At 49.2% G+C, this 72089-nt stretch overlaps 1 long non-coding RNA gene across 1 annotated transcript; it reads left to right on the plus strand.

Annotated features, from left to right (window-relative positions):
• The first annotated feature begins 2346 nt into the window (after positions 1 to 2346).
• LOC142787067 (uncharacterized) lies at positions 2347 to 46004 on the plus strand. The gene is made up of 2 exons (XR_012889242.1): positions 2347 to 2647; positions 45394 to 46004. It is a non-coding gene; the product is annotated as an uncharacterized LOC142787067 (long non-coding RNA).
• Positions 46005 to 72089: the final 26085 nt, after the last annotated feature.

Consider the following 72089-nt stretch of genomic DNA (forward strand, 5'->3'; position numbering starts at 1 on the left):
CATTATACGTCATGATTTTGACGATGAAACTCCCACTATGCCCCTACTCCATTCATCATTCTGCTGATAAGCGAGGTAACCGCTACGCAAGTGTAAGGCATTATGTGCACGTTGTGCTGTGGCTGATGACGATTAAGAGTAAGCGTGCGTTCCAGACAACTGTTTCAAAATACAGTTTGACGAAAATTTTCCAAAGCAAGCAAGACTAATGCCGTAACGCCTTTTAAAATCTGTTCTGAGTGATTATCTGGCTCGTTTACGAGTAAAGACAGTCATTGCGGCTGTTGCTTCGTGATATGAAAACAAAATTGCGGAATTGGCACCTTCGCTTCTTCTCTTAATGGGTCATTTTCTTTGCGAATTCCAGATTTTGTACCCATTTTCGTAGCAGAATTTTTCGCGACAATTTTAGTTCTCCGAAACTTAACAGTATCAACTAGTTCAGACGTAATTTTAACTGAATCGCTGTCGGTGTGTTCTTCTATCACTGATAATGAGATCTCACAAGTGCTGATTGCTTTCAAATCATTAATTCCACCGCAAATACATTTGGTTAATGGTCTGGGTGTTAGAACATAAGGGACTTCTTCTCAATGAAATAGTGCATGCCCTAGCAAAGTCATCGTTAATTGACCCAGTTATTCACTTATTTCCAGCATTTAAATTCATTATAGGGGCTAGATTTAGGAAGAAAATATTTTTTGAAGAATTTTCTTTGCCGTCCGTAATGACCACAGTGAAATTTCATTACCTAAATGGTTGTTAAAATGGTAAAATGCGTCGTACGCGTGCAGTTGCAGTCACAATCACTTGGCTGTGGTGTCGAACTCCCTATCTATACTTGTATCTACACAGAGCAGTTATGGCTGCTTCCCCTGAATGTTTGTTTTGTGGAGTCCCTGAGACAACAGATCATCACCTAATATCTTGTAAAAGATACGCCGCATCGCGCAAAATTACACCAGCTACCTCCTTCCATCTCACAAGATAAGAGTAAACACTTCAAATGTAATTTCCTATGGGACTATGTCCCTAGAATTCAGTGACGGGAAAGTTGCCGATGCATTTCAGGAGCTTATTAAAGGTTCACGGAGATTCATACTGTAGAACAAATTATTACTCTTGAATTACTTGTTTCCAAATTGTTTCAAATATTCCTTTTTGTTTTTGCTGAAGTAATGTGCCCCATTTTCAATACTCGTGATTTCTAGTAATCAGTTTTAAATATTTAATTTTTTCCTTGAGTCCTCTCACTATATTAAAAGCCGTAAGCTAACAGAATAAAAGTATTTCTTTAGAACTACCCGGTTCCTGGCCGATCCCCTAGCGTTGCTGTGCGCCACCGTTTCCAGGCTCTTGTTTTTCCTGCCATGGATGAAAACAAACGTGGCCCTCTTGCCCGCGAAGCTGCAGTGGCTCGGCAACACCCGAAGTCTATCTAGAGGTGGTGAGAGCTCACGCAGCTGCAGCAAAACGGCAGTGCGGGCAAGCCGCCCTAGAGTTGAGGGCTCGCGAAACTGTAGCGAGATGGCAGCGCCGGCAAGCTGATCCGGAGACAGCGAGACAGCGGGAAGCTCCTGCAAAACGTCATAAGCGGTCCTTACCTGAGGTTAGTGGTGTTGATGCGCAGTTTAAGCGCGAGTTTCTTGGCCGAAGTTTCGGGCGCAGCTACAATGTTTGCGACCTTGCAAAGTTTCGAAGGTTCGTTCCAGTTACAGAAGAAGCAGAGCGTCCGGCGCGCACCGTTGGAAGGCACGTTAGCCTGCCAGAGACGGCGCTTGATCTTAAACTAGCCAGTCAGAGTCAACGATGAAGCTGATGCGATAAAGCTATCAAATGGAATCGTTGTGATGACAGTATTTCTGGCCGCAAATCTCCCCCGAGGCCGGCTAGCAAAACATATTGATATAGCAATGCGAGAATAACATACAAAATACAAGACCGAACCTTTCACACTGGCTGGTGGCTTTAATGTTGATATTATGAAAGATGGCTTGATTGGGGCGCATGACATCGCCCTTAAACTCTTAAACAAATTCTACTTCAAAAAAAAGAGCGAAGTTTTTTTCTAGTCTTTGTTGCCCTTTCTTCAGGCGCTATCTCATTCTCGCCACTGATTTCTCAATAAAACATCGCAAGATTGTGGCGCTTTCCGGCTACAGGCTCTTATCTCTGCTCGCGTAGTCGAAAACGCACGAAACGATGTCACGCACTCACACGGGCGTTCGGGTGCATGACGAAGCATGCGTAGGTGACATTCTGCAACAGCTATCTCTCGTGTATTGACCTATCTAGGTCTTCTTTTCGCACAACGCTACGTAGACAGACCAGACTGCTGAACTCAGTTGAACCGGAAAGACCGGAAACGATACCAGAGAAGATTGCGCTCGTGCTTTGTATTTTTATACGTTTTTCGGGACCTTTTCACGTGTGGAAAGACGTGAAGAAACAGTGGCGACAACATGCCTTCCTGCGGATCCTGGCTTTGTTCTTGGCCTTCTCGACCCCGGCCATCACGGGTCGCTCCACGGACAAGCTGAAAGGGGGCTCCTTGCTTGCTCCCGCCAATGCGTAGCCGAAGTAGGCGTTGAACTTTCTCAGCACAGGCTTCGACACCAAGAATGCGTCGTACTTCTGAGTTGAGGAGGTGAGAAATAATGCCATTTTTTCTTTTGGTGATACATTACAGAGGACCTAAGAGACGTTTATGCATACGGCAGCGCACAACAGGTTACACGCACACAAAGGGACGACACAAGCGCTAAACTTCAAACAAGTTTTATTATGGGACGAGTCGCTTTCAGTAGTCGACTTACGTATTGTACACACTTGATGTGTGCCTGTTGCAACAAACAAAATCAAGAGCACAGCAGGGGCAACCAATTCGCTTATACAAGAGCAACAAAAGATAGGAAAATAAATCAGTGTCACGTGTTCATACTTACAAACTTTCAAAGCTAGAGCAATCGATGTGCAACTACTGCATTCTTCCTCCCTATCGATTACTGCAGCCGCCTCTACAATTTCCTTAGCTACTTCACTTTTTTTTTGCTCACGACCTCCGCGTTCTCGAACACGGGTTCGCAGCAGCAGTCCGTTCGTTTTAAAACCTTGGAGAAAAATTCTGCCCCAAAATAGCTGCAGGCCCGTGTGCTACGAATTGCGTGCACGTTTAGTAAAGTGGTTTACGATCCAGAGTACTTGGTACTCTACTACGGGAGAGCATTACGCCGTCCCGTGGGCCTCACACTTGATGAGTGTTTAGAAAGAATGGTTAACGATTCAGAGTACTTGTACTCTACTATGGCAGCACATAAAGCTGTCCAGTGCATGACGTGTTTAGAAAAAAATGTTTAACGATTTCGAGTACTTCGTACTCAACTATGGGGGAGCATTGGGCCGTCCCGTTTTGCATAAACGTGGCTCGCAGCCTCAAAAGAATTTTAACAATAGCGGCAGGTCTTTGAACGCAGCGAATGTGTGCGTTCCCGAAAAGCCGCCGTACTCTTACCGGTTATACTGCAAGATTTTATTAATATTTTTCAATGGGTATCACGAGGAAAAAATTTCTAGAACCTGACGGCAATTCACTCAAAGGCGCCATCTCGTCTTTAATTACGACATTTTTTAAGCGAGCAACTGCGTGCCAAAAACAGTGTAATGTGTCAATAATCGCCAGAGATAGGTTTCAAGCTGTGGTTCACTCCCGCTTTGACTTTTCTCGGGGACAAAACTTGGCAGATCCCACGTACAGCGGAAATCGATGATATGCGATTGGATTGGATAAGCTTTTATGTGGTCCTCCAAAACACAGATCACTGTGTTGCGGGCAGCTCCCACGTGGGGACTGAGATGCCAAGCTCCTCAGCCGCCTCGCGGGCTTGGTGGACAGCCCAGAGCTGATCTGCCAAGGATGAGCTGGGGATTGCCGCCTCCCATCTGGCAGAGGTGATGTTCGATATATGAGCGAATTTGGTGCACTGCCAGAGCATGTGTTCTAATGAAGCTATTTCCCCACAATGTGGACAAAGATTACTTGGGTATAGGTCAGGGTACATGATGTGTAACATTTTCAAAGTAGGGTACATCCGCGTTTGCAAAAGCCTTAATGTAAGTGCTTGGGACCGGGTTAGATTTTTGTGAGGTGGAGGGAAAATCCTTCTAGACAGGTAGAAATGTTTAGTGAGCTCATTATATTTTGTAAGAATTTCCCTGTTATTCCCTTCACCCGTGGAACGCATCCCCGGGAAGGCGCGGTTGGAGAGTTCTCGCGCCGACTCGTGTGCTGCTTCATTGAGATTGGGAGGGGAATCATTGATTTGGCCAATGTTAGCTGGGAACCAACTCAGAAGATGATGCGTTATGTTCTTGCCTTGCAGTACTCTCAGCGTTTGTTCAGAGACCGCCCCCTTGGCGAACGCCCGTAGTGCTGCCATGGAATCACTGTAGACGACTTCAATGTTATCCATCTTGAGTGCTAAGGCGATGGCCACCTGTTCCGCAATGATTGGGTCTTTCGTCTTGACCATTGCTGAGTTGACGACATGGCCAGCCCCATCGACCACCACTGCCACAAACGCTTTCTCATTGGCGTAGGAAGCCGCGTCAACAAATACAACCCCTCGTTCCTCGTTTGAGACTTGACGAAGTATAGTCCTGGCCCTCGCTACTCTTCTTCCGACGTTGTGTTCTGGATGCATGTTTCTTGGTATAGGAGACACCGTGATATTCTCCCTGATGTTGTCGGGGATATCATTGTAATTGTGCCTGATTTCCATTGGGTGTTGGCTCAGCTCCTGCAGGATCATTCTCCCAGACCTTGTTGTAGATAACCTTGCAAACTGTGCTCTCTCTTGGGCTTCTGCTATTTCTTCGAGCATGTTGTGTATGCCAAGCTCAAGCAGACGCTCGGTGCTGGTATGTATGGGTAGGCCCAGGACCTTCTTGATAACTTTCCTGAGGAGAGGTCGCCGAGTAGCGAGAGCATGTGCGACGGACGCGAATCACATCGGCTCCGGCTCAGGTTCAATTTCAAAAAGAATTTCTTCCTGGCGACCTGTTGCAACGATAGGAACTTGTTCCTAGCATCACCACTGTCAAGCCTATACCGGACTGAAACCTGTGAGTGCGCTTTTAAACGTTTTAACGCTTTCGAAAGTTCTTGAAGAGGTCCACCTCGCTAACCCTAACAAGCCGGAGACGCGGCTTGGACAGAACGCCGCCCCGCTCTACAGCGGATGGCGAGCGTCTCTGGGAGCGTCGAGGCCGACGAGAAGCACTCATTGCCCTCTCGCTCCACGGACCACATGATGGATACGCAGACCAGTCAAGACGCCGATACGCAGGTGAGCGATGAGCACAACGCAAATCCATGGATCACTGTTACCAAGAGAGCGAACAAACGCCGAAAGCTGCAACCTCATACCGTATCGACTCAACAGCTGCCCAGCACGCCGTCTGAGCCCGCTCTACGCCAGAGCCGGCCTAAGACGCGTCCACCAAGACTCCCACCACTCTCTGCCGAGGACTACAAGCTAGCAATCCGTCCCCATGGTGGATTAAATCTCAGCAAAGTTAGCCCCAAGACATTACTTCTCGCCCTAGTTCATGCCGCAAATATACGCAGTGAGAAGCCTGATATCAAGCTTCGAGTTGACGAAAATCAAAATGTGCTAACAATAAGCACCTCATCTGAACACATCGCCATGGCACTTGTACAAATCACCAAAATTACAGTGCACGCAGCAACCTACGACATCACCTCTTATGGTATTGCGCCTGATAATTCGTGCAAAAGGGTGGTCAACGGAATAGACCATGAAATCACACCAGACGACTTCCTGACAGAAGTGTAAATACCGGGCTTCGAGGTCCTTACATGCAGACGCCTCGGCAACTCCGGAGCAATGGTGCTCACATTTTGTGGCAAGTGAGTCCCTTTCTTCGTGAACGCGTACGGACAGGCTCTCCGCTGCTACCTCTACAAACGGACTATTCCCCACTGTAGAAAGTGCAACAAAATTGGACACCGCGAGGATGTTTGCCCACAGCCTCCTGACACACCGAAATGTCGAGTGTGCGGGGATTCACTATCACCCAACAAACACGAGTGCCGCCCTTCTTGCATGCTTTGTGGTGGCGACCACCCGACGGCTGCCAAACCATGCCCAAAGCGGTTTTTGCCACCTGTCGACCGACGCAAACCACCCCGGTAAGCTACTCACACCAAGAAGGCCCAGTCACCATCTCCCAGCCCCGGACGGCAGAGCAGTGCGTCCGGGAGTGCAGCCAGGCGAAGGAGCCATTCCAGGGATAAGTCGGGGCCCAAGTGAGGAAACTCGTCATCGCGGAGTGGTTTCGCTGGCCAGCCGGGATCTCAAGGCTGGCACACGGACGGGACAACGCATCATCATGGCCAGCAAAGCGGTTCCCACAAGAAAGCACAAACGGTAAGCTGGGCAGGGCAGTTCTCTCCTCTCCCTCCCTCTCCACACCAGTCCCACTCCCTAACACAAACATCAACGCAGGAAAGCACACCACAACGAACGCCACCTAGACTACCACAACCCATGTCAGTAGACACTCAGCTTCACCCTGACATGTCGTCAACTACGGCACGATCCGACTATTGCACACGAGAGGCGTTGAACAAAATGGCTACTTCTTTAAGGAACGAATTCGCAACTATGATGCAGGTAGAAATGCAGAAAATGAAGGATAGCATTATGGCTGAACTAACAGCTCCACTCCAACAATTGATCCAGCAGGCCCTGCAACCTGCTGTCCAGCAGATTGTAACGGATGTTAAACAGCAGATATCGGCTGCACTTGGCCAACTTGATATTTCGCCATTTGCACCAAAACGCACCACGTCTCCGACACGTGAAACACAGCGACCGCATCCTTACATACGCCCCTCCCGTTTCCTATCACCGTCCCGAAAAACCGTCCCAACAGCCGCAGCTGCTGCAGTCCCGCTTCCCACCACCCTCCACCAAGATTTAGCACAGTCCGAAATGCCTCCGTGTACTACCGAGGCCCCGCTATTGCATGATCATGGCGAGAAACCATAGGTCAACGCGTGACACCCCTCAACTCCTACGTGTGTGGCAGTGAAATTGCAGGGAGTATCGTAGGAAACGCGGAGCTCTAATGCAATTTATTGCGACACAGCATATTACTCCCGATGTCATAGCGTTACAAGAAGTACAATGTTCCCCTACGCTTCCGGGTTACACCACATACACGGACGTAACGAACAATACACCACATCGCACAGCTGGATTAGTTTCTAAGCATGTCACTGTCATAAAACACACCCTTCAAAGCACCTCCATCTCACACGTACTTCTCGAATTAGTCCCGTGCTCTCGTTCCAGTAGCAGCCTCTACGTGCTTAACGTTTACAGTGCACCTAACGCCAGGAACGATGACTTCGGTAATCTGTTCGCACAAATCTGCAAGTTGGGTAAACAAATAGTTATTGTAGGAAATTTCAATGCCCCCCATCCGGCTTGGGGCTACGCTACAGAAACGCCTAAAGGCCGACGACTCGCACAGGTTCTCGCGATTCATCGCATGACCCTCCTGACAGAACCTGATCAACCCACTCGCCTATGTAATAGTGTGAGCAGGGACACATGCCCCGACCTCATGATAGTCAAGGGCGTAAATCACCATTCCTGGTGCAACCTCATGGTGAATCTAGGCAGTGATCACCATATACTAACTACAGAGCTCCATGTAGCAGCCACGCGTGCCCCAGAGCGCATCATAAAACTAACGAATTGGGATGCATTTAGGCGTAATCGTACAACTACCCATCAGGACTCTCCTTCCCTAGAGGCTTGGATATTACAACTTCACTCCGATTTTCAAAGATCTACCAAACTCATCGCTGCGACGACAGAAACGCCGGATGTGGACCGGCATCTGCTACATCTCTGGGATGCCCACAGAGGCTTGGCACGGCGGTGGCGGCGACAGAAACATAACCGAAAACTTCGTCTCCGAATCGCCAAACTAGCTACTGAGGCACAGGACTATGCAAACATCCTCACTAGCAACAATTGGCATAACTTCTGTGATCGACTCAACGGCTCACTAAGTACACCTCGAACGTGGCGTATACTCCGTGCTCTTTTAAATCCCACGCAGACAAAATCACACACTGCTAACGCAATCCACACCATTCTCCACAAATCAGGGCTCGACGATAACACTCTGCTGCACACCTTAAAGCAACACTATGTATCCACGGGCCCCCGTCCCGCCTACCGTGATTATCCACACGTACACGATACGCCTCTAGATGAGGACATTACAGAAGCAGAGGTTAGGGCAGCTTTGCAAAGCATTAAGCGCAACACAGCACCCGGTACAGACGGGATTACGTACACACTTCTGCGTAATTTAGATGACCAGTCCATTGAATATTTAACCGCTTTTTACAACGAACATTGGAAAAACGGCACGCTACCACAGGAGTGGCGACACGGAGAAATCATGCTTATTCCAAAGCCTGGCAAGCCGCTATCCCTCCAGAATTTTCGCCCTATATCCTTAACTTCATGTGTAGCTAAACTCTTTGAACGCGTTGTTCTCTCTCGACTACAACGATTTCTCGAAGACAATCACTTTTTTCCTGATACACTATTCGGCTACCGTCCTGGTATCTCTACACAGGACGTATTATTACAGCTTAAGAAGGACGTGTTGGATAGCCCCACTTCAAACCAGGTCCGAGCTATTCTGGCCCTGGATCTGAAGGGTGCTTTTGACAACGTCTCCCACGACCTTATTCTTGACAATCTCGCTTCATCTCAGTGTGGCTCAAGTATCTACAATCACGTCAGGTCCTTTCTTTCTGACCGCACGGCCACTATTGGGATTGGAGACCTCCGTTCGGACGTCATTCGTCTCGCAGGCAGAAGAACACCACAGGGCTCGGTTCTCTCGCCCACTTTGTTCAACGTGACTATGGCTAAACTCCCTTCCCTATTACAAAAGGTTCCCAACATCCAGCATGCCATCTATGCAGATGACATTACAATTTGGGCGACCAAAGGATCACACGGAACCATTCAGGACGCCCTACAGGAAGCTGTGTCTGTGGTACAAGACTATGCTGCTGCCGGCAGCCTTACGTGCTCAGTGGATAAGTCGGAGTTGTTATTAGTATACAAGCGGCGCCGCAAAACCGCTGATTCTCCTGACATTTCGCTGTTTCATGATGGCCATCCTATCCCTCTGGTACCACGAATTCGCATTTTAGGCCTCTACCTTCAGTCCGACGGCAAGGCCTCGTACACTACACACCTTCTGGCTCAGCGGATAACTCAAATTACACACATGATCCAACGCATCACCAATCGCAGGAGAGGCCTCTGTGAGAAGGATGTCCTCCGCTTAGTACAAGCACTCATAGTTAGTCGGCTCACCTATCATCTTCCCTTTCACAATCTCACTCTAGCTCAAATAAAAAAGATGGGCATCCTTCTACGGACAGCTGTGAAGGCGGCTATCGGCTTGCCTCCACGCGGATCTACACAACGCCTCCTTCAATTAGGAGTCCACAACACCATAACCGAACTCATCGAGGCCCAGCACAACAGTCAGCTCCAACAGCTCAGGCAGACCCGTCAGGGCTTCGCCATCCTGTCTCGTCTTGGCTACCCGATTCCTCAAAAACCCGTACAAGTACCGCGATATAAACTTGCTTCTACTGTCCGCGCTCTCATCAAATTGCATCCGATTCCACGCAATATGAATCCCTCCCGCCACGCTGGTCGTCGACATGCCAGAGTTCAGGCTATGACAAGCGTCTTTGGTGATGGTAAATCAGACTTACAAGTACTTTACACTGATGCAGCACGCTACCCAGAGAAGTCAGCCATGTGTTTAGCCGTGACAGATGACACAGACGCCCTTGTGGCGTCTGCCACGCTTCGCACTACAGACAGTGGTCTGGCAGAGGAGGGAGCTCTCGCTCTGGCAATTGTTTACCCTACGACACTGTCACAGGACTCCCCTGTCACTATTGTAACAGATTCACAAGCTGCTTGCCGTGCTTTCGCTCAAGGACTTGTGGCTGCACATACACACAATATCCTCTCTTATGTCTCACCGTCCGCATTACGTCCTGTGCGTATCGTCTGGACTCCTGGACACGCCTCTCTCCATGGTAATGAACGCGTTCATGTGGTTGCCCGAGAGCTGACCGGCCGGGCTCCATTGGAAGAGCTGTCCAATCCAGACGACGCATGGACAGAACCACTAAACTACAACGCTACGCTGCAGTACTATCGACAGAGCCGTTATACGTATCCTCCCCCTCATCCTTCACTTAACAGAGCAGAAGCTGTCACTTGGCGGCAACTGCAGACCAATTCATTTCCTTGCCTTTATATGCTAAATCGCTTTCATCCAACTCTCTCCGCCTCCTACTGCCCCTTCTGTGGATCCGTACCGACGGTGTACCACTCCACCTGGGAATTCTCTGCCCCACAGGGCGTGCCTCCCATTCCCAATCCCACCCCTTCCTCTTGGGAGTCTGCACTGCTCAGCTTACGCCGGCAGGAACAGCAGCAGCTGGTCCAGCGGGCTCGCAGGGTCGCGCAAGGCAATGGAGCCCTGGACTGAGGACCCCACCCAAAGAAGGCTCAGTGTGCATTTGTTATAATAAATGTTTATTCTCTCTTCTCTCTTTTTTGAGGAGCACATTCAGTGTCTCGGACTCTGCTCTTGGCCAGTTGTGCATTGCTGCCTCGTACGCGAAGTGGCTTAGAACAAACGCATGCATCAACCTGATGAGGTTGTCTTCCTTGATCCCATTTCTTTTGTTGGCCACTCTGCGGATGAGGTGCACCGCACTGTCTGTTTTCGAAGTTAACTTGGCTATAGATTTGCTGTTGGCGCTGGTAGACTCTATCAGCATGCCCAGGACTTTGACGGAGTTGACCCTCTGGATGGAATCCCCTTGATTTGTACGGAGGTAGATGTCTATCTGGTTTAACGGCTTCCATCCCCTGGGTTTCGGTCCCCGGCGTGCAGTCTTATACAGTAAAAGTTCTGACTTACTCGAGAGCACTTGAGACCAGAAGGACGAAGGTACTCTTCTACGGTGTCAATCGCCTCTTGCAGGGCGCTCTCAATCTACCCGTCACTTCCCCCTGTGCACCAGATGGTAATGTCATCTGCGTAGATGCTGTGCTTCAATCCTTCAATGCTCGATAATTTTTTTGACAGTCCAATCATGGCAATGTTGAACAGCATTGGTGAAATCACTGCCCCTTGCGGCGTGCCCCTTGCTTCTAGTTCGATTGCTGCGGTCTCGATATCTGCAATCTTCATCACGGCTTTCCGATCTGTAAGAAAGGACCATACGTAGTCATAGAAGGTTTTCCCCAGTCCAAGCTTGAAAATTGCTTCGAGTATGAATGAGTGGTGGATGTTGTCAAACGCTTTTTCTAGATTTAGGCACAGAATGATTCTCACGTCTCACGTTTCGTTGTCGATGACCTGGTGTTTGATAAGCTTCAGTGCATCTTGTGTGGATATCCCTGCCCTGAATCTAATCGAATTGTGTGTATATATGTCGTTATCTTCCAAGTACTTGTTCATCCTCTGCAGTATGGCATGTTCTGCAACCTTGCCGATACATGATGTCAAGGATATTGGCCTCGTGTTGTCCAAGTTAGGGGGCTTTCCTGGCTTAGGAATAAGGATCGTCCTGGCCAGTTTCCACTGCTCTGGCACCCTGCTTTCTTTCCATGCTGCATTGATCATATCCTTCAGGGTTTCAATTGAATCATCATCAACGTTACGAAGGGCCTTGTTTGATATACCGTCCGGGCCAGGGGCCGACCTGCCGTTGAGATCATGCAAGGCTCTTCTGATCTCCTCGATGTTAAAGTCGCCCTCAAGACCTGGATTGGGCCTGCCCTAGTACTGTCTACTTGGTGGTGCCAATCCTCTTTTGATTGGGAGGTACTTATGCATGAGCCGCTGCACTACTTGCAGTTCTGTGGTGCGCCCTATCTCTTTATGCAAAATACGAGCGATAACGTGCTTTTGATTTGTTTTGGCGGTGTTTTCGTTGAGGAGATGCTTTAAAATATTCCATGTCTTGCCATTGCGCATCTGACCATCGACAGAGTTGCAGATTTCGTCCCATTGCTGCCTGGATAGTGCGTGACAATGTTCCTCGACTGATCTCTTTACCTCAGCTATCTTCTTCCTCAGTCTTCAGTTCAGGCGCTGACCCTTCCAACGGTTCAGCAGTGCTTGCTTTGCCTCAAGAAGATGAGCGAGCCGGCTATCCATTCTTTCCACCGGGAAATATGTGGTAATGGTGGAGGAGACAGATTTGATGTCATCTTTAATCTGTTTGACCCACTGCTTTAAAGCCTTGTCTGTGGCCATCTTGTTCCCTTTCCATCCTTATCTTCCTGAGCTTATCCGAGTCTGTGAAGTGGAATTCTCTCTGCTTTTTACGCTCCACGGAGAAGGTAGTGGCAAGAATGCAGTGGTCACTCCCTAGGTCTACAGCAAGGTTCATCCACTGGGCCTTCTTGATGTTCCTTACAAATGTAAGGTCCGGGGTGGAAGCCTTGTTGTGTAGGCTGAGGTCTGTGATTAGGGTGAGATCAAGTTCACTGGCACTTTGCCAAAGTCGATTTCCTTTCCCAGTGTTGTACTTGTAACCCCATGTATGATGAGGGGCGTTGAAATTACCTGCTATGACGAGTGGACATTCCCCGGCGATATTAACAGCTTTCTTTAGAACCGTCTTGAACCCTTGCTTTTGTTCCTTTGGACTGCTGTATATATTAAGAATGAAAATGCTCTGACGGTTGCTGGTACCTGGCATGATCTCTACCATGACGTGTTCTAATCGGCCTGCTTCTATCTTGAGGTCGTGGGTTACGTGCGTTAGTTTGTTGCATACGAAGGTGCAGACTCCCCTCCCTTCAGTATCCCCTATTACAGGCTGGAATCCAGGTAACGTTGCTTGCGGTGAAAGGGTTTCTTGTAATAATATAATATGAGGCTTTTCTTGGCTGCTCCTGATATACTGCTGTTGGGCTGCCTTCTTTTTAAGGTAACCTCTACAGTTCCATTGCCAGATACGAAATGCTTCACGTAGCGCTGCCATCAAGGTTATTACATGGGCGGCCAGAGCCTGATGCTGCACCTGTCGACAGGTTTGGTACCACTAGTATTGGTGGCCGAAGGGGTGAGTTTGGTGCATGAGGAGGCCTTGCTGTATTGTGCAGATATGCTTCGACCTTTGTAATGCGCAAAGTCATATGCTCTTCCAGTGCCGCCACGCTTGACTGTAGCCTACGCATCTGCTCACTAAGATTGGCTACTACTTTGCTTAGCGGGTCAAGAACCTCTTTCATATCTGACATGCTCGTTTGGTTGGCTTCCATGTGTTCTGCCATGACTGCCCTCTTTTTTGCGGTTCTCGAGTCCCCCACGTTTTCAGCCGCAGGGACATCGACTGGCTGAGGCATTGACTGTGAAGACTGCGCGCTGGTTAGCTTATTGAGAAGAATTTTTATTTTCTTTAACTCAGCTGATAGCCTCTGATTCGATTTTGTAAGTCTCGCATTTTCTTGCTCTAGCTGTGCAATTCTATCATGCTTCGGCAGCTTACCTGTCATCACCTCTGCCGCGCCGTTGCGCACTCGCTCAACCCAGCTGCCTTTCGATGCAACTGCAGGCGTCCTCCCCGGGTGTGAAGCCGTGATCTCGAACTGAACACCAGGCAGCCGGCCATTCGAGTGCCGCCCAGGCTGATCCCGACCCTGATGGTGACCTTGAGAACTCGAGCGCCCCCGTGATTGGGAGCGGGCCTTGGGTCTAGAACCTCTTCTGGAACGCGACCTCCCCCAGGAGTGGGGCCGCCTTTGCTGTTCTTGAGTAGTCTGGATGCTCTGGGTCCCGTAGGCTGGAATAAGCTGCTTGTCATTGATGTCTGGACTCGATGTGATTAATGCGTCCTGGGCTTCTGCGGCTGCTCGCGATCTTTCCCAACGTCTGCGTCTGACGACGTATGGCACTAAGAACCTGTTCTTGCACTCTTTGTCTGCCGTGGGATGGCGACCGTCACACAGCCTGCATCTTGGATTGCATTGGTGCAGGCTATCTGGGTTCTTGATCTCGCAGCCTCTGCAGATAGTTTCAGCTGGGTTCGGACAGACGTCAGACCGATGTCCCAGCTTTCCACAGACGTAACAAATATCGATGTTCTTGCGGTAAAGGTGGTGGTGGTGAAAACATTTAATAACCATTAAATGGTTACAGAGAGGTGATTGGGTTGGGGCCTTATTGGCCTCCTACCCTCACAGCACTAGGTGGAACCCCTATTCTGGGGCTCCATTGGCAAGCAACGCCGCCCGCGCCCGTTGAACCAGAGCCTCTTGGGCCTTCAGGTCTTGACAGCCGAGCAGGGCCGCCTCCCAGTCCTCTCTCGTTGGATTGGCGTTGGGGGGGGGGATAGATGGATTAGACTGGCACGCCCAGACAATGTGAAAGGTGTCAGCCACCTCACCACAGAACTGGCACGTGCCATCAAAGGATGAATTGAAATGTTTTAGCACCGCCGGGCACAGTACAGTATTGGTAAACAGTTTTAAAAGGAGGCGCTCGTCAGCGCGATGCAGTCCCTTACAAGGGTCTGGATAGCGCCGGTGCTCCTCTTTGTAGTAATTGGTAATATCTTTGAATGAAAGGGCCGAATTGTTTGATTGCGAGTAGGCTTCCAAAGACAGGGAGATAGCCCGGGAAGAGAGTGCGCGGGCGGCCTGATCGGCCTGTTCGTTACCCCTGAGTCCTTGGTGACCGGGTGCCCAAACCAGATTTCGCGGAGTTGGATTAACGTATCGGCAGCTAGGTTCCAGTATGCGCTGAGCAAGCGGTGAAGCCCACCCTAGCTGATAGTTCCGACAGGCCCCTCGTGAGTCGGTGATGATATGTTAAGAAGAGGGATAGGTGAGAGCCAGAGCGATGGCAATCTCCTCCACGTGTGTTGCGCTGTAGGCTTTGAAAGTGAGCCCGTTTACGGTGTTTGCGTTGTGTATGACTGCGGCAGTATACCACCCCCCATGGTGCGGGCCGGCAACGTCCACGTAGCACACGTGTTCCTCTTGACCAAAGTGTCACTGCAACGCTTCCGCGCGCGCCTGGCGGCGACCACTGTGGTTTTCTTTGGACATGTTGCGTGGAAGGGGTCGGACCCGGAGGGCGCGTCTCCAAGGTTCTGGAACTCTCACCCTTTCCTCAATATAGTAATCGTGTTTGATGTGTATTCGGTCCAAGAGGCGGCGACCGGAATAGGTCTGTGCAAGGCGCGTGTATTGGTTAACGAGGTGGGCTTCTCGAAGTTCCCGGTAGGTATTCAGCACGCCTAAGGCCAGAAGTCTCTGGTTGGACGTGGTGATAGGAAGGTCGAGAGCCCGCTTGATAACTTTACGGTGGATGACCTCGAGTTGATCATCCTCGTGTTTGCGTAGGTGCAAGTAGGGAGTCGAGTAGAGTATTCTACTCGTTACGAAAGCATGGGCAAGCCGCATTGCACCCCTGCTTCGTAATCCGCCCCGCTTGTTGGAGACCCGGCGTACCATACGGCCCACCTGGTCTCCCACCGTGCGAAGTTTGGCTATTGTGGTGTCGGCCTTGCGTTGGTGGTGTATGAAGAGGCCAAGGACGCGGATCTCCTTGGCCTCACGGATCGGACCCGAAGGAAGACTGATATGGAGCTGAGCTGTGTCCTGAGGGGAGGGACGTACGTGCACAAATTCTGACTTAGCCGGGGAACACTGGAGTCCGCAGTAGGTTGCGTAGTCGTCGACTACAGTCACTGCTGCTTGCAGGCATGACTCCATGTGACCCAGGTTACCTTGCGTGGCCCAGATCGTGATATCATCCGCGTAAAGAGCGTGATGTATCCCTGGTAAAGAAGCCAATTTGGGGGGAAGATGAAGCATGGCTATATTAAATAGGAGGGGAGAGAGGACCGCGCCTTGAGGAGTTCCCCTCGAGCCGATGACGTAAGGCCCATGTTCCTCATCTTGTATGCGTATGTAGGCGTGACGGTCTGTAAGAAACTGTCTAACATAATTGAATGTTTTATAACCACAGTTGGTCTGACTGAGGTGGTCAAGGATTACCTCATGCTTAACGTTGTCGAATGCCTCTTTAAGATCCAAGGCCAGGACTACCTTGTCATTGTGGGGGCATTCAACAGGATCTAATATGTCATGGTGGAGCTGTAGAAGTATATCCTGGGCTGACATCTGAGGGCGGAATCCAAACATGGTGTCCGCAAAAGTGTGCTGTGTTTCTAAAAAATCGGAGAGTCTGTCGCGCACCATCGTTTCCATCAGCTTGCCGACACAAGACGTGAGGGAGATGGGGCGAAGGTTCTCCACGTCAATAGGTTTACCTGCCTTCGGGATGAAGGTCACGAGAGCTGATTTCCATTCAAGAGGGAGAGGAGTTTCTCCGTCCCAAATGCTATTGATGTATTTGAGGAGCGTGGCGTAGGCTGCGTCGGGAAGATTGGCCAACAGTTTGACCGTAACCTGGTCACGCCCTGGTGCAGTGCCACGCTTCATCTTGCGTAAGGCCGTCTGGAGGTCGTGGAGCTGGAACGGGGTGTCCAACTGCGTGTTCTTTTTGCCTACGTAGGAGTATGCGGCCGTCCGGGGGTCCTTGGTGGTGCACAGGTATCGGTCCCTGAGCGTGTTTGCCAGCTGTGTTGTCGTTCCTGTAAAGTTGTGCATGACCTTATGTAAGTGACGTTGAGTTTTCGTGTGTGTTTGTGTTGGATCGATGAGAGCTCAAAACAGGCGCCACGTGTTGCGACCAGACATCTGGCGTGCAGCCGTGTTGCACCTGTCCACCCAGTTAGTGTCGGCTAGCTGAGCAGCATATTCCGCAGCTTGCTCCGTGAGTTCTAGGATGCGTTTATTGAGGCGTCTGTTATGCTTCTGTTTTTTCCACCGTTTGTTGAGGCTGCGGCGGGCCTGCCAAAGATGGAGGAGGTGGTTGTCCACGTCCGTTTGAGTTTCCGTGAGCTGTATCAGCTGTTCGTGTTGTTTCAGTGTAGACGTCAGTGATTTAGACCAGGTGTCGTATCCCGACTGGAGAGGGTCTACAATAGGTAGAGTGGTGCGGAAAGTTGTCCAGTCTGGGATACGAGCTTGTGTAAGTGGGCGTTTTAAGGGACTCATGTACACGATTGTGTTTAATACACAATGATCACTACCGAGAGTGTTGTGTGTGTTCAGCCAGTCGGCATGGCGTATGTTGCGTGTAATTGTGAGGTCCGGGCAAGTATCTCGTTGAACAGAGTTGCCTACACGTGTTGGGCTGTCGGGATCAGACTGAAGGGTGAGTCCAAGTGTAGAAAGAAGTTCCGCAAGCTTCCTTCCACGCGTGTCCTCTCGTGGGTAACCCCATAATCTGCTTGGGGCATTGCAGTCGCCGACAATCAGGAGGGGGTCCCGTCCTGCCACCAGCATAGCTTGTGTGAAAGTTGCGCTGAACGTGACGTTCTTAAGCTTTGGGGGACAGTAAATGTTTAAAATATGAACAGGTGGGTCAGATCGCCTTATAGGCAGCACCGACAACATCGTGTATGGGAAAGGCGGTGTTGTGGGTAGTGTGACTTCCTGGGCAGTATATTGCTTGTGAACAACTATACATGTCTCCGGGTTGTGTTGAAATGTAGTGTAATTTGTGAGTTTGACGTCCATGCCGGGTTCCTGAAGGGCAACCACGGCAACGAGGAACTCAAAGGTCTCAAGATAGAGGCGGAAATGAGCCCGCTTCTTGTGGTTCTCTAGACCACTGCAGTTCCACTGTGTTAGTAACAACGGCTGAGTTGCTCTGGCTCGCGACCTAGGGTTGGAGGCCATGTTCGGAGATAGAGGGTGGGGTTGTGTTAAGATTACTCAGTTCACTAGCACCCTGTGCTGACGTACTGGAGTCTTCAGAAAAGTCCGACTCATCTGGAGTCACTCAGTTAAATTTTGAGGGGCGAAAAACGTCCCTAATGGGCCCTACGCGCTTGAGGACGCGTGGATTGTCTTCTATCCACTTTTGGATAATGTGAGTTACTGTTTGTGTCACCTGTGCGATGACAGTCTCCATATGACGCGCGATGGTGTCGTAGATAATTTTGGGGAGGTCGGCCAATTGTGTTTCTATTGCATTCACCTGGGTCACCAGGGCCGCGACGCGACTCCCTACAGTAGTAGGAATCTCCCTGTCTGTTATATTTTCCTCTTCGTCGCTCAACGAGGGCTTAGTAGTGAGATTGGTTCTGAGCGAGTCAAGTTCGCTGGCTAGTTTTTCATTCTGAGATCGCAAAAGGGCGAGCTCATGCCTGAGTTTTTGTGTTTCGGTAGTGCTTGTGGCAGAAGAAGGTGGAGAGGAGAGAGAGGAGGCGACCTCCACCCAACTGCCTACCTTGGGTTGGTTGCGTGCAGCGCTGCCAGATGGAGCGCCGAAAGCTGGAGATTCTGCCGCACCAGGTGGTAGCGTTGCCGTTGCTGCTTTGCCAGGAATTGGCGCTTTGACAGTTGACCCGCGCTTTGGTTTTGTTGGAGTTCCCGATGTCCTGGACCTTGGTTGCTGAAGCCTGATGAATTTTTCAGTGCATTCGCGGGAGCTAGTGAGGTGCGGACCCCCGCAAACTATGCACGTTGGGTTGCATTCGTGAGGGGCCATCCCCTCAGGACCACCGCCCACGTTTTGGCTACAGAGGCTGCATCTTTCGGTGACCGGGTTGGGACAGATATCCGCCCGGTGCCGCAGTGCACCACAGTGGTAGCACGCTGGCACTGTCTTCTTGTACTCCCTGACGGGAGTCAGTTCTGCGTTATAGTGGACGAAACGCGGAACGTTCCTTCCCGCGAAAGTCAACACAGCTACGTTGGAGTTCCCCAGCTTGCGCGCATAGACTAGTTCACCGCCACGCCACTGCACACTATGTTTCAGAGACGCACTGGTTTCGAGGTTGTGCACAGAAATCTCGCCGCGACACACATCACCGGTGAGCTTGAGGTGACCGCGAAGCGGCAGCGGTCCTTTGCTGGTGTTGATTTGAAAGTCCGACAGCAGTTTCTGAACCACCTCGTTATTCTGCGTGCCACAGATGATGATGTTTTGCTCCCAATTGGGAGAAATGGTGATGTCATTCATGTGCTGCCTTCCGATGAGTTGGGAAATGGCGCGCCGAGCTCACCTTGTTTAAACGCTGCCTTGAGGGCTATTGTGATGCGTGGCTTGAGCACGATCACGTAGTCGCCAGGATTCATCCTGACCGTTGGTTTCGGCGTCCACTTGGAGACTGGTGAAGTCTTTTGTGGAGCTTTAGGTGGTGGTAGTGGTGAAAACATTTAATAACCATTAAATGGTTACAGAGAGGTGACTGGGTTGGGGCCTTATTGGCCTCCTACCCTCACAGCACTAGGTGGAACCCCTATTCCGGGGCTCCATTGGCAAGCAACGCCGCCCGCGCACGTTGAACCAGAGCCTCTTGGGCCTTCAGGTCTTGACAGCCGAGCAGGGCCGCCTCCCAGTCCTCTATCGTGGGATTGGGGTTGGGGGGGATAGATGGATTAGACTGGCACGCCCAGACGATGTGAAAGGTGTCAGCCACCTCACCACAGAACTGGCACGTGCCATCAAAGGATGAATTGAAATGTTTTAGCACCGCCGGGCACAGTACGGTATTCGTAAACAGTTTTAAAAGGAGGCGCTCGTCAGCGCGATGCAGTCCCTTACAAGGGTCTGGATAGCGCCGGTGCTCCTCCTTGTAGTAATTGGTAATATCTTTGAATGAAAGGGCCGAATTGTCTGATTGCGAGTAGGCTTCCAAAGACAGGGAGATAGCCCGGGAAGAGAGTGCGCGGGCGGCCTGATCGGCCTGTTCGTTACCCCTGAGTCCTTGGTGACCGGGTGCCCAAACCAGATTTCGCGGAGTTGGATTAACGTATCGGCAGCTAGGTTCCAGTATGCGCTGAGCAAGCGGTGAAGCCCACCCTAGCTGATAGTTCCGACAGGCCCCTCGTGAGTTGGTGATGATATGTTTAGATGAGGGATAGGTGAGAGCCAGAGCGATGGCAACCTCCTCCGCGTGTGGTGCGTTAGGCTTTGAAAGTGAGCCCGTTTACGGTGTTTGCGTTGTGTATGACTGCGGCAGTATACCACCCCCCATGGTGCGGGCCGGCAACGTCCACGTAGCACACGTGTTCCTCTTGACCAAAGTGTCGCTGCAACGCTTCCGCGCGCGCCTGGCGGCGACCACTGTGGTTTTCTTTGGACATGTTGCGGGGAAGCGGTCGGACCCGGAGGGCGCGTCTCCACGGTTCTGGCACTCTCACCCTTTCCTCAATATAGTAATCGTGTTTGATGTGTATTCGGTCCAAGAGGCGGCGACCGGAATAGGTCTGTGCAAGGCACGTGTATTGGTTAACGAGGTGGGCTTCTCGAAGTTCCCGGTAGGTATTCACCACGCCTAGGGCCAGAAGTCTCTGGTTGGACGTGGTGATAGGGAGGTCGAGAGCCCGCTTGATAACTTTACGGTGGATGACCTCGAGTTGATCATCCTCGTGTTTGCGTAGGTGCAAGTAGGGAGTAGAGTATTCTACTCGTTACGAAAGCATGGGCAAGCCGCATTGCATCCCTGCTTCGTAATCCGCCCCGCTTGTTGGAGACCCGGCGGACCATACGGCCCAGCTGGTCTCCCACCGCGCGAAGTTTGGCTATTGTGGTGTCGGCCTTGCGTTGGTGGTGTATGAAGAGGCCAAGGATGCGGATCTCCTTGGCCTCACGGATCGGTCCCGAGGGAAGACTGATATGGAGCTGAGTTGTGTCCTGAGCGGAGGGACGTACGTGCACAAATTCTGACTTAGCCGGGGCACACTGGAGTCCGCAGTAGGTTGCGTAGTCGTCGACTACAGTCGCTGCTGCTTGCAGGCATGACTCCATGTGACCCAGGTTACCTTGCGTGGTCCAGATCGTGATATCATCCGCGTAAAGAGCGTGATGTATCCCTGGTAAAGAAGCCAATTTGGGGGGAAGATGAAGCATGGCTATATTAAATAGGAGGGGAGAGAGGACCGCGCCTTGAGGAGTTCCCCTCGAGCCGATGACGTAAGGCCCATGTTCCTCATCTTGTATGCGTATGTAGGCGTGACGGTCTGTAAGAAACTGTCTAACATAATTGAATGTTTTATAACCACAGTTGGTCTGACTGAGGTGGTCAAGGATTACCTCATGCTTAACGTTGTCGAATGCCTCTTTAAGATCCAAGGCCAGGACTACCTTGTCATTGTGGGGGCATTCAACAGGATCTAATATGTCATGGTGGAGCTGTAGAAGTATATCCTGGGCTGACATCTGAGGGCGGAATCCAAACATGGTGTCCGCAAAAGTGTGCTGTGTTTCTAAAAAATCGGAGAGTCTGTCGCGCACCATCGTTTCCATCAGCTTGCCGACACAAGACGTGAGGGAGATGGGGCGAAGGTTCTCCACGTCAATAGGTTTACCTGCCTTCGGGATGAAGGTCACGAGAGCTGATTTCCATTCAAGAGGGAGAGGAGTTTCTCCGTCCCAAATGCTATTGATGTATTTGAGGAGCGTGGCGCAGGCTGCGTCGGGAAGATTGGCCAACAGTTTGACCGTAACCTGGTCATGCCCTGGTGCAGTGCCACGCTTCATCTTGCGTAAGGCCGCCTGGAGGTCGTGGAGCTGGAACGGGGTGTCCAACTGCGTGTTCTTTTTGCCTACGTAGGAGTATGCGGCCGTCCGGGGGTCCTTGGTGGTGCACAGGTATCGGTCCCTGAGCGTGTTTGCCAGCTGTGTTGTCGTTCCTGTAAAGTTGTGCATGACCTTATGTAAGTGACGTTGAGTTTCCGTGCGTGTTTGTGTTGGATCGATGAGAGCGCGAAACAGGCGCCACGTGTTGCGACCAGACATCTGGCGTGCAGCCGTGTTGCACCTGTCCACCCAGTTAGTGTCGGCTAGCTGAGCAGCATATTCCGCAGCTTGCTCCGTGAGTTCTAGGATGCGTTTCTTGAGGCGTCTGTTATGTTTCTGTTTTTTCCGTCAATTGGTGAGGCTGCGGCGGGCCTGCTAAAGATGGAGGAGGTGGTTGTCCACGTCCGTTTGAGTTTCCGTGAGCTGTATCAGCTGTTCGTGTTGTTTCAGTGTAGACGTCAGTGATTTAGACCAGGTGTCGTATCCCGACTGGAGAGGGTCTACAATAGGTAGAGTGGTGCGGAAAGTTGTCCAGTCTGGGATACGAGCTTGTGCAAGTGGGCGTTTTAAGGGACGCATGTACACAGTTGTGTTTAATACACAATGATCACTACCGAGAGTGTCCTGTGTGTTCAGCCAGTCGGCATGGCGTATGTTGCGTGTAATTGTGAAGTCCGGGCAAGTATCTCGTTGAACAGAGTTGCCTAAACGTGTTGGGCTGGCGGGATCAGTGTGGAGGGTGAGTCCAAGTGTAGAAAGAAGTTCCGCAAGCTTCCTTCCACGCGTGTCCTCTCTTGGGTAACCCCATAACCTGCTTGGGGCATTGAAGTCGCCGACGATCAGGAGGGGGTCCCGTCCTGCCACCTGCATAGCTTGTGTGAAAGTTTCGCTGAACGTGACGTTCTTAAGCTTTGGGGGACAGTAAATGTTTAAAATATGAACAGGTGGGTCAGATCGCCTTATAGGCAGCACCGACACCATTGTGTATGGGAAAGGCGGTGTTGTGGGGAGTGTGACTTCCTGGGCGGTATATTGCTTGTGAACAAGTATACATGTCTCCGGGTTGTGTTGAAATGTAGTGTAATTTGTGAGTTTGACGTCCGAGCCGGGTTCCTGAAGGGCAACAACGGCAACGAGGAACTCAAAGGTCTCAAGATAGAGGCGGAAATGAGCCCGCTTCTTGTGGTTCTTGAGACCTCTGCAGTTCCACTGTGTTAGTAACAACGGCTGAGTTGCTCGAGCTTTAGGAGATGGAGCGCGAGCGTCTCCAGTGGCTGAATTGTTGAGAGGAGTTTTCAGTGCAGACGCTCCTTCCGCGTTTCTTCGGCGGCGACGCCGACCCTCGACGAGTTGAAAAATGTCAGCTTGCTCCCCCGACATCCAGGCGCGAAATGTTGGATGGGCCGTCGTCTGATGGATTTGTCGGGATATACGACCATGACAGAGTCGTAGGATCGTAGCCACGTTGTTCAGGCAGCGCCATGTTGAGGAGTTGACCGAGCGGCGTCTCGGCATCCAGCAGCGGCGGAGCTGCCGCCGTGAGGCTTAGCTCGTTTGCTACGTTGTGATGCAAAGTTGCTCGAAGTGGCCGAAAATTGGGCGTACCTGGGTAAGATCGGTGTCTCCAGAATCTTGCTGACTTGGCAGATGCAGTCACACAAGTGTTAGAGCAGCCACACTGAAAAGAGCACGGTTTTAGCCGAAAATCGACGGAGCCGATGAGCGTCGCGTCCGATCACTTCGCGAAGCGCCTTTTATAGCAGAGTTCTTGCGGTAAAGGGAGCACTGCAAAAGTGAAGGTCCATATCTCACGAATCTGGGCACCTTGTGTCCTTCGAACGCTATGATGATTGTCCAGGTGTCCTTGATTCTCTTGGCCTGCAGCGCGAGTGGCTTGTTCGCGTTCACAATGTTTCTGGTCAAAATGTCCTGAGTATCGCTTACGGGGATCCCGCGAATCACTCCTTTACAAGTATCGTGGGGTGCCGTGGCGTACGCGCTAACCTCGAAAGCTTTGCCTCCAATGTCAATTTACTTGACATTGAGGTATCTTGAAGCTCTCTCTTGGTCCGGAGTGCTCGCCACCATAATGTTCTGCTGCAAGTTGGAACAGATGATGTCCTGCATGGCCTCCTCCTCTTTGATGCCGGCCGCCAGTACTATCGCGTCTGCCACGGCTCCAGTGCCAATTCTCATGATATTTAATCCTACACGTGGTCGTAGCACAATTTTGCTGAAGACCTTGGGTAGTGGCGGCATGCGTCCTGCTCGCACGATTGTACGCTTGGTACCATACCTACTACGACTGGTTCGAGCGTCTCCCGCAACGCCAGCCTTGGTCGAACCCTTGGCAGCAGGAACGCTAACCGTGGCTTGCTTATTCCTTGAGCGTCTCGTTTCGCCTTCCTTCCAACCCATGTCTTCCGTGCAATCCTCTGGATAGATCTCCTCTTCATATACTTGGTATTCCATTCTCAGTTGCAGGTTCTGGAACTCGCAGAGCGTTGCGTCGCGTTGGCGCCGGGTCGGTGCATCGGCGACAATTGCTTCCTTGGTTGTTAGGCTTAAATCCCCCGGTGGCGTTGCCGTGTAAAAATGCCCCCAAAACGGCTTAAACGTCCACTCGCCAGCACAAAAGTGGTATCTGCTGAGTTCTTGAGAACTTGGGCACACGATGGGACTGAAAACTCGGCGACAATTTCATGAATACCACAGGAAAGCCTTCTTGAAAGCAAGAGCCGATCTTCGCGCGTCCGCACTGATCGGCACCTAGAGCGTCTCATTTGATATGCGAAGCACGCATAAGAAATGTTTATATGTCACTTCAAATTCAGCACAACGTTACGAGGTGGAGGTAAATGATGCCGTACATGACTTCCGTGTCATGAATATTATGTTTGGATTTGTCGTTTACCTTCGTCATCTATTCACGTTAGATGCTACCAAACTTAGTATATCTGTAGCTAGCGAAACGGCCGTGAGCACGCCATGAGCGTGGTATTTTTTCATGTTGTTACACGACACGCTCATCGGGATTATCATGAATTCCTTCTTCGCATATTTCGTCATCCATTGACGTCACGTAACACCCAATTTGGTATATGTGGAGCTAGCGAAACGGCCGCGAGCGCATCATGAAGGGCCCAATATACTCCAATGTAGCGTTGACGCGTGCGCACTCTGGGCACAGGGACCCTACGTTAGCGAAACGCGAGCACTCTGTAGTCTGACGCCAGGCGCCACCAGCGTCCGTCGGCGCGGCCCGATGGTAACCGGCGCGAGATGCAACATGTTGCTGCATTTCACACCGATGCATTACCCAGACAACACTGTGTTTTTCTCTTTTCGTGACTAAGGGGCGTCAGATGCGCTGAAACGCCCATGCGTCAAAAGAATGCAGCGCGGCGTGCGCCTGTGAGTATATAGCACGACCGGCGCCCCTGGCGTGGCAACGCCGGCGTGACGCGACGAAATCAACGCCAGCGAGCACGCGCACCGCGTTACGTCGAAATGCATTGGCGCCTTGACTGTGGCATGTAGTCAAGTTTTCACATGACACATATCTAATGATTATCGTGTTTGCACAAACAACATACCTTCGCCATTTATTGGCGTCACGTAATACCGAATTTGGCATATGTGAAGCTAGTGAAACGGCTGCGAGCGCATCATCAGCGTGGCATGTAGTCATGTTGTTGCATGACACGCATGTCGTGATTATCATGTTTGGATGCGTCATATACCTATGTTGTCCATTGGCGTCGCGTAATACCGAGTTTGGTACATGTGAAGCTAGCGAAACGACCGTGAGTTCATCATGAGCGTAGCATGCAGTCATGATGTTACATGAGACGCATCTCATGGTCATGTTTGCACCAGTTACATACCTTCGTCATCTATTCACATACTGTAATACCCAATTTGGTATATGTGACGCTAGCGAAACATCCGTGAGCGCATCATGAGTCTGGCATGTAGTCATGTTGTCACATGACACGCATGTCATGAATTTCATGTCAGGGTCTGTCAATTGTGTTCGCCAGGCAATCTTGTAAAACCATACCAGTTTTGCCGCATGCCATGTGAGCGAAACCACCGCAAGAGCTGCATGACCATGTAATGTAGATCATGATACTCATGACATACATGTCACGATTTTCATGTTATGACTAGTCAAATGTGTTATCTATACTGTAGTGTTATGCCACGCTAAGTTTGGTATCAATACCACTAGAGAAACGGGCAGGAGAGCTAAAAGTCCTACGCGGCTAGATAGTGTTGCGCCTTTGGGTAGCGTGGTGCGGACTCGGGCCATCCGAGTCCCCGGAGAGGACGAGTAGAGAAGCCGGAGAAGGAGAAAAAAATGTTTATATACAGTATTTACATGGTAGCGTGGTACAACATGAAAAGAGAATCACACACGAGCGCCTCTGCGCTAGCGTTTTTATACATCGTCCGCCTTCCCAAGATCCCTTGCAAAGAAAATTTATGCGCAGGATACTCCAATGAGATCGTCGTCTTCCTCTCCGTCCCCGAAGAGGGAAAGCCAAACACCGCCTCCCTCTGAACCTAGGAAAGGGGCAAGACATGCCCAGTTCGCTGTTTGGTGAGGGAGACCCCACGCGCCAGCGTGGCACCACAGTGAGATGACGTGGAATCCCATGCGCAAAGTCGCTCCCTGATGCAGCCAGGTTGACTCAAGCAAGGCAGAATACCCCGTACAGCTGCTGGGTCGACGCTGCTTCGGAGTGTTGCTCTCGGCGGCTGACAAAAGCTTGGCCAACGACTTTTGTGTCAAGAGGAGCCGGCGACGTGGTTTTTCCAGATTGTCCGCGTCCGTCGCCGTCCCGGTGCAGGGTTGACTCATCAACAGCTGCCAGGTGCCAGCAGGCCGCGAAGACCACGTGGAACTTGGGCGAGGCACAACAGCACCCCCGCCGCCAGATGATACATCGGGAGGTCGAGTTGTTCCATGCAGCTCGGCCGGATCGATGTCGGCGACGTTCCGGCAAGGCTCTTGCTTTCTCGAAGGGCCTGGTCAAACTGGAATGCTCCAAGAGCTGGCCTCTGCGCCCCGCTTCGGTGAAAAGTGGGTGACAAGCTCCAAGAAACGACCTTTGTCAGCCACACACAATGCGACAAGCACCGCGTGCACGCCACTCTCATCGCCAGGCCTCCGATTTTACAAAGCAAACATCTTATCTTAATAACTTAAGCTCAAGGAAACCATGTGCATACCAATCGGGACAAGTGTCCAGTAACTCTTTCATACGTAACTCCATTTGGAATCGAGATAACATTATAATCAAGCTAAACAAGCAAACTGTAGAGCTCGGGACAACGAGGGAGTCAGTGAAAAATTTCTCTACGCCCTCACTGTAACACATTGAAAAAAAAAAGTACACATAAACTAGGTAAAGGTAAACAAAAAAAATCAAACAAACCTTCCGCGTCTTTTGACGAGTCAAAACGCTCGACTTAGGGCGTCTGCATTTGTATGAAGGCCACCTCTCTTGTAGCGCACCTCGAAATTGTGCTGCTGCAGTGCTATGCTCCATCTGAGCAAACGACCATTCTTAGGTGACATTTGGTGTAACCAGGTTAGTGGAGAGTGATCAGTTTCTATAATAAACTTAGAGCCAGCAACATAGCAGCCTAGTTTTCGTACGGCCCAAACAATGCAAGCACATTCTTTTTCCGAAGTGCTATAAGCCTCTTCCCTGCTGCTCAATTTGCGACTCAAATACAAAACCGGCCGCTCCTCTCCACTCTGGTCCGTCTGACATAGCACTGCTCCTAAACCGCGTTCGCTTGCATCACACTGAATAGTGAAAGGTTTTGCAAAATCCGGTGCCCTCAAGACGGGTTTCTCACTCAATGCGTGCTTCAGCTTCTGAAAAGCGTCTTCCTTTTTAGAGTCCCATTGAATGTTCACAGGTTCGGTCTTGCGTAAACTATCTGTCAAAGGGCTGGCAATCTCGGAGTAATTCGGGACGTAATGCTGATAGTAACCTGTGAGGCCGAGGAATGCTCTCATCTCGGTCTTAGTGCTGGGACGACGATAACCGACCACCGCGGCTACCTTGAGTTCGGACGGTCGACGACGCCCATTTCCTACAATGTGCCCTAAATAGCTTACTTCAGCACAGCCCAAATGACATTTCTCTCTCTTTACCGTAAGACCTGCATTTTTGACCCGTTCCAAAACCATCCGAAGGTGTTCAACATGGTCTTCCCATTTGTCCGAAAATATCGCCACATCGTCTAGGTAAGGCAGCGCAAATTTCTCGAGCCCGTGGAGAACCTTATCCATCAGGCGGCTGAAACAATACGGCGCGTTCTTGAGCCCAAAGCTCATCATCAAAGGACGAAAAGTGCCCAGGGGTGAGATAAAAGCAGCGTATCGACTCGCGCGCTCTGTCAAAGGGACCTGCCAATACCCCCTAACAAGGTCTAACGTAGAAATGTATTTCGCCTTAGACACTGTCTCTACCCTCTCTTCAATGTTAGGAATAGGGTAAGTCTGGTCGACTGTTACAGAGTTCAGGCGGCGATAGTCCACGCATGGCCTCGGATCACGGCCCGGAATCTCAACCAAAATCAAAGGCGAGGTGAAATCACTGTCTGCTTCGATGATAACACCTAGGTCGATCATGCGGCGAATTTCGGCCTCTAGTATCTCTCTCTGTCTAGGTGACACCCGATACGGCTTACAGCTGATCGGCTTGTTAACCGTCAGCTCAATGTCGTGCTTAATCACATCCGTTTTGCCTGGCTTCTCGGAGAAAACGGTAGCGAATTCCTGTACTAAAAGCTCTAAATCTTCCTCTTGAGCCTTACTTAGGGTGTTCCCTGTGTCTACCCTATCGGACAATGTGCTGCTGACCGTGCCATCGGAAAGACAAAGGATTTCCGCGCCCTCATCCTCAGGAACATTGAGTGCAAGGTTTACTACTGCTTTTCGTCGCAGGTAGGGTTTCATTAGGTTACTGTGATACACTTTGGGGCATTTCCGGCCCCACTTTACCTCGTAGTTGGTGTCTGAAAGCACTGACAACACTGTCGCTGGTCCCTCCCATTGTACGTCCAGCTTGTTTTTTCTTGAAGGGCACAACAGCATCACCTCATCGCCCACTCTAAAGACTCGCTTTCGAGCTGACTTATCGTAACGGGCCTTGGAAAGCGCCTGTGCTGCGCGCATGTTGCTCTCCACCACTTCGCGTGTAGTCCCCAGTCGCCCCAATAAATCCAGTACATAGGAAACCACATTAGGGTCCTCCCCATATCCAGTCCATGACTCTCGTATTAAGTGCAGCGGACCTCTCAAGTTCCTGCCGTAGACAAGTTCAGCCGGACTAAAACCCGTACTCTCGTGTGGGGCCGACCTCAGAGAAAACATCGCAGCTGGTATACACCCCTCCCAGTCACTTTTATGCTCAAAGCACAAAGCTCGCAAAACGCGTTTCATGACCGAGTGCATGCGTTCCACAGGGTTCGACTGTGGATGGTGAATAGAGCTATGCGCGATTTTTATCCCGCAGCGTTCTAGGAATGTAGTCGTAAGGCAGCTTGTGAACACACTTCCGTTGTCACACTGTATCTCCGAGGGAAAACCCACCCGAGAAAAAATAGACAACAATGCGTCCACCACGCATACTGAACTCAACTCTTTCAGTGCGATTGCCTCCGGGAACTTGGTGGCAACGCACAGCGCGGTCAGGACGTACCGATATCCTGATTTAGATGGAGGCAGAGGCCCCACGATGTCAATCACGAGCCGACGGAAGGGTTCTGTGACTATTGGCACTAGTTTCATTGGTGCCTTCCATTTGTCTGTTGATTTTCCTATCCGCTGACAAGTGTCGCATCCACGGACAAACATCTCTACATCCTTCCAGCACCCGGGCCAGTAGAACTCCTGAGCCAGCTTAGCTTTCGTTTTCTTTATACCTAAGTGGCCCGCCCAGGCGTTGCTGTGGGCCAGGTCGAGAATGTTCCGCCGGTATTTTAGTGGAACTACCACTTGGTTGTAGACCCGCCCTTTAGCGTTCTCATACCTGCGATGCAACACCTCGTTTTGGGTGTAGAACGAAACGTTCTTCCTAGAGTTACCTTCCTTATGTATGGCATCTAGCAGCATAGAGAGTGCGAGATCCGCCTTTTGATCGACCACTAGCGTTGCACGGTCGGTTCTGGCTAGCTGACACCAACTGGTGGACGCGGGTGTTAACACCGAGCCTGTCACCAAGTCCTCGTTTTCGGGCGTTAGAGATATTTCCTCGCTGTTGTCGACCATAGCCCCAGTTTCCGTCTCGACAACTCGCATGGCAGACTCATTTTCCGTCGCAACTACCTCAGGTTTTCCTACACTGCCCTCGGACGTCTGTTCCCCAGAGTGTGAGCTGCTCAGCTGTTGCGTCAGCTCGCGCGCCTTCGAACGGGTAAGGGCCATGCAAGCTATTTCGGTGGCAAATGATTCTCCACGTGTTTTTAACATTTCCTCAGACTTATTTGAAAATAGGTAAGGGAAGTGCTCCGGGAGGTTGGCTGAAATTGCTGCTTCCGTACACAATTGGCCGAAAGGGCCCTCGATTACAACCCTCGCTATCGGTAGGCAGACGCTTTGCTTTTCTGCCACTTGCCGAATCGAGGCACACTCTCCTATATAGTCTTCGGAAGATACGCAACTTGGATGCGCTACATCCATTGTGGCCGCCGAGTCCCTCAATACCCTACACATTCGGCCGTTCACTGAGAGTGTCCTCATGTAAGGCTTCAACAGCTTTAAGCTATCCTCTGACTCCTGAATTGTGGCAAATGCCATGTGCCTCTTACAGCTCCTGGCCATGTGGCCCTTTTCTCCGCAGCTGTAGCAAACAACTGGCTTCCGCGCTTCTAACGCATGCGCTATGTCACCAGGCGCCTTTGAACCTGATGAAGGTGCCGCCTTAGTCCCCTCACTGTCCTTTCCCTGCTGATTGTCTAATAACTTGGAATTTTCGGGTTTCCAGTTATTTCTTGCAAACCTCTTGCGTCCCTGGTTTCCCGACCAGCTTTCTACCTTTTCATTTTTTCCCGAAGTTCGTGGTGTATTGCGGAGACTACGGCGTGAGCAGTAATCTTCGGCGAGTTCTGCTGCCCTGTTCATGTCTACGTCTTTCATCCTATCCTGCACCCAAAGCCTTACCTCCTCGGGAATTCCCCGGTAAAACTGCTCAAGTACCATCAACTCAATGACCTTGTCATGGTTGCCATAGACTTGCGCGCTTTTGAGCCACTCTTCAAAGTTGGCTCTAATTTGGTAGGCATAGTCTGAATGAGATTCGTTGCCCCTCTTAGAGTGCCTGAACCGCAGGCGGAAAGCCTCTGTCGATAGGCGACATTTTCGTAGCAATGCAGCCTTTACCCTGTCATACACCTCGGAGTCCTCTTTATTCATTCTTGCGATAACATCGGACACTTCGCCTGGTAGTACGCATATCAGTTTTTGTGGCCAAGTCTCCCTACTAAACCCTGCATTTTCGCATGCTCGCTCAAAATGCACGAGGTATAATGCAATGTCGTCACCCGCCTTGAAGGTGTGGATTAGATCCTTTATCTTTGATTCTCCACCCCCTGAATTTTGATTTCCCACGGACATACGAAGCTCCAGTTCTTTCAGACGGATTTCATGTTCTTTATCCTCGCGATCCCTCCTTATTTCCTCCTCTCTTTGTTCACGGGCTAAGCGCTCACGCTCCTCTTTCTTTGCCAAAATGGTTTCTCTGGCCTCAATGGCCTCTTCTAAACTCACTTCCTCTTTTCCCAAGTGCTCCAAAATTTGTTGTTTTCTTTTAACCGAGCCGACCGAAATATTCAGCTCCTGACAAATTTCGAGGAGTTCTTGGACCTTAAACTTCTCCATCTTAGATATGCACACCGTTTCTCTTCTAAGGTAATTTTGCCCACGAGCCACCCAATTCTTGGTCTGCGAATCAAAATTTACCAAAATCACCCTACCACGTTACCGACCATCTGCGCTAACGAGTCTGGCGAAAAGAAGAGCAAACACGCGGCACTCACCACTTCGATGCAGCCGACGCAGGCGAATCCCATAAGCTGCCAGCCACTGTTGCGCCTTTGGGTAGCGTGGTGCGGACTCGGGCCATCCGAGTCCCCGGAGAGGACGAGTAGAGAAGCCGGAGAAGGAGAAAAAAATGTTTATATACAGTATTTACATGGTAGCGTGGTACAACATGAAAAGAGAATCACACACGAGCGCCTCTGCGCTAGCGTTTTTATACATCGTCCGCCTTCCCAAGATCCCTTGCAAAGAAAATTTATGCGCAGGATACTCCAATGAGATCGTCGTCTTCCTCTCCGTCCCCGAAGAGGGAAAGCCAAACACCGCCTCCCTCTGAACCTAGGAAAGGGGCAAGACATGCCCAGTTCGCTGTTTGGTGAGGGAGACCCCACGCGCCAGCGTGGCACCACAGTGAGATGACGTGGAATCCCATGCGCAAAGTCGCTCCCTGATGCAGCCAGGTTGACTCAAGCAAGGCAGAATACCCCGTACAGCTGCTGGGTCGACGCTGCTTCGGAGTGTTGCTCTCGGCGGCTGACAAAAGCTTGGCCAACGACTTTTGTGTCAAGAGGAGCCGGCGACGTGGTTTTTCCAGATTGTCCGCGTCCGTCGCCGTCCCGGTGCAGGGTTGACTCATCAACAGCTGCCAGGTGCCAGCAGGCCGCGAAGACCACGTGGAACTTGGGCGAGGCACAACAATAGATAGATAGATAGATAGATAGATAGATAGATAGATAGATAGATAGATAGATAGATAGACAGATAGATAGATAGATAGATAGATAGATAGATAGATAGATAGATAGATAGATAGATAGATAGATAGATAGATGATAGATAGATAGATAGATAGATAGATAGATAGACAGATAGATAGATAGATAGATAGATAGATACGCTGAAAGTTGCTGAAGTTCGCTAAGAAATGCTTCGCATTAAAAACCTGCAGGTGGTCGCAATTTCCGGAGCCCTCCACTACGGCGTCTCTCATAATCATGTGGTGGTTTTGGGGCCTTAAACCACACATAATAATATTACATTAAAAATTCCGCGCTTTACACGCTGTAAAAACGGACATCCAAGCTGTGAGCGCGCGAGCGTATGTGGCATGGGCCAGCACGATCACGCAGTGTCCCAAACTTGTCTGTTACAAGCTGCCACTCTAGCGTCGCCAGCGCGAAGTCGGCGACGGGAATGACAGCAGGTTGGTTCGTTCCGTACGCAAGCAGAGACAGTGAAGAGATGAGAGACTTGGGAAAACAAAACAAACTTTACTCAAGTGATATTGCAGCACACGGGATCTAATACAACACTTCAATACGACTAACAAAATATATCAACACTTGATACAACTAAAGAAATATATAACAGAAACAATAGATCAGCTTACGAGAGAGAACTATCACAAACTACACAACTAACAATAATCGACTACGGAGGAGAAAGTTCGAAGATATAAACAGGTGAAGGCATACGTGTGATGACCGGCAGCGTTGTGTCCCCGACGATCGGATGCGAGAAGTCGAAGAGAGTTCTGGCACGACTGCGATGTCGGCGGTGTTGCAACGCTGGTGGCTCCGGGAGGCTAGTGCTTGCAGGTGACTTGGAGCAGGTTGAGCTAACTCGAAGCGAAGTCCCGATGTCTACGTTGCAGACGTTAATATCGCGTCACAGCTAGACGAACGGCTAAGTTTAGGTGGCCAGCCGACACAGAGCCACACTAAAAACTTTTAGAAGAGATGCTTGTTGATCTGTTTCTACCCCATCTTGGTCAGCGACTAGTCTGCCTAGCAGGGCAAAATCCTGCGCTTAAATCCCCCTCGTGTCTCCTCGCTCTCTTCCTTGGGGACAAGAGACCTCTACCTGGGTCCAATCATGCGCGTTTAATTGAGGGGAAACTCCGCCCCAAAAATATTTTGACCCCACCCCTTTTTAATAGGGAGAGGGCCCGCAACTAGCGAGAGTGACAACCTGTCGGGTTTTCGTCATACGGCTTGGCCACCAGAGCGTTTCCCACGCTTTTCTCCGTGGGAACGGTCAACCACTTAGCTCTCAGCCGGGCGTCTTGTTGTCTAATCCTTGTACGGGGTATACCGCGGCCTTCTGCGACCTTGCAGACGTCGCCACGGTTACAAAAGGATTAACTGTCGGCGGCGACGTTCTAAGGAGAGCACCCCCATTTTGCACTTATCGGTTATCTTTCATGTGCCGCCGTTTCTCACGGTCAGTCGGGGAGTACGGGGCCCGTTAATTGCCGTGACGCGGTGTCGCCGAAAATAGCCGTCCGTGACATTGCCCCCCACTTTCAGAATGTTATTCATAACATTTGTTCGCACGGAGGGGAATTTTTTCGACAACAAGGAACAAAACACCACCAACAAGGAAGGCATGAGGACTGTCCCTCTCATGCACAACATACATAGGCAGAGTGCACCAAAGTAACAACAAAAGGCAAAGCAAACAATTGTTAGAGTACCAGCTTCATTTACACGCAATAATATCAAGGCGCCATACAAACAAGAAGAAGAAATAGCCGTGTACGGCAGCCATCAATACAGAATACACTGCACGAATGTATACTACAAAATAAAACGGAACAGGTGCGCTTCTCAACTGTAGTGCAATCCGTCAATGTGCATTACAGCAAGTAAAAACAACCAATGCACCAAGCAAAAAGAAAATAACTCAAAATACACTTCTTATACAATGAAATACGTGCATACAAACAGAAAACAACCGACGGAAGGAAAAAAAAACATGCTCATAGACCTCAAGTCTCAATGCGCGCAACGACAACTGTACCGGGTCACGCCAATCTTAATCAATTTACGAAATCATTCGGTTTATGCTAACATCTTTCTCAAATGCTCATTCATGCCACATCCCCATGGCAGTGGAGGCATACGATATAACACTATACCTTAAAAACACTCGAAAATAACACTTTTCTGTTTTTACCTTCTCGATATTTTTGTACTATGATTAAAGCACATCTAGTTCAGCGGTTTTCTTTCTGCAAACTTTACATCAAATCTTGTACCCTAGACACAATTCAAACGACTCCAACATGACTCTTCAATGTTGCACTGAATAACCATACTTAGTATGCGCGTGCAACAATTACTAAAACTGACCGTGCCCCTTTTCTCAATTAGATTCGCTTGAATCGCACACGATGGGGTCGCTTTCCCGGCGGCTTTCGAGCACGCCAGAGGTTACAAAAAGCACGAACGCCAGGCTGTGTCCCACTGTCACGCCTCATTCTGCATTTCGGCCGGCTTTCTTCGGTAATGTGAAAGGGGTACAAGAAGCAGGGGGGAAGCCTGTGCCATTTTTCTTTTGTGTTCTCCCCTATGCGGTATTTAGCCACTCTGCCCTTTCGACTCTGACTCTTCGGCAAAGGCCGCTTTCCCGAATTTGTCGAACTGAACCGCACGCTGCGTTGGGGTGGCGTACCTCGTTTCCTCCCTCTACACCTGGCTCGCCGCTTGTGCTTCCCTGAACGCCATCATTGACGTTCCTTGAAACGGACTAATGGCCTACCCTCTCGTCTTTCTTGCGACTGAGTGGGGCCTGACCTAGGCTTGCACAGCGCAGTGCGCTTCCGCTTCTTTCGTTTCCGGCGATGTTTGCCTGCGCCCTTTCTCTCGATGCCATCATCAAGTCGCGTCGGGAACTGAGAAGTCGGGAAGCTCGTTGGAGCTTGTGTTACATTTTGCCCCACGCTCAAACATCTTGAACTCGGTGTCACGACGGACTGCCGGGCCAAATTATCTTTGTTAATGCTGATGAAACCATTAACTGGGCCCTCTCCGATGGCATAGCTGCACTCCTGAAGCGTCGCGTTCTCGCTGTGTTTAGCCACTGTGCTAACCCTATCTGCATGTGACGATCTCGAGGCGTCCTCTCGAGGCATGAGGATGGTTTCCAGCTTCTTACTGGGTCCATTAGGGCTGCTGGCACACACCTCATCCTCGCTAGGACCGTTTTTTGATACTGTCTCTACCTCGAGACCGGCCAAGGCCTCGTTCTCTACATCATTTATATGGATGCATTCGAGACTATGCGGGCCCTTTTCTAGCGCGGTTTCTGGTTCTGGCGTTTCATGACGCGCTTCAATGTCCAACGCTTTCCGACGCGCCTTGCTTTCAGACTCTTGTCTTTCTGCTTCGCGCTCTCTTTCAGACTCTTGTCTGAGCTGCTCTCCTTTTGTCCAGACAGAAGTTCCGGATATCCGGAACATCTCTGCCTTAACTACCTCGTTGTTCGCGTTCTGCTGACTGAGTCACGCAACAGCTTCATTTGCCTCGCAAGGCAGAACCGTGAGTAGCCCTTGACACCATGTGTCTCGCTCAAATGACAGTTTTTCGCCGGCATCGCCGTGCTCACTGCTGGATCGGCTCACCCTGCTACTCTCACTGAGGCGAATCTTTAATTGCAGTAACTGCACTTCCCGTTCTCCGGCTTCCCTTGCCGCTTTCCTTGCCGCTTCTCGTTCTTTCGCCCTTTCTTTGCGCTCTCTCTCCTTTTCTTGGCGCTCTCTCTCCCTTTCTTTTTCTTCCCGGGCCAGTGCCCGCTCTTCTCTGGCTAACGCCTGCGCCTGTTCCTGCTGCTCCTTAACCCATTGTCTCAGTTCGGCGCCCTCGAGGCCTAACTGTTTACCGTACGCGATCCACTTATCAAAATTCATACACTCCATACTGCAACTGTCACTATAATGCCACTATAAAAACAGCGCAATCATTTCAGGATGCAACCGCTTCAACTGTGCGGCTCTATCTCCACGCTGTCCGCTCGGTTCTCGTTCACCCCTCACTGTCTTACTCTTTGTACGGAACGTCCTGTCTCGCGGACGCCAGTTTTGTTACAAGCTGCCACTCTAGCGTCGCCAGCGCGAAGTCGGCGACGGGAATGACAGCAGGTTGGTTCGTTCCGTACGCAAGCAGAGACAGTGAAGAGATCAGAGACTTGGGAAAACAAAACAAACTTTACTCTAGTGATATTGCAGCACACGGGATCTAATACAACACTTCAATACGACTAACAAAATATATCAACACTTGATACAACTAAAGAAATATATAACAGAAACAATAGATCAGCTTACGAGAGAGAACTATCACAAACTACACAACTAACAATAATCGACTACGGAGGAGAAAGTTCGAAGATATAAACAGGTGAAGGCATACGTGTCATGACCGGCAGCGTTGTGTCCCCGACGATGGGATGCGAGAAGTCGAAGAGAGTTCTGGCACGACTGCGATGTCGGCGGTGTTGCAACGCTGGTGGCTCCGGGAGGCTAGTGCTTGCAGGTGACTTCGAGCAGGTTGAGCTAACTCGAAGCGAAGTCCCGATGTCTACGTTGCAGACGTTAATATCGCGTCACAGCTAGACGAACGGCTAAGTTTAGGTGGCCAGCCGATACAGAGCCACACTAAAAACTTCTAGAAGAGATGCTTGTTGATCTGTTTCTACCCCATCTTGGTCAGCGACTAGTCTGCCTAGCAGGGCAAAATCCTGCGCTTAAATCCCCCTCGTGTCTCCTCGCTCTCTTCCTTGGGGACAAGAGACCTCTACCTGGGTCCAATCATGCGCGTTTAATTGAGGGGAAACTCCGCCCCAAAAATATTTTGACCCCACCCCTTTTTAATAGGGAGAGGGCCCGCAACTAGCGAGAGTGACAACCTGTCGGGTTTTTGTCATACGGCTTGGCCACCAGAGCGTTTCCCACGCTTTTCTCCGTGGGAACGGTCAACCACTTAGCTCTCAGCCGGGCGTCTTGTAGTCTAATCCTTGTACGGGGTATACCGCGGCCTTCTACGACCTTGCAGACGTCGCCACGGTTACAAAAGGATTAACTGTCGGCGGCGACGTTCTAAGGAGAGCACCCCCATTTTGCACTTATCGGTTCCCTTTCATGTGCCGCCGTTTCTCACGGTCAGTCGGGGAGTACGGCGCCCGTTAATTGCCGTGACGCGGTGTCGCCGAAAATAGCCGTCCGTGACATTGTCTCTAGTTAGTAGATGGAAGATGCCCGCGCTTACACTTGCTCGGGCAAAGCGATATCACGTGACCCTCTGGCTAAGTCAATGGCGTTTCAACGAACGCCTCGCGTACCTTCATTTTCGGTCAGCGCAGCCTGCATCTTGAGAAGTGTGCGCTCCCTGCCACGTATACACGAACCTCTAACGCACCAAGGCGCCTCGCCTTGGTTTAGCGCAATCGATGCAGGTCTCAGCGTAATTACTTGAAGTGCGAACCGCTTCGTCGTGCCTTATTTCACTACGATTAACGTATTTAACAAAAATGCGAATGGCTTTGCGAGTACTTCTCACGGAGGGTCGTTATCACTTCATTTCCTTTACCTCTTCATGGATAAGAGTGCAGCGATCATGGGCGTAGCCACGGGGGGTGTCTCTCAACCCCCCTCTCTCTCCAAAAATTTTTAACTTGTACTTGCGTATATATACACACACATATAAAAAAGCACGCACAAGCATGCATGGGTGTGGTAAATCCCCCCTTCCGAAAAATTTTTTGGGCTACGCTCCTGGTAGCGATAGTCACACGTACTACTCCTTTTTTTTTTTTTGAACGATAGCAAATCAGCTTTGTGCAGACTCATTAACCTTCGTCTAAAACCACAGCAAAATGAAAAGACACGCATGGTTCCTTGATAACCTCGTGGTACAATCTGGTCGATAGCACTACCTAAACTGTGATGAATCCTGTCATCAGTGTGGAATAGGATGAAGTTGCAAACCGCTGAGGGAATGAACGGAAGATATTTCAGCGATTTTGCTTTGCTTGCGATGCCATGACTAAAACGAATCGTGCTTCATTATTTCGTTGGCTTTCATGCAAGTTTTAGAGGATGGTTCACATCCCGTTCCTCTCTCCCCGCTTTTGTTTTGTGCGCCACACGTTTCACGAAAAAATAGAGATAGGAGGGAGCACTTACTCACATCCAGATATAGGGGGAAAAAGGCACGCGAAATATGAGTTTTTACTTTTTTTTTCTTTGTTTTCGCAAGGCAGGAACAGTGTGTGCAAATGCCGTGCCTGTCAACTTGTTAGATAATGATTAGCGGTAATTCTTGCCTAGAAGTGTCACTTTAATTTGTGAACAGGTTTTTCTGCACCACGCCGTTGCATTTCCCTTTCTCGCTGTTGCTTCACATCTTCGCCCGTCCGATTGGGTATATATATTTCCTGCATCTGAGCAATGAACTGGCTGTAAGTGTGCACCATGTCTCATCTCAATTTTTTTTCCTGAAACCTTCTGCACACACACACACAAAGGAGGGGGGGGGGTCTTTCAGAATGCAATACTGAAAGCCCAAGCAGCTCTACACTGTTTCATGAGTGCCGCGGTGTTCAAGATCCGCCATGCGGAAGGTTGCACGCATTAGTGATGGTCGCTTGCATTAATACCGAAGAGGACTATACCCAGGGTCGTCTGACAGGACGGACTCCATCACCGTGTGGTGGGTTGCTTCGTTTTCTTTGCCCACGTTTGACTGCATTCACACTTAAATTGAAGCCAGTGGCCTCGCCAAGGGTAACACACCAAGTCGTCGTCCCCCCATTTTATCTCTCTCTCTCTCTCTTTTGCCCTGGCATACAGAACCGAAGATGTCACACGACCACATCTATCTTCGCGGACCCCACTTCAGATAAAAGAGGTGCCCTACCCCCACTTGAAACAGATTTCTGCCTACGACCTTGTCCAAGGCCATGCCCACATTTATTGTAAGTAAACAGTGTGTGTACTTAGAATCGCCGTTGGTTAGATTTGAAATGAAAAAGCCAAAACATAAGCTTATCTTATGCATAATTAGCCATGCCATTCTTTTTAGTGCTATATTAGTAGCTGAAAAGATCAAAAGCGTTGTGATGAAAGGTTTATTATGGAATAGTAACCAATGTGTTTAGGAATAGGTAAGGACAGACGTCAAAGTATGCTGTTCTTCCTCTTACTTGGCCTTCGAGTCACATGTACGTTGCAGTGAATAAGTATATTTTATAAACGCAGCATTCCTACGTGCAATTTGTCATGCAGTTAATACGGGAGCAACATTGGCCAACAACTCAGCAGCAACCATTGACGCAGCCAGTGAAAGCGATAACCCCCTCCCTCCTGATAATTTTGAATTTTGCATGTGTACATACCATGGGCTTAGCCAAGGCGTGGTTGTGCGAGGTTCAATAGCCCAGAATTTTTCAATTTCGCTTGCGTACATATACACACACGCATCTATACACATCCACGAACATTCATTCGATATGGTCGAACCCCTTCGACACAAACGAGAAAATTTCTAGCTACGCCTCTGTTATTTTCCCACGCGCACAAATCGTATAAAAAGCATGGTTGCACAACTGGCCCTCCTCCCCCACCACCTCTTTAAAAAATTCTGGAGACGCTACAGGTAGGAACAGTAAACGTTGAAGCTGCTTTTAGTTACCTGCCGTGGTGATCTAATGTTTGGCTGCTCTCCTAAAGGTCGTGCGATCGAATCCAGTCCGTGGGGGGGGGGGGGGGTCAGTGTTTATGGAGGCTAATTGCCGTATGACCGTGTGCATTGATTTAGGCGCACGTTAAATAACGCCAGGCCGTCGCGTTTCAGACGCCACTGATTGCTACGCCTCTGGGCTATAATCGAGTGCGAGAATATGGCCGAGGGCTTTGTGTACCGTGTTCGATTAAATACCGTGCAGTGCCGCTGCCATAGCACCAGGCCATAACGGGCTTCACGCAAGCGCTATACCACATCGCATTCCTCGCGATGCGCTGGCAAAGTTAGTGTGCTACTGTCCCATTCACGGAAAAGTCGTATAGTTACACCTCAAGGGCGAAGCAGTGAACGCGATATCAAACTGTAATGTTAAACGAAGTTAGGCTGGATGCTACCTCTTTTGGATCCCATCGAGCGCAGTTCAACAGAATGCAGGTGTAAGTGAGTATAACGCCGCTTCAGGAAGCGATGCTCTTTCCTCACATTCTTTTCGCGTTGAGAGCGGAGCACGTACAAGGGTGTACGAGCAACTCGTTGATGGCTGATTGATATGTGAGGTTTAAGGTCCCAAAACCACCATATGATTATGAGAGACGCCGTGGTGAAGGGCTTCGGAAATTTCAACCACCTGGGGTTCTTTAACGTGCACCCAAATATGAGCACACGGACCTACAACATTTCCGCCTCCATCAGAAATGCAGCCACCGCAGCGGGGATTCGATCCCGCGGCCTGCGGGTCAGCAGCCGAGTACCTTAGCCACTAGACCACCGCGGCGGGGCCAGTTCAAGGCCTATCTCTTCGATATTGGCATGCGCGCACGCATACACATTTCAGCATGCGCACGCGCATACGCCTTCTGACATGCGAACGCGCATACGCCTTCTGACATGCGAACGCGCATACGCCTTCTGACATGCGAACGCGCATACGCCTTTCGGCACGCGCATACGCGTTCTGGCCCGCGCATGCGCACGCGGGCGTGGATGCGCACGCGCGGTCATTGCGGTCATTCAGTGTGAAAAATGACCGCATTCTAATTTCGTCTTTCCTCAACTTTTCGAGTCTCATAAAAAAGAGAGCGGTATTTATATCACCAACGCGAATTAGAAAGCCGTCAGTAAAGCTCAGTGCAATTTTATGACGCAGCAGATGGCACGTGGTTTGGTTCTGCAGCTTCCAAAGAGCTGTTCTGTTATGATTTTCTAAGATGTCTAGGCACTGCATAGCTGTCAAGGGAAGTTGTTGCCACCGACTCGAATGCGATGACTAGTGTCAATTCATTCCGCTGAAGCGGTGGCGGCGTCGAGAAATAGAATAATCAGCCCCAGCTTCAACGTAACATTGCATGGCTGTAAACGGCTTTCGGAAGGCGTATGCACAACTCTAGTGCCTAGAGGTGTAACTCCATACGCAGTTACTCTATCCCTTTCGTAGCGGCCAGGCTGGCGGTATTCCGTGAAACTCATCAGCAACGTGTGCTCAATTGACAAAGAAACGAAGAAAAAAAGGAAACATTGTATTGCGTGACTGAACAAAAAGAAAAGTAATACCACGCCTGCCTCGTCCTTATAGGATCCGTCCATATGGCGGCGTCGTCTTTGGCACTCGACACATATGCGCCGTCCTGGCATCGCGGGGAACTCAGCCTCTAGTGCAGTCCAAGCGGAGAGCGTTGCCGGGTCAACCAGCTTGCGCCAACTGGTCCTGTACGTGCTCGGCCCTGCTTGTGGCTTCGTACAGCTTCGCGGCGCTGATTATGCTGATCACGAGCACCGGGCCCGACCAGAACGTCCACGTCCACAACGGTGTCAAGTCCCCGACCAGCACCACCTCCACGAAGGAAGAGACGTACTTCGGGCACAGCTGTGAGGAGGAGGACATCACATATCAGAAACCACATCGACGATGGAATTCCTGAAAGAAGTAAACGGGCAAATCGCGATATCTAAACAAATGTAAAGGCTTTTTTTTGCCCTTATTAAGTTTTAAACAACCAGCTTGCAGGATTCGAATTATTCGGTTTTAATTTTTCTCAGACCAAACAAATTTGCTCCATCAGAGAGAAGGCTTTTTTAACATTTTTATTACTACAATCAACTGAGCAGAAAATTGAGACGGTAGAACAAGCGATAGCTTGGCTAGTTGGTAATATATTTCTATATAATATGTATGCATAGTTTAACGGGACGATGCCTTCCCACCCCCAGATCTGGCTATGAACCCTTGATCGCCAGCTACAATTTTGGCTTCAGCAATTACTTGCACCACTGACCTGTTGCACTTGATTTTCAGAAACAATAAGTATTCCTTGTACCGCATAGGTTGTACTTCAGAAGCAACCATCTAGGACAAGCAGAATGCGTGTGGATTACGTGTGCGTAGCTTTCGCCATCATGTGGAAGGGGGGGGGGGGCAAGCTGTGCCGCGGAGCACCCCCTCCCCATTCGCCCTTTTAGGAGAGTCCGAAATAAAATGAGCTTCGCAGTACACACGCTACTGCAAAGATGGCAAAAAAAACTAATGCAATGACGTAATTTCGACAACGACCTGCCGTTGGTTCTCCATGTCATAGGGAGTCTTACAATATTTACTAGTGTAAACTGGCACTGTGATCATTCAGCCGCAATGGGAACAGGAGCGTAAGCAGATATCTCTTTCGGAATAGAGAGGGACACCTTGTTTTCAAGGGGGTGGGGGGAAGGCGCATATCCTTGAAATGTTCATTATTCGCTCTGTGTGCCGGCTAAAAAACTTAGGCTGTGAGGGGGGGTGCACGGGCCTGGTGTGTTAACTCCTTGGAACGCTACTGCACGGTAATGATGGTTAGTACACGGATTGCGTTCATGTTTGCGGGCTTCAGACGCACTTGCAGCTTAGCTTCTTGCTGCGTTTTGATTTTGCTTCGAATAATAAAAAACGCACCAATGTGAACTCCTTGTGCCGATTTGAACTGCATGGTTAGGCAAAAAAATGTTCACAGTGGTGAAGCGTAACGACGTAACTTTTGCCTAATATTTGCGGCAAAGTGGATTCAGGTAACACGGAGCCAAACGCAGCCAGAAGTACGAAGCTTAGACAAATTTGTCTACTACACATGATTCTGATGGTGGCTGAAGCAAAGTGCGTTGATGCTCCCATAGGCACTAGCTCCACAGTTCCCTCTAGAACATTTATAGAAAACTCTATGCCCCGGTCTTACGAGGATGAAAGTGCAGAATAAACACTTTTTGAAATGCAACTTAAAGGGGCCCTGCAACCCTTTCGTGGCATGACCTAAAACGCGCTCGGGGCTCCTGAGAACACAATACAAACATTGTAGTGAAACCCATAAATTAACAGTCAATCTTAAAGGTCAGCTAAAAATTGTTCCCTCATTTTTTTCGAGTGATGCCATATACCCACGAGACCACGCCATGTACCCAAATTTACGACCATTGGCTGACGTCAGCGTCGTGAGGTGCGTAGTTACCCAGGTCCCCACGTGCTCGCGATCACGCTGAAAGTAAGCCGCACGTTCGAAGTTCTCAAGGTCATGACGCGCCCGCGACGTAATTTCTTTCCCCTGTGCCATCCCTGCCTGTTTGGCTTGCAGCGCCATCGCCGGGGTGAAAGAAAGGAAGCAATCACAGCGTTAGAGAAATTAAAAGGGCGCTAAAGTTTAACGATGACTTCGTTTAGATTAGCAAAGTGCAGTCTGAGAATCCCATATGCTTCCCTATCATGAGTTCATTATTAGCGGAGAAAATGCAAGGTTGAAGTTTCACTTTTAAAATTTGCGCCAAAATATCCGCTGTGTGTGACGTAAGAAACATCAAAATGTATTTTTGATATTTTCGCGGCATCGGCTCGATGAAATTTTCTCAGCTTTGTTCGTGCGCTGGTCTTGGTCATGAGCCAATCGAGCAGCTTCATCCGCGCGGTCATTGCCGACGATTCCGCAATGACTCGGCAACCACTGAAATACAATATCGTGACCTTCCGCGAGCGCTTCGTGGCAGTCGTGCCTTATCTGAGAACGGACGCTGCAAGGCTACTACAGTCACTTGCTCGCCGTGTATCTCTCCTACAATGGAATACGCAGAGTTTCTCCAACACGCACCTGTTTTCGATCGACCCAAACTTGCAACTTCGTTTGCCATCCTGGCTCCCACAATGCGCTGAAACTTTACTGTGTCGCATGAGGTTGGGCGAGGCATTTACGAATTCGTACTCTTGTGTCCTTGGAATGGCGAGCACTTCGGCATGCAACATCTGCGCCTGCGAGGAAACGCTTGAGCACATTCTATGTCATTGCCCAGCATACCAGACCGAACGACGTGTTTTGGAAGCCAAGCTCTGTCAGCTGGATTCACGGCCGATTACAGAAGAGAAGATCCTGGGACCTTGGCCGACGGCTTCCCATACGCGCAAAGCCACGAAAGCCCTCTTGTACTTTTTAAGGACCACCAAACTTCACGACCACTTGTGAAAGAACTGTGCGAGGCCGTGCTGTGTAGTCTCGAGCTGACTATTTATGCTTCTCTTTCTTACTCCTCTTCTTTTTTGTCTCTTTCCGTTCTATTATTCTCCTTCCCCCCCCCCCCCCAAGGGTAGGGTAGCCAACCGAGCCAAGCTTGGTTAACCTCCCTGCCTTTCCTCTCTATTTATTTCTCTCTCTCTCTCTCAGCTTTTGTACGCTAGCTCTATAGCACCAACTGATTGCAATGTACTTCTTTTTTTATATATTGGAAGTTCGGTAGGACACAGTAGACGCCCTCCAGATTTTCTACGTCATGGCTTTTTGTGAGAGACTCTAATGATGACGTCACCACCCGCGATTTCTTTTCGCGCGTTTTCCGGCTTGCTCGCGTCGCGGTATAAGAAGAATGGTGTTTTCCAGATTATGAAGTTGAAATTAACTAATGTGCAAATAATTTTGCTCTGTAGTGTCCTTCGGCTCGTCCTTCACGGGTTAATTTCTTGTGGCCGGAATTTCCTAAATTAATTAAACTGCTTTAATGAAAACATTCGATGGTTATTTGTTGCAGGGCTCCTGGCAACGCTTGGTGGTGGACGGGGCGGCGAGGATCACTCCCATCCCTTGCCCGAGCACGCCTACACACTTGGTGCAGCTGTCACATGCTTAATCGTCGTTTCGGGGCCGATGCAGAGCGCGGGGATGGCGAAGGGCAGCAGCACAAACAGTGTCACGGCCACCACGTAGATGGCGAGCAGATGTGAGTTCTGATGCAGCGAACCCAAGAAGCCCACGATGGTGACCAGCAGCGCCGGCACGAGCACCACGTGGGCGCGGGCTTTCGTTTGGTACACCTGCAGGGCCTTCATCAACTCGTCTTTTCCGCTGCTCCCGGACGCTGAATTGTTCCACGACTCCATGGAGGTCTCCTGCCCAAGATGAGAGGCAAAGTGAGGCTTCTGCTTCGGACAAGACAGCGAGATTTAGAATGCGGCCCCTGTGTCGTGCTTGGCAAAGAGAAGCGCCTCCTGTTGACACGTTTTCAACTAAACGTTATTGCACATGCTCACTGATATCAAACCAACAAACATGTCCTCCGAAAACTATCTTGAACATGTTTACCCTCCTACCCAAAACGTACAATTAGCTAGGAAAATAAAGCAACCTTGTTTTTTTGACTGATTCTTGGCTTACGACTGCATTTTCTGAAGACGAAAAGACTAACGTCATACCAGTGGTGACTGGGTTTGTACAACTCTGCAAACGTGTGCCAACTAGCCCAACGACAAGTTTTGACAAAAATTTAATTTCGCACCTTTTAATGCAGTTAATGAAGTTTAAATAAAAGGATTGCGTGGTGACCTAAGCAGGCTAAGGGTTCATAGTGCCATATATAAGTGACTTTTGAAAGCGGAAAAGGAAGAAATAAGCGTAGTTCCACTACTGTCACTTTCAATGGGGGCACCTACACAGTTATGCGCAGGGGATGGAGTAGGGATTAAAAAAGATAGGGAGGAATAAAAGGTATAGATATAGGGAGAGGCACGAGGACAGGAAAGATGGACATGGTCCCATAAGTCCGAGGACGGGGCACAACTAAGCGAGAGCTCTTTTCGGCGTCAGGAGATGGCGTAGGGCGAGCCCGTCGGTCAGAGCTGTGTTGTCGTCGGAGATCGCAAGGGCAGAACCGTTCGGCACGAAATCCAGCGAGCGAGTCGATCATGCCATAAATAAAAAAAATGCCTGGTTATAAGATATAAAGATACACCTCAAAGCGACTGATGTTAATGAAAACTACACTTTCACATGTCGAAACCACGATATGATTGTGAGGAAAGCGACAGTAAAGGGCTCCAGAAATGTCGACCATCCAGTGTTCTTTAACATGTGCTGACATTGCACACAGAGCGCAGGCTTCCAGCATTTCGGCTTCAGAGAAAGGCGACCGCTGCGGCTGGAGTCCAAAGCGGCGCCTTTGTGTCACCCATTGTCGCATCGAATTGAGGCCTGCTGGCAACCTAAAGGTCTAGACAAATAAGCTGATGGCTTATTACGTACAACTGGTTTGCCAGTGAAGTCGCTCGAGAGAAAAAATTGGCATGGGGTGAATGATAGAGGGTGGGGCGAAGCATCCGTCCGTCCATTCGTTCTTGCTACCGTCTGTCCATGCGTCCGTCTGTGTGACCGTCCATGCGTTCATCCGCCCGTCCGTGCGCTCGTCTGTTCGTGCGTCCGTCCCTGCGTTCGTCCATGCATCTGCGCCTGCGTCCGTTCATGCGTCCATCAATGCATCTGTCTTTGTGTCTGTTTGTCCATATATTCAACACTCCAAGTCCCACCATCTCGCATCTTTTCATTATGTATTCTCCATATAGAAGCACCGCCATCCATCGGACATTCTAAGGACTAAACGAGAGGTGGCACACGCACAATTTCTTACGGCTTGCGCTTCGCTTCTACTTCCCACCTTTAACCACCTCGAATTCATTGTATATACTATTTCACTGTATTCATGGCACTGTGGCCCAACGCTCGCTAAACCTTTCTAAAACTAAGGAGGTTACGCCCAGCGAGTATAACCTAGCAACCCTTTCTTGTCAGATAGTGTTCAATGTGCATGCCAATGGCTGCTAGTGGAGAATGAGAGACAGGAGAATTCGGCTTTTAGTTAACGCGCACGCGGCGTATATTTTATTGTTCAACAACGCACAGGGTAAATCTCCCTGGCACTACCTTGCAGGTCTAAAGCGTAAGACATGTTACGTACTACGACAATGGACGAGCGGGTGCCGTTTTAAGGAGCATCCCCCCGAAAACCGCAGTGAGTGAGTGGGGCGAAACGGCCGCTTTCCAACGAGAGCGTCCATATGCTATACCAACTGCCATCGGTCGCATTGTGACCGCCAAGCCAGGTTGGAGGTGACGGGTAGTAAACGGATTTGTGTACACCTCGTTCTATTGGCTCGGTTTGGCTTTCGCAACCGTTTGGCCTACTTCCACCTACACCACTCCGCACCGTCAATCGCTTCTTTTTTTGTGACCGGAAAAACTGACAACGACGGGTTATTCGTCCACCACAATGTAGCTAACGAGTTTTATGCCAGCCCATGGACCAGGGCAGAAGTTAATTTTTTGCAGTTTACACTGTGGTAGAGCTTCGTGACATCACGTGCGCACGACCCGAATTCAAGCGGTACTACTGCGGGCAGCTCCGTCTGTAGACCAAACGGTGTTCGCTAGAGACATTATCACAGCTTTCATATTCATAGGAAAAAAACGAGTCCTATGACTCCTTTCAGGAGGTCCAGACGCGCCACCTACATGGCTCTCTTCAAAGAGGCGACACGAACTCTTTTCATGGGTCATTGTACTCTCTTGTCATAGCCAGGTGAGCCACGGGAGAGTCGGCGTGCCTCTTTTAAGGCACTCGTATGCTTAGCACCTCAAAGCTACCTGAAAGGGCTTACACATACCTCTTCTTTGTCAATTTTTTATATAGTGTCTGCCATCTGCGGAGCAAGGCCTCTGCTGATAAAAAAAATTGGCTCACAAATGCGCAATCACGCATGTTGGCAGTGTCTTTCTGAAGGTACGCGGCCATTTCGGCTATTGGCTATTGCCGTTTCCAGTGCTTTGCGTCACTCACTTGCGGTGCTTGGCGCCCATCATTTTCTATAATCGTGAAAACTACCCGTGTTGTGGCCAGATATCACCCAATTAACAAGAGTTGGATGCAATAATGAATACGCATGACCAGATAACACGCCCAGATTATGCCTCTGAATTATTGAGGGCCGAATGTACGAGCTTTTGCTGAATGTATATGATATTTCCTCCGATGTGTCTCTAAATAAAAGAGGAAACTTACAAATATACTTCAAATATACATTCAGAGTGTTCAGTCGCCGTCATTTCATAAGCTACAGTGTTTCATCGGCCAGTCACGTGTGCAATCGGCTCGTTATAGTACCCAAGCTGTATCTCGGCTGAACGTGTTTCTTAACGCAAGAGGAAAGCCTAGAAAAACGAAGCGATCTTGAATACCGCGAGAACGTTGCGTGGAAAGTGAAGAACAGCGAGAAAGTAAAATCCTCCGCTCTTGCGGTAGTCATTAACTCATGCCACGACGCACTCCCTTATCGCAGCTCCGTTTTCGAACTCCGGCTGCATTAAGCCGTTCGCTTTGCCCACAGCTGCGCACGAACACGCTGCGATACTGCTTTTGACGAGTTCTTTCATTAAAAAACTCTCACTAGCTGCTTAAAACGTTTCGTGCTAAGATTCCGTCGCTTCTAGTACCTCGTAAGACAGGTGAAGGACAAAGTCTAAAGATAAAAAGTAGGTAAAGTGTAGTCTAGGAAGAAAACGGACGCACAAAAAACGTAAAAAGAACGGTTTTGAGCCTTACGGGCAATGCAACCGAGGTGTGTAGGTTTCTTTCTTTTTTTTTCTCATTCCTTAGGCGCGGAGGAGTTTTTCTAAGCCCTTCCTTCGTTCAAAAAGTCGGCTGTCTGGCTGGCAAAGATTAGCACCGCAGCGAGTGGTGCACGTCGTCTCGAGGAGAATAAGTCGACAGAGAACCGCACGTTTCGGGTTGAAAACCATGGACGAGGGCTGCCTAGATATTGCCATGTTCCATTTTCCAAGTTTTCGTTATCGTCACAAAACACCACACAATTCTCAGCGCAAACAGCGCCTGCAGTTTTCGAGAAGGTTCCGGACTGTAGTAGATCATTTCGATAAGATCACGCCCACTGTGCGAACGGTACAGATTGTTCTGGAACCTACGCCACCGCCAGAGATAACGCTAGAACATTCGATGGCAAGAGTACAAATGCCAACGCGCTTCGCCGCTTGTCAGTTGTTGAACGAAGGCCAACGCTCCATTCGCCGCTATCAGTCCGATACTGCTATCTGTGCAAGACTGCTGCCGTAATCCGACTTTCCGTTTACTGGGCACAGGTTCGCCCAAATAAACAGTTAAATCCCAACACGAAGTCTCCTGTCTTCGGCCACGTCATGACCCCGTGACATCTGGTGGAGGTGCTGCTTGTGCATGTACCGGACGCCCCCGTCAAGCCGCGAACCCAGCCCACGTCGCGGCGAAGACACCGACGCCAACCAAGAGCAGCGAACAAGCCGCCGACAGCAAGGTCTCCCACCGGAGTACGGGATTTTACAAGACAAGGCGCGGAAAGCCAAGGCCATGACCTCTACTGCAGCGACTATGACAACCGGAGCGTCCCAGCCCGCGATCGTCATTCATCAACCCAGGGAACCACCAACGTTTCATTGGTCATCGTTTGAAGACCCGGAAACCTGGCTAGAAACATACGACCGTGTGGCCGCCCTCAATCACTGGGACAACGAAGAAAAGCTCCGTCGTGTGTACTTCTACCTGGAAGACACCGCAAGGACCTGGCTAGAGAATCGGGAGTCCACGCTCTGAATGTGGGATGTCTTCTGCGGCGCATTTCTGCAAACGTTCGCGAGCGTCGCTCGCAAAGAGAGGGCCGCTGCTCTACTAGAGACCCGGGCTCAGCTACCAAATGAAAAGGTTGGAATTTTTACAGAGGAGATGACCCGCCTATTTCGTCACGCTGACCCAGACATGCCTGAGGAGAAGAAAGTTCGTTTCCTCATGCGAGGGGTCAAACAGGAGCTCTTCGCGGGACTAATGAGGAATCCACCGAACACCATTCAAGAATTTGTATCTGAGGCGACCACCATCGAAAAAACTCTGGCCATGCGCGCCAGACAGTATAATCGTCGCCTGACTCCAGAATGCGCTGCTGCTCAAGCCAGTGACTCCAACAACCTGCGTGAAACGATCCGAGCGATCGTGCGGCAAGAGCTGCGAGACTGTTGCCTTCGGCGCAACCTCAAGTTGATTCTATCGCCGACATTGTGCGAGAAGAAGTTCGGCAATCACTTCGGATTCCCCAAACACCGCTGCCCGAGCCAGAAACTAGGAGCTACGCCGCTGCAGTGCGCCACAACGCTTCTCCCCGTCCACGACGAAACGCCGCCCCATCGCACTTCCATCACCAGACACCACCGCCGCCATTACCCCCACCGACGACCTACCGTTCGCCAGCGGGCCAACGCAGTGCACCGAGGAAAACCGACGTTTGGCGCACCCCCGACCACCGCCCACTGTGCTACCACTGCGGCGAGGCCGGGCACACTTACCGCTGTTGCCAGTACTGACACATGGGACTGCGTGGCTTCGCCTTCGATGCACCACGTCCGCAGCCAGGGGAACGGCCACGTGACATCGCCGACTACCTGACAGGAACTCAATGGACACCACGAAGTCCTTCCCGTTCGCCGTTGCCCAGCCGCCGCATGTCACCGCACCCCCGGCAGTACTCTGGCCCAACGCGGGGCCGGTCTCATGCCCCTATCCGGGAAACTAAGGGCAGCAACCGGTGGAGGTGCGGTTGCTGTGCGACCAACTACCGAAGATCCTCCGACGACGAAGACGCCGCGACGGAGCTTTCCGAACACAACGCCAACCAGGCAAAGCCCTGATGGCGAAAGCTCACTCACTGAAGGTGGCCTGACGACGCAACATGGAAGCAGCGGAACAAGCCAACGCAGCCGTGACCCGACGCCACGCCCTAACTGTAATGCGAGACGGTGAACTAGCGACCTCGACGTTCTTATCGACGGCCACAGTGTGACCGCTCTCGTCGATACTGGAGCTGACAATTCTGTCATCAGTGGGTCGTTCGCCGCGAAGTTAAAGAAAGTTAGGACAGCTTGGAAAGGCCCTGAAATCCGCACAGCCGAAGGTCATCTCGTAACGCCTGCAGGAATCTGCACAGCGAGAGTCACCATTAACGGCCGTATTTATCCTACAGACTTCGTAGTCCTACAGCGTTGCTCTAGAGATGTCATCGTTGGCATGGACTTCTTATGCCTCCATGGTGCTGTCATCAACCTAAAAACAAAGTCGATAACGTTATCCACAGAAGAAGCACTACCACCGCGCACGCCGTCAGGACACCAAGCCTTGAATGTGCTGGAAGAACAAGTCACCATTCCGCCTCACTCAAGCGTCATTATTTCAGTCGGCGCTTCTAAATCACCTGACTTCGAAGGCGTCGTTGAAGGCAGTCAGCACTGTTGGTCACCCGAAATATTTGCGTCGCAAGAGGAATTGCAGAGCTGCGGGGAGGCAAAGCAACGGTTATGCTCACGAATTTCAGCAATGAGTACCAACATGTGAACAAAGGAACAACGGTCGCATACATCGAAGAAATCGTCGAAGCCACCAGTGCTTTCGCCCTCGCCGATTTTGCGGAACCTGATAAGAGGAACCAAGCCCCTCCCATAGCTTTCGACGTCAGTCCCAGACTTCAGAACGATAAGGAAGAACAGCTCAAGGCCCTGCTCCTGCAATATGAAGATTGCTTTTCGTCGTCATCGAAAATTCGGCAGACCCCAATCACGAAACATCACATCATAACCGAAGAAATTGCCAGACCACTCCGTCAGAGTCCGTACAGGGTTTCGACGCAAGAACGTGAGGCCATGAAGAGACAATTTGATGAAATGCTGCGGGATGACATTATCCAGCAGTTCAAGAGCCCATGGGCATCCCCCGTGGTGTTAGTGAAGAAAAAGGATGGAACCCTGCGTTTCTGCGTCGATTATCGCCGCCTGAACAAAATCACAAGAAAGGACGTGTATCCTCTCCCACGAATAGACGACGCACTTGATCGGCTCCATAACGCCAAGTACTTTTCGTCAATGAACCTCAAGACTGGCTATTGCAAATTGAAGTCGACGAAAGAGACCGAGAGAAGACGGCGTTTATAACACCGGACGGCCTCTTCGACTTTGAGGTGATGCCCTTCTGCCTTTGCTCAGCGCCTGCAACTTTTCAACGCGTTATGGATACAGTAATGGCAGGATTGAAGTGGCAGACTTGCCTTGTGTACTTGGACGACGTCGTCATGTTTTCCTCGAGTTTAGACGAGCATCTTCGGCGCCTTGAAGCTGTTTTTCAAGCCATCAAGACATCCGGACTTACACTGAAGCCAGAAAAGTGCAGATTTGCATATGAGGAGCTCTTGTTTCTGGGGCACGTTATCAGCAAGTCTGGAGTTCGTCCCGATCCACGGAAAACAGCCGCCATCGCCGACTTCCCGCCGCCCACTGAGAAGAAGGCCGTGCGCCGATTTCTGGGCCTGTGCGCCTATTAGAGGCGGTTCCTGGAAAACTTCGCCCGCATCGCCGATCCTCTCACTAGCCTTAGCAAGGCTGACGAGGAATTCAAGTGGGAAACGCCACAGGAACCCGCTTTCCAGGAGCTTAAACATCGCCTCCAGACGCCTCCGTTACTTGCCCATTTCGACGAATTCGCCGAGACAGAAATACATACTGACGCAAGCAGCGTAGGCCTTGGCGCCGTTCTTGTGCAGAGGGCTGACGGACTTGAAAGGGTTATTAGTTACGCCAGCCGATCGCTATCCAAAGCAGAAGCAAATCATTCAACAAACGAAAAGAAGTGCCTCGCCATCATCTGGGCTACGTCGAAATTTCGCCCCTACCTCTACGGCAGGCCCTTCAAAGTTGTGAGCGATCACCACGCCTTGTGTTGGCTAGCCACCTTGAAGGACCCTTCAGGTCGCCTCGCATGATGGAGCCTGAGGCTTCAAAATATGACATTACTGTCATTTACAAGTCCGCCAAAAAACACTCCGACGCCGACTGTCTCTTTCGTGCGCCTGTCGACCAACCGCTACCTGACGACCCGGATGATGACTACTTCTTGGGAACGAAAACTACAGACGACTTCGCTGAACGACAGCGGGCCGACCCGGAATTTAAGGCCCTAATAAAATACTTCGAAGGCAGGACCACCGAAGTCCCGAAGGTATTCAAGCGCGCACTTGCGTCGTTCTCCCTACGAAACGGTCTTCTACAAAAGAAAACCTTTTCACCGCTTCTAGCTAAGTATCTCCTTGTGGTGCCTTCAGCTCTGCGACCAGAACTCCTGCAGGCCCTGCACGACGATCCGGCGGCAGGGCACCTCAGTGTTTCTCACACGCTCGCGAGGATAAAAGAAAGGTACTACTGGCCACGTCTTACCACTGACGTCACTCGTTATGTGAGGACATGCCGGGACTGTCAGCGACGCAAGACACCGCCGACAAGGCCAGCGGGACTTCTGCAGCCAATTCATCCACCTTGCCGACCTTTCCAGCAGATTGGTATGGATATACTAGGGCCGTTCCCGACGTCAGCTTTCAGAAACAAGTGGATCGTGGTAGCTAACGACTACCTCACCCTCTACGCCGAGACGAAAGCCCTGCCAAAGGGCAGTGCATCCGAGGTAGCTAAGTTCTTCGTCGAAAATATCATCCTATGTCCCGGCACCCCGGAGGTCCTTATCACCGACAGAGGAATGGCGTTCACTGCCGACTTAACTCAAGCGATCTTGGCATACAGCCAAACAAACCACCACCGGACGACAGCGTACCACCCACAGACCAACGGCCTCACCGAGCGGCTTAACCAGACGATTGCCGACATGCCGTCAATGTACGTCGATGTCGAACACAAGACGTGGGACACCATTCTTCTGTAAGTGACCTTCGCATACAACACGGCGGTGCAGGAGACGACGCAGATATCTCCATAGAAATTGGTCTACGGAAGGAGCCCGGAAACGACGCTCGATGCCATGTTACCCAACGTCACCGACGAAGAAAACCTCGATGTGAGCGAGTACCTTCATCGCGCCGAAGAAGCCCGACCACTTGCGCGGCTCCGTATCAAGAATCAACAGACGACCGACAGCCACCGTTACAACCTTCGACGACGCTTCGTGGAATACCAGCCCGGTGAACGTGTTTGGGTGTGGACGCCAATACGCCGACGGGGACTAAGTGAAAAGCTTCTGCGACGCTACTTCGGACCGTACAGGGTGGTTCGACGCCTCGGCCCACTTCATTACGAGGTTGTCCCCGACGGCATCACGAGCTCTCAACGACGCCGATCGTGACCTGAAGTCGTGCATGTCGCGCGCCTCAAGCCGTTTCATGCGCGTTAACAAACTGAAACAGTATTTTTTTGTATTATTGTTTGATCGTAATTTATTCATTGCACTTTTTTCCATTATTATTGTACCTTCACCTTTAGTCCAAGCATTGGGAAGATGCCTTTTTACAGAGGGGGGCATGGCCACGTTCCATTTCCCAAGTTTTCGTTATCGTCCCAAAACACCACACGATTCTCAGCGCAAACCGCGCCTGCAGTTTTCGAGAAGGTTCCGGACTGTAGTAGATCATTTCGATAAGATCACGCCCCCTGTGCGAACGGTACAGATTGTTCTGGAACCTACGCCACCGCCAGAGATAACGCTAGAACATTCGATGGCAAGAGTATAAATGCCGACGCGCTTCGTCGCTTGTCAGTTGTTGAACGAAGGCTGACGCTCCGTTCGCCGCTATCAGTCCGATACTGCTATCTGTGCAAGACTGCTGCTGTAATTGGACTTTCCGTTTACTGGGCACAGTTTCATCCAAATAAACAGTTAAATCCCAACACGAAGTCTCCTGTCTTCGGTCACGTCACGACCCCGTGACAATATATGCTTAGAAAACGTAACAAAGTAACAAGCACTCTCATACCACGACATGGTTTGTAGGACCCGCATGTGGCGCCACATCTTGGCGGTGGCCGTGGTGGCCTGGATATGAAACAGACAATAAACGATATTATACATTGCAACACTAGTTGCTAAAATGTGGTCATGCTGCTGTGTAGAACATAGACAGTGGTGCATTTTGGTTTAGTTGCAGTGTATCACTGCAAAGCTCTATTCTTTCCAGAATTTGGGGTATGTTGCTGTACCGAATTAAGAAGAAATAGTTTAGTAAAAAAAAACTTGATCGCATGCTTCGACACGAAAAGTCAACCTCTCACGTTCCTGCGCTTTATTTCATTTTACAAACCGTTGTTCACATATTATTTATACTTCAAAAGCTTATTCATTGGACAATACGAGAAGATCTAATTAAGTATGCGAGTAGTTTATGGTGTTAACTGAAAAAGTTCAACAAGGAAGGTAACTGTGCACATTTGCGCAAAAGAAGTTGTGTTCTAGGCCCGAAACTTCTTCGGTGATGAAGATGAATCCACTTGTCGAAATGCTGGTTGCAGTTCTTGATCAAATATATTACATGCGCCGCAAGCTTCCATTTCTTTCCTAACTTATCCTTTTCATTTGCATTGTTAAAGTAAATATTTTTTCTTGCGTGCACCATCTTCTTGTACGTAGATGTATACACCTCACCTCACGAAATTAAAAAAAAAACTTGGTCAAGAAGGCCTTTGAGGCCTCAAAGGCGTTTAGGAGGCATCGCGACTGTTGTCCATCTTTCCACTGTATATATAACGACCAGCTGTAATTCATTACAAACCCTCGCATTACATCACATATCACTGCCATTATTGTATTGTTTATACACAGCTTTTACGCTTCTTTATATTGAGTGATTTTACCTTCTATACAGCCATATACACGCTGTCATCGAGAACGTTGGTCATCGCCAACACCACATAAAAAAAAAACAGGGTGCTCTTTGGCTAGTTATGGCCAAATTGCGCCACAACATCCCACTGATCTTGAAGAAGTTGAAAATTCGTATCTTGTGTGCGCTTTGCCGGTACTGCTCAGGAGAACCAGCAAACCTCGTCATAGGATCGTGAGGAGGACACTGGAAACGAATGGAGCATACGTAGCCACTGCAGAAACGATTCCATGCGTAAAACCGCTGCACTCAAAGAAACAGGAAAAAAAATACAGTTTTCCTAAGGGAAGCTGCAAAACCTGCAGGTAAAAGATAAAATATTGAAAATAAAGAAGAGTGCCGGCAAGCTATATCCCCCCTGGGACAATCTATCAAAGTCATCTGCATGTTGGCGCGGGATATAGCCGTACGCCATCGGAAGTCTTCGGATGAGACTCCTGCGTTTCTATCCCGTCATGATCCTCACATTTATAATTGCAGCGTAGCTCAAACGCGTGCACTCAATCCAGCTGCTGCTGCCTGTCGGTTTTTCGATTTCTCGATGTTCGTAACTATTGCCGCCAAATAAGCCCAGCGTCGAGCGAGGTAAGACTCTCCGAAACTGGGCTCCGACCGCTGTCCCGCGTGTTCGACCGCCACGGCTCTGCATTATTTAGGAGCGAAGCTCCTTATAGCGGCACCCGTTCATCCCCCGTAGTATGTAACAAGTATAACATTTTGACCTCAAAGGTGGTGCCGGTGAGAGACTTCTTCTGTGCGTTTTTGAACAATAAAGAATAGTGCTCAATGTACATGTCGATGGCTGCTAATGGGAAATGAGAGACAGAAGCATTCGGCTTTTAGTTAACGCACAGGCTGCGATCACCATTAGCAGCCGTTGGCATGTACATTGAGCACTATCTGACAAGAAAGGGTTGCTACGTTATACTCGCTGGGTGTAACCTCCTTAGCTTTAGAAAGGTTTAGCGAGTGTTGAGTTGCAGGGCCATGAATACAATGAACTTTTATATACCATGAATGAACTCAAGGTGGTTAAAAATAGGAAGTAGATACGAAGCGCAAGCCGCAAGAAAGTAAAAGCCGAATTCTCCGCCTCTCATTTCCCGTTAGCAGCCATTGGCATGTACATTGAGCACTATCTGACTGAAAAAGTTTGCTACGTCATATTCGCTGGGCGTAACCTCTTTAGTTTTCGAAAGGTTTAGCGAGCGTTCGGCCGCAGTGCCATTAATACAGTGAACTAGTATATACCTTGAACTCGAGGTGGTTAAAGGTGGGAAGTGGACCCGAAGCGCAAGCCGTAAAAAAGTGTGCGTGTGCCACCTCTAGTTTACTCCTTGGAATTTCCGCTGGATGGCGGTGCTTCTGTATGGGGAATATATGATGAAAAGATGCGAGATGGTGGTAATTGGAGTGTTGAATAGATGGACGAACGGACACATAGACAGCCCTATCAGAAAAATTGCCATGGTGGATACTGGAAAACATGGTGGGCGTAGTGGAAATAATAGTGGGCATGGTGGAAATAATAGTGGGCATGGTGGAAATTATGATGGCTATGGTGGGACGTAGTGGAAAATACGGTGGTTATGCCGGGACATGCTGGGTGGTATGGTGTACAGATGATGGGTAAAGTGGAAATGATGGTGGAAAGCAGAGGCTAGATAGTGGGCAATAATGGGACACTCTGCCCACCATTGCGATAATGCTGGGAAGCACTAAGCAGATGATGGGTGGGCTTATAATGGCGGGCAATTTATATAGTGTACCAAGCTGGGATCTGTACACTACATGTTCTACCACCATGATTTCCACCAAAGGTTAGGCCTACTGACCGAGCCCGTACAATTGTGTTATCCGTGCTTCCGGGTATCAGAATACACAATTATGACGATTAAGTATGACAATACAGCGCAGTCATATGGCATCAATTAACCTAACTGAAGCATTTTTTATTCCGTATGGTGTCCGCTCAAGAAGCAACAAACATCGATGCGACGTGATGAAAGCACTCCCAGAGAACGTAATTGTCTTCTCACCGACAGCCGCCGGTCGCACTCGCCGGCACTTCTCTAGCTTTTGTACGAGAACTTAGACGTGGCAATTCGTGTGCTTGGTGAACCAATATCATAGCGTAATGTTTCCGGCGCACTGCATTCGTTTTGGCCAAGCCGTTATGTAGTTGTTGCTTTAGCGAAAGAGCTACAGCATTGCGCTGGCGCGTTCGCCCTCTACATTGCGCGAAAAGCATCCCAATACTCAATCAAATAAATTAGGCGGGCGTATCTATGGAATGAGCCTAGAAGCGTCATAAAGCGTGAGCAGATGTCTCCCTTTAGAACGAGCGCGAAACGAATATTAAACTTGGCAGACCCCGCCGGTAAACTGTTGCTGCTCCCCAGTCCACTTGGTTTTTTTTCTTGAAGTTGTGAATTGTAAAAAAAATAGCACTAGTGCCATTAACATGGTGGCAATCGTTAGAGGCCGCAGTTGCTTGTGTTTAATAAATGTGCAATTTTTAGTAGCAGGTGTATATCTTGTCTATGTTGTGTACACGACAAACATGACTCAAGTTGAACCTTAAGTTTGTATGCCAACCAAGTATTTAACACACAATCAACGTCATGTTGGTGTGGCGCAGTGGTTAGCGTCTTCGAATGGGAATGCGCAGGTTGCACGTTCGATCCTCCATGGCGCCTTGTTTTTTTTTTTTACGGGACGGGTGTTTTTTATACCGGTATAGAATTCTTTTTTATTTTTTGTGGCAACTCGTCACGGTGATTCTGACGTCATTTCGCGCTCAAGTGTTGCCGGCACTGCAGCACCCATCATGCCCACCATGCGCCATGGTGGGCGTTTCCCACCATTCACCCACTACATTAATCCACTATAATGGTGGGTGGTGGTTTCCACCATGCCCACCATTCGGTTTTTTTCAATAGGGAGATGCATGGATGGACGCATAAATGGACGCAGGGGTGGCTGCATGGACGAACGCAGGGACAGACGCACGAACAGACGCACGCACGGACGGGCTGATGGACGCATGGACGGTCACACTGACGAACACATGGACGGACGGAAGCAAAAACGAATGGACGGTCGAATTCTTCGCCCCACTCTCCATCATTCATTCCGTGGATATGCTGCCATTTTTCTTTTACTTATATGCGATTTAGTGCGGTAACTCTGTAGAAATGCGAACAAACCACACGTGTCTGCTTGCAAGTCGGCTATGAACAAATTAGCTTAGCAGAGTTGCTCCATGAAGAGCGAGCTTCCCTTCTTTTTTCTACATTATTCTTCGTACAAATACAATCATACATAATGTAGTGCTGCGCAAAAAACAAACACTAAACAAGAGAGAGAACAAGGGCACATCGTGTGTTTTCGTTCTCTCGCTCATTTGGTGTCTGTTTTCGTGCTGCACCACATTGTGATTGACTTGTTCCATTTCGCCCAACAGGCAGCGTTGCTACGTGCAAGTACATGTTTTTTTTGACATGCGAATGTTCCAGGTGCCTATATATCAAGCGGGATCTGGAATGCAACGCCCTCTCAAAATTTTCTGTGATTTAAAACCTTTCCTACCAATATTTTGGGGTAAAAAATTAAAAACTGCCTGCCAGCCCCGCCACCGGGGTCTAGTGCCTAAGGTACTCGGCTGCTGACCCGTAGGTCACGGGATCGAATGCAGGTGAAAATGTTGTAGGCCCGTGTGCTCAGATTTGGGTGCACGTTAAAGAACCCCAGGTGGTCGAAATTTCCGGAGCCCTCCACTACGGCGTCTTTCATAACCATATGGTAGTTTTGGGACATAAAAACCTGCATATCAATCAATAATCAATCGATCAATCAATCAAAAACTGCCTAGCAGAAACACAGCGTCATGTTGAATTCTCACGCGTATCAACATATTTAGACAAACAGAAGCTTACGTTCAAGAAATCTATAACGAACGCACCGAAATGAATGAATCTCCGATAAGAAAGTTGTACAGCACTCTACGTTTACACACCTGCGTCAGTTATAGATAGAGTTGTTGGAGCAGCACCCCCCCCTCCAACCCCTGCCAAAACACCAGAACTTATACCTTCCATCCTACGCTTACAAATCATGCGTGATGACTGGTGACTGGTAAACGAGCAACCTCGCTACGAGGGTGATACAGCAGCGAAATGATGATTTCCAAAATACCAGACTGGAGTGCTAGGCGTAATTTCATCAAAAGTGTTTTCTTTACTGAAAGAATAGTCTCAAAATAGGCCGGCCACTCACGCGACTCTGAGGACCACCTTTTAAGGTTTCCGGAAAGTAGCTGCTCAATGCCATTTTTTCGGCAGAAACTTGAAGTCTCTCCTTTAATCAAATCACTGAAAAAAGAGACAGCTTCTGGGGAGGGATACACGATACCTCCTGCTTCTCTTGCCACGAGTCAACTTCTTAGAGGCCTCCGCATCAGTGCCCACTTAAGCCGATAAATGAGCTGGGTGGCTCATTATAAAGGATACGTTCTCGCCAGAGAGAGAAAAAGAAAAAATATCAGAAAGGTAGCGTTAACTAGACTAAGTCAAGTTTGCTACCATACACGGCGGAGGAGGGAATTAGGGAGAAAAAGAGAAAGAGGAGGAGATACACGTTGCACATAACACGCACACCGCACACACAATTCAGGTTTCACAAGTGGTCACACAGTGACGTTGCCATCAAGAATTGTAAAAGGGCTCGTGTGGCTCTCTGGGCTGAAGTACGGGATTGCATCTTCTACAGAGTAAAAGGTCGGTCATTCAGCCTCCTCAAGGCACACTGGAGAGTTCGGCGATCTTTTCCGAATTCTGGACAGTGGCACAGGACATGGTCGAGAGTTTCTACACAATGGCAGTTATCAGAGTTGGGGGAGTCAGCCACACTAATACGATAACTGAATGAATTGGTAAAGGGAACGCCGACCCACAACCAACACAGCATTGTAGCGTCCCGTCACGAAGCCTTTGATGGCAGCTGTAATTTGAGCAACGAAGCGAGGTTCTGTGGGCATCGAGGGGAATTCAGTGGATGATTCCAATGCATAAGTGCGGTATTATGCGCGATGCGGGGAAGTTCTTTTGCGGCATAAACCCTCGACAGGGGTATCAGCAGTGTGGGTGCTCCGTCGTGGGCACAACGGGCAGCGTTGTCGGCGAGGTAGTTACCACCAATCCCACAGTGACTAGACAACCATTGAAAGATTATATAACGTTCTCTGTTAGTGATGCGATGACAGATTTCATTGACTTGAGATCAGATCTGATGGTAGTTCCCGCGTCGTAGAGTTCGGATACATTGAAGGGCCGCCTTGAAGTCACAGAAGATAGTCCACTTAGCAGGGGATTCTCGCATAAAAAATCTAATTGCGGCTAGAATGGCGGCGAGCATGGAGCCCGTAGAAGTTGTGACGTGTGAAGTCAAATTTGACGGTGATTGACCGAGATTCCTAGATATGGGAATGCGTGCAGATAGAACAGTCCAATCACATGTCACATTCAACTTGCGAGGCTGACGGCCACACCCGCTTAGGTAAATGGCGTCTGTTTGGGCGTGGTTACTGCACAGCAACGTAGCACCAGCGTGCCGGCTGTTCCTTGTTCTGAGAGTGCTGCTGGGTGAGACGTTTCACTCTCAGATCAGAGGCTGCATCGAGAGGCCCGTCGCACCAAAGTTCAAAGGGTCCACCAAACTGCTCGCTGAATAAGTGGAGCGAGTTGTCGGCGCTGACGCCGTTGTCTCTTCTAAGGAAAATGTTGCGTCCGCGGATACCATTGTGGTCGTCCTGGGGAACCGTTTACGACATCTGACGGTACGGTGCCTCGCTTTGAGGCTAGTAGGGACAATACACGGTGGACATCAGGCCGGGAGCCCTTGGGCGACTTCTTTGATGAAAACGCCGCTCTCTCGTCGGGCCAGGCGCCGGTTGTAACAGTATAAAATATGCCCCACTACTTGCAATATATCGAAATAAATACATCAGTGTCATCCCTGTGACACAGTGGACACTTGCTGCTTACATGAATTAGTGATCGCATGACCAGTGGCGTAAAAGCTTTTGTAGTCGCCTGAACTGGGATTGGGCGTCCTTGTTTGGTAGCAAAAATTTGCTGCCCGCCATGGTTATTAAAACAAACAGCCACGTTATGCCGAGGTTAAAGAGGTTTTTCTTTTTTTTTCGTAGATTGTGATTTGGTAAATATTTTAAAGCATATACTGGAGCTGCGGCACCTTCTGGGCGTATGCGGCACACTATAGCATCTCTGCGATGCGCAATACCAAAGAGCCATGGGGGACTTTGAAGGCTACTACACTAAAATAGACCCTAAAGAGAATAATTATATTTGTTTTATAAGTAAGTTAGCCTTTCACAATGCCAAAACCACGACGTTTGCCGTGAGAATAGGCCTAGAACGCGCCAAAAAAAATTCATCTGGTGACGCCAATTTGAAATTGCTGCCCCAAATGCCGTGACGTCTCTATTTCGAGAGTCTTTGCTGGTACGTACGTACCTTATAATAGGTAAAAGTGAAGTCTCTGCCGATGGGGACGAAGACTTTATATAGCAAGTTACGGGAAATTTCGTCGAGTCATTGTAAGGAATATAGGACCAATCCACTTTGAAATTGGTGAAGTGATGCGCATGAATTTCAGCACGAAATTTTAAAATTGTCTTCATTCTAAAACGACAGGTCGGGCAAGAACGGACACAAAAAGGAGGTCGGCACACCAGAAATGCCAACTGACAACTGAAGGTGCGCACAACCACTTCTCTGCTCCGCTCTCTATTGTTTTAAAAATGGTTCTTTTGCGATATAATTAATCTCTAACAATGAACATATTGACGACATTAGCCCCGCCGCGGTGGTCTAGTGGCTAAGGTACTCGGCTGCTGATCCGCAGGTCGCGGGTTCGAATCCCGGCTGCGGCGGCTGCATTTCCGATGGAGGCGGAAATGTCGAGGCCCGTGTGCTCAGATTTGGGTGCACGTAAAAGAACCCCAGGTGGTCAAAATTTCCGGAGCCCTCCGCTACGGCGTCTTTCATAATCATATGGTGGTTTAGGACGTTAAACCCCACAAATAAATCAATTATTGACGACATTAGCATTCTAAGAGAACACGTCACCCATCTAATCCGATTGTTTACCTTTGTATACCTTTAACAAAATTTTGTGATTAACTACACTGGGTAGGGTAGGCTGGGGTAAAATGAGTCATGGGGCAAAACGTGACATTTTCACTTCACTGCCCGGCGCTTCTTCTTATCTATCTTTCTTGTGTAAAAGTTGATTGCTCACACTGTTCGCGCGGAAAAATTACGCGCCTTGTGCCAGGGTTTTCGTGACCCGTCAAAAAGGTAGGTGAAATTGTGATCGGCCAAATTTTTGGATCCGTGCATAAAGCTACTCCTACGTTATTACAGCAACGTAAACATTAATTTTGTTACTTTAGACTACGAGCTACATAACGCCAAAATCTTAGTTCGTTGGGCGAATTGGACAAAGTGAATTTTCTTTTTACATCCTAGCATGCGAGAGCGGCAAAACGCGACAAAAAGGCGTTCCATTGCCTTATAGACTGTCTTATTATTATAACCATTAACTTACACATAATTTATATATATATATATATATGGTTCAGACATAAAAGATAATATGATATAGATCTTCTCGGCAGAAAAACGACATGAAAAAGCCCTGATAGCCGTTCATGATATATCAACTTCATTCGCGCTGCATCGAGGTGTTCTGGTGTTCCGAAAAACTGACGGAATCTCCAAGTCAAGTCGTTCACAAACACGTCCTGACATTAAGTTTTAATGACGTTTCTCCTATAAAATGGCTGATAAGTTCTGCATCAAAATGGCAAAAAAAATTTGAAGAGGATACGCCAAAGCGTATCTAGGTTCCGATTGTTGAATAATCCAGTGAGTGGCAAGCGTTCACTGTAAGGCAACATTAGCACAAAGAAAGATTGGCGGTGTTCCATCTGTAAGAACTTTTATAACAGGACATCACCTTCTGTCAAGCTTCAATGCGTGCAGTGCAAAATGGGTGATCCTTAAGACTGCATGAGGGCACGCTGAGTGAACTTAAAGTTTTTTTACTGGAAAAACTGGACAAATATTTTTTTTTCACACTTCCTCGTTTTGCCCAACGCAGCGTCTGGATTTACCCGCAGGTGAGGACAAAAGGACATCAGGAGCATTTTACTTCATTTGTAAAATGATGTTTTGAACAGTGGCAGCATGACAATATTTTTGTAGCACGTACCTGGTACTCAAAGGAAGGTTGCTGCATTGATGTGTAGCGGTAAGGAGGGAAGTAAAAATAAATATTCAATATTTTAAACTTTTTGTCGAATTTTACCTTATCTTACCATATACGCGTTGCGTGACTCAGTGTTCTTTGTATATGGGATCATTGCAACTCGTCAAGGCAAACAGCGCAAAAAACAAAGAAAGTAAAGGAAGGACACACGATGAGCGTTGTGAAAAATTTAGTGAAGAAACAACAAACATACATTTTTTCGCACATGCTCTTAAAAGGCAAGAAAACTGAGAACACTTCTTTGTAGACACGAGGCATCTTATCTTAACAACGTTAGTGGTAGTAATCTAACAATAATATTTCATTATCATGGAGAGCAATGGATAGTTCACTGATGCAGTTTTACCACGCCTTTCGAATTCTGGGGGCTTCTAATATTTCACTTGTCAGGTGGTCGCGGCAGCGGAAAACAGCCCTCGTTCTCTAAAAATCCCCAGTGCAACTGCAGTTCCGGCAGTGAACAGCCATGTGTGTCAAGGGCACAGTATCCCTAAGGGAATTTTGGTGCTCCCTCAGTCTCGAGTTTACACACTGCCTCATATAACGCTACCCCACGCGAAGGGTATGCGGTATACAACTCCAACGGCACATTGTACAAACACATTGTTGTGCTAAATGAGAAATAAATAAAAATGAGAAACATGCAGGGAGGTTAAACTACAAGAACTGGCTTGCCACCCTGTACAGGGGTGGGGATATGAGGGTCAAAAGGCGGATAGAGATAGAGAGATATAAAATAAATTAAAAAAATACACATGCACACACATGCAGGGCGTTCTGATCACAGTCGTTAGGAGAGGCCGGTTGAACGGAAGAAGTGCAGGAGCGCCTTCACAGCCTTCTTCTTCGACATAAAGTCCTGTCGGTAGCGCAGGATTCTTTCTTCCGGAAGAGTCTGGTATATATTCCAGTTTGTCTAGTGCATCGCAGAGTGTCTCTGCGATCAGTATTGTGGGCATTTGCGCAAAATATGCCAAGTTGTTTTGTCACTGCTGCAACGGCCACATGCAGCAGTGTCGGCCATCTCTATGCGGAACGCATACGCAATGGTAAATGGACAGCGAATCACAACCCGCACAGCATAGTAGCGTCTCGTCGGCGAAGTTCTGGAGGAATTTGAAGACTGAGAGTTGGCTCAGGTACATAATTGTGCGTGGGTGAAATGTGACTCGTTCTATTGCGACTTGGTGCACTTGCGAGCAAGCATGCGGAGTATCTGTGCAGCGTCAGTTCTGGAGAGCGAAATTGATATTTGATTGCTTTCAGTATGGGCGAAACGGGCAGCTCAATCGGCCCGTTCATTGTCAATTTTTCCACGACCACTTGGAAGCCATTAAAAAGCTACTTTTTGTCCTTTCTCAATCGAATGGCGGGTCTCTTTTGCAATCTCAACCACCATTTGTTTTGCAATCTCAACCACCACATGCGCGCTGGTGCAGCGCAGCGTTGCTTTAATGTTACTTATTCGATAGGCAGTGGCTATTCGATAGGGATATGGCTCTAGCGGAAGGTCGAAGCCTCAATGGGATTTCGGAATGGAAGTATTGCGCGCGTCTCAACCTTGGCACAGGAAGTTATGAAACCGCTACTTATGCAGAATTGAAAACTCTCTATAGTGTTAAACTTGAGGGGTGCAGTCAGTTAGGCTTCTTAGAGTCATTTCTAAATGCTACTGGTGCTTCGCACTTGTAGTCAGATATGAAATCTGCCACGTATTGATTAGAATACCACAATGCAGAAGTAAGTTTCATTACTTCAGGGTGCGGACATACATATACTTGACTAGATGATGCACCCTTAACTCTCGCAAGACCGAATAGCTGCAAAAAGCACAAAATTTCTTGGCATGGAAGCATAGCTTGAAAGCATACCCATGCTTTATGAAAATGCAGATAGTTGTTGACAAACTATTACAACACATTACGTTGTACTTTGATGCCTGTTTATTTCCGCTTGGCAACGAAAGAGAAACCACCATCAAACGCCAACAATCGTTTACTTTTGCCATTCCCGTCAAGGTTTCGCAAAGAACCTTCCAATGGCAGGTCCCAACATAAAATATACATAACGCAAATCACTCCGGTACAAAGGCCCAAGCGCGACACAAACAAAATGCAGTACTCTACGAGAATCGGGGCATTAGGAACGGTATTCATTCAACAAAGTTTGCAATAAATGAAGCAGTAGAAAGGCAGCAATACGGTAGCGCCATCGTTACGAGCCGTAGCTGATAGAGTGATAGCAGGCTATTACGAGAACAGAAATGGCTAGTTGCACGTGCAAAACAAAAAAAGAAGAAGCAACAGTACAACGGCGAGGGATTTTAAACACGACGTGGAAACAAGCATTGGGGAAACTGCCACTGTTGACGTGGTGAGTGCGCACTGGCGAGTTGTCCATCACACGCTGATGTTTTGCTCGAGGAAAGTCGCCTAATCGTTGCAATCCCATAACTACTTGGAGCCATTTCCGTCGGGAAACGCTGCTGCTCTGGAGTATGATTCTGTTTGGGACAGTTTGAATTGCATCCTCCGTTCAATTTTTCCTTGATTGCATTCATAAAAAAGTATTCTGGACTTTTGATGCCTGCTTTTAGAAGTATATGATGTCCTGTATTTATCGTCTGTGAGCTGTGCTGAACACCGGAAAATTGTACCCAAGATTGCTCTTTCGCTTCTGGCTTTCATTTGTAATGTTCGTGTCTCTCTGTAAAAGGTGCTGACAGCACCAGCTGACATCAAGATGGCGATATTTTTGCTGCGAAGCCTCAGGCTTCTTGAAACGCGTGAAGTGGCCGTCGACGTGAGCGTGAAACGTAAGCATCACGTGATCACACACTCGTAAAGAAAAGGTAGCAGTACTTGCTAACATTAGGGTAGTATGGCTTGTCACATATATTACAGCCCTGACAGTAAGCGCCGTTAGTAACGGCGAGGGTGGTAAAAGTTACCACCTTTGCCGTTACTACCAGCATTTAGGGACTGTTACTACCCTAGCCGTTACCATCCATAGATATAACTTGAAAAGTTTTCAAGAAAAAAATAATGGTTCCAAATATGCATGTTACATCGCAAATGTAGTCTAAAGGCGATAGTTTTGCGTCTGGAGAGAGTGAAAAAAAAAACGTTTATTTGATGTTCTGCGCAAGAAAATTGGCTGGAAGGGCAGCGTTAGAGTGCCTCGAGCATGTAGCGGAGGTGAATGAGCGCATCGAGGCACGTTAGACACAAGCGCCATCTGGCAGTTATCTTCGAAAACGAAGGCGTGCAGCCAGCCCGCGGAGAAAGATGCGCGCCAATCTCGGAGATGATACGGTGTAGAACGCAAAGCGACGGGCAGGTGCCACCACCGTGACGTCGTAGCAAAGCATTGGAAACACTTTTTTGAGCATCGCGTTTCACTGTCAGCGCAGCGCGATAAACGCTACATTCCTTAGAGTTACGTGTGTGTGCCTCTTCTAGTGTAAAGGCAGACATACAAAACTTCGAATTGTTGTTATGACGCCTCAGATATACGCAAGAATTGCTTTTTGATTGACAATCGCACAACTATCAGCACAAAACCTTGAACAATATTGGCGGGCGCTGCGAATGGGGTTGGCCGTTTGGTGCCGTTTGAGGTATCGTTAGGACGGACGGACAGACGGACAGATCAAAAATTCTCCGTCGAAGGTCCCCAAGAAAGACTATCGCCTTTAAAAGTTGTAACCGATACTACCCTGTTCATTCATTTTGGCATATTATTTTTCCATTGCTAACGTCGGTCAATCAATGTCGCATAACTGCACAACTTCGGGTAATCTTGCGTCGTGTGTCATGAACGCGAAGAATGCTTTGAACTAACAAGTTCACTAAGCTACAGTACGAAGAGTGGGGTATATATAGCCCTACTTCGAATATGCTTGTCTGGCACAGGAGAGCACTTTTGTTTCACGTTTAATTATAACAAATGTGAATCTAGAGCTCACATATCATACTGCCTGCTAATGTGTGTTTGGCACAAGACTTAATGGGCCTTACCTATCGAAAATTGAATGTCATATCTATCTATTATCAAAGGGCCACAAAAGGCATAGTGTCCGAAACAAGATACTGAACTCATTAACATAGTTTCAGTGCATTTGAATATTTTGCACTGGCAGTATGCCGGTGGTTAAAAGGCGGAAAATGTTTTTGGGGTGTTACGTGCCAAGACAACAGTATATGGAGACACGCCACAATGAAATAATTGTGATCGTCCTCGGGATTGATTGTGACCATCTGGTTAATTTTGATCCGCCAGTTTTGTCAATTTGCCGTATTTACTAAGTTTGCTGTAATTTTGTAGTACAGCACGTGTAGCGATCGCTTCTCGTTTGTTAACTTGTACTTCTCCGATTTGACAATATTAGAATGACGTTTACACATCTCGGTTGCGTAATTCAAAACCAAATGTTTTTTTCTTGATTTATGATTCTGCGTCATTTTTCCGTTTAACGATGATACGCCGAGGAAGTTCTCAAAATTATTAAAATCAAAATCTCATACTATTTTGGCTTATACAGCCAACGGCCAGGTAGTAAAAAGATAGTAACGGGTCAAGTAAGTAACTAATGACTACATTTGCTACCTCTTTTATTCCTGTTACTAACTGTTTACTAACATAGGCAGTAAGTATACAGGTAGCAAAAGCTAGTAATGGTCCAAGAAAGGTAGTAAGCGCTGCACTTACTACCTATTTGCTTGCAGTTGCTACCTTTTTACCAATGTTTTTTAAGAGTGCAGATAGCACAATATTTACGTCACTCGTCATCACGTCAGATTGACTTTATCTACGATGTCATTGTAGCTCACACGGGATCAGGTCACAGAGTGACGATGGTTCTTGATTTGATTTTGATTTGATATGTGGGGTTTACCGTCCCGAAACCACCATATGATTATGAGAGACGCCGTAGTGGAGGGCTCCGGAAATTTCGACCAGCTGGGGTTCTTTAACGTGCACCCAAATCTGAGCATACAGGCCTACAACATTTCCACCTCCATCGGAAATGCAGCCGCCGCAGCAGGGATTCGAACCCGCGACCGGCGGGTCAGCAGCCGAGTACCTTAGCCAGTAGACCACCACGGCGGGGCGACGATGGTTCGTGTTAACATTGTTATGCCTGCGAGTCCGCAGCGAACTTCCATGCCTCGGAAAAAGGAAATCTGTGGGAAATCTGTGGGAAAAAGGAAATCTGACGCAATCAACAACTCAACGGCGTCATCACGCGATGGCGCCTTTCTGGCGCGCACGTGCAGTGAGTCATCTCAGCCAGCGAGCCCGTCGAGTAAACAACCGGCGCCTTCCTGTCTGGGGGGGAGGGGGGTGACGCAATGCCTGGCGGCGTCACTCGTCCTTGGGCGCAGCCACCTGCAGCGCAGCCTCTCCAGATTCGATGAGAAAGAATGACGCGGCCCAGCGGCGACCCCATTGGAGGTGTCTGACCTCATGACCAGCGGCGCTTCTGCTTCGACATTTGTTTTCTCAAAGAATCCAACCGGTGCATATAAAAGAAGCCCTGCGGCGCGTCGCGAGCAGCAGACCTGTTGGAGAGCCGACATGTGTGTCAGAGAAGAGAGCTAGCTATGTGATAGAGAGTTGAGCTGTGTGTCAGGGAAGAGAGCTCTGTGATAGAGAGTTGAGCTATGTGTTAGCAGACCCATTTGAGAGCAGACCTATGTGTTAGAGAGGAGAGCTCGGATCTTCGGGTCTCTAAGCTGTCGGCTTCAGTGCCGAATTTTTAACGCCTCTGTATATATTATGTACATAAACCTTGTTTAACTCACCGTCGTCTCGTCCACTCGTCTGTCAGCTCTGCGTAGAAGCAGTCGCGAGCTGACAAACCTACGCTACCAAACGGCTAATGACCTTCCCGGCGGAGTTCGACGCAGTGGCGCCTTCGGGACCGAGTTGGCGTCGCCGTCTTTCGAAACAGTGGTTACAGCAGTGAGATTCGTAGCGCCCTTCGTAACGTCGTTCGGAGGCGCGCTTCGTAACAGTGGTGGCAGCGGTGGGATTTCGAGGCGCCCTTCGTAACGTCGTCGGAGGCGCGCGTCGTAACAACATTTACTAATGTTATATTAAACCAATCTTGGGTTTTGGAAGCCTGCTCTCATAACACTGGAAGAAAAAAAACGGGATATTGATACATAAGTCAAGAGATGGAACTATCTTATTATAGTTTTATCGCGTAATAAGTTCACGTTGGTGACGTGAAAGCAAATAAGAGCACCAGTTTACTAAAAACCCCCAATTCCATGACACGTAGAGTCCCCTTCAACGCAAAAAAAACCGACGTCACTATTCGAATAAAGTCGGTGGGCTATATGCCCCTATTTCTTTGGAAACTGGGTATGGTGAGCGGCAAGCGAATCGCAGGTAGTGAGTGCACTGCAGTAGCCTAACGGTGACGGGGAAAGCAGCATTACGACTGGGGATACATCTTCATATTATAGATATACGAGATGACTACGCCTATATGACGGCGTTGAGTTACAGGTGATTGTCACAAGGGTCCGTGTGTGAATGTGGACGCTTGTGCCATTGTGCAAAAATGACCCTTTTGAAATGGCAGCAAAACCATCGAGTACGAAGCATCCGAACGGCGAAAACTCGTCCGCGGCGCGTTCACTGTATCCATCTCCTTTTTGGCGGGCACTTGTGTCCCGCCGCAGATATTCCTGGAATTCAAACAGACAGGAACACAAAGTTCGACAAGCTTGATGACTGGCTGGAAATCTGGAATGGGCACTCGTCCTGTGCACACCGCTAAAGGCTGGTTTAGCTGCACGCATGCAGCGCTGATTGACAGGCCACATAACACATCGAGTAGGAGTCTTCAATTGCCATCGTGCTCTGTGTGTTTAATGTGCTGTTCTATCTGTACACCCTTTTGATTCGAAGTAAAAGCATCGCCAGACTTCTAATCTACAAAGCGAAGACTCCCGAGTCTATAAGCTGCAGCGCCTGTATTCGCGAGTGCAAACATATAGCCACACCATTGAGAAACGCTTCTTAGGCATTTGCAGAACACGAATGAGAACCAAAAGAGTTCACCATGAAGGCAATTCCTCATCAAGAGTTGCGGCGTTCGGTTACCTTCATATGAACAAAAAATACAGGGTATGCAAACACGCAAAACAGATACAAGAGGTCGTGACACTCACCAGAAACGCTGGGCAACGACTGACAATCCGAACAATGGCAGACAAAAATGAAGGCAGGAAAACTTATCTGCGCATGTCCATGCAATATATAGGCAAAGCTATAAATCCAGCATTGTGCATGCGGTCACGGGGTCCACGTAAATGATAACTGTTGAGGCAATTGGTAACTTCATTGG

The sequence above is a fragment of the Rhipicephalus microplus genome, unplaced genomic scaffold (assembly GCF_043290135.1).
Source record: "Rhipicephalus microplus isolate Deutch F79 unplaced genomic scaffold, USDA_Rmic scaffold_43, whole genome shotgun sequence".
Lineage (NCBI taxonomy): Eukaryota > Metazoa > Arthropoda > Arachnida > Ixodida > Ixodidae > Rhipicephalus > Rhipicephalus microplus.